The sequence below is a fragment of the Podarcis gaigeae genome, assembly GCF_964106915.1.
Source record: "Podarcis gaigeae genome assembly, chromosome: 1".
NCBI classification, from domain to species: domain Eukaryota; kingdom Metazoa; phylum Chordata; class Lepidosauria; order Squamata; family Lacertidae; genus Podarcis; species Podarcis gaigeae.
The window spans coordinates 83,270,680-83,331,627 of NC_139678.1; the positions used below are offsets into that span (position 1 = coordinate 83,270,680).

The 60,948-nt window shown below is 42.4% G+C and overlaps 8 protein-coding genes and 1 pseudogene across 9 annotated transcripts in view; all 9 read left to right on the forward strand.

The window, feature by feature from the left end:
- Positions 1-3,946, forward strand: part of LOC310851615 (uncharacterized protein) — a gene marked incomplete at its 3' end in the record, with an annotated part of 10,764 nt that extends 6,818 nt beyond the window's left edge. The window contains exon 3 of the mRNA XM_083754197.1: positions 2,984-3,946. Within this exon, the coding sequence (XP_083610323.1) occupies positions 2,984-3,946 (963 nt within the window). The remainder of the gene's footprint in view (positions 1-2,983) is intronic.
- A 4,187-nt stretch (positions 3,947-8,133) lies between these two features.
- Positions 8,134-9,069, forward strand: LOC310826707 (olfactory receptor 5AR1-like; the record flags this gene model as incomplete). Its single annotated transcript, XM_083701878.1, has 1 exon — positions 8,134-9,069. The coding sequence occupies one exon, from the start codon at positions 8,134-8,136 to the stop codon at positions 9,067-9,069; it is 936 nt and encodes a 311-aa protein (XP_083558004.1).
- A 5,759-nt stretch (positions 9,070-14,828) lies between these two features.
- LOC310826639 (olfactory receptor 5AR1-like) lies at positions 14,829-15,767 on the forward strand (the record flags this gene model as incomplete). The annotated part of the gene is made up of 1 exon (XM_083701735.1): positions 14,829-15,767. The coding sequence occupies one exon, from the start codon at positions 14,829-14,831 to the stop codon at positions 15,765-15,767; it is 939 nt and encodes a 312-aa protein (XP_083557861.1).
- Positions 15,768-18,948: 3,181 nt separating this feature from the next.
- On the forward strand, positions 18,949-22,004 carry LOC310851619 (olfactory receptor 5AR1-like; annotated as a pseudogene). The gene is made up of 2 exons: positions 18,949-19,040; positions 21,042-22,004. The product of its transcript is annotated as an olfactory receptor 5AR1-like (transcript).
- Positions 22,005-27,220: 5,216 nt separating this feature from the next.
- Positions 27,221-28,156, forward strand: LOC310826681 (olfactory receptor 5AR1-like; the record flags this gene model as incomplete). Its single annotated transcript, XM_083701843.1, has 1 exon — positions 27,221-28,156. The coding sequence occupies one exon, from the start codon at positions 27,221-27,223 to the stop codon at positions 28,154-28,156; it is 936 nt and encodes a 311-aa protein (XP_083557969.1).
- Positions 28,157-35,383: 7,227 nt separating this feature from the next.
- Positions 35,384-36,319, forward strand: LOC310826722 (olfactory receptor 5AR1-like; the record flags this gene model as incomplete). Its single annotated transcript, XM_083701927.1, has 1 exon — positions 35,384-36,319. One exon carries the CDS (start codon positions 35,384-35,386, stop codon positions 36,317-36,319), a length of 936 nt encoding a protein of 311 aa, XP_083558053.1.
- Positions 36,320-42,096: 5,777 nt separating this feature from the next.
- On the forward strand, positions 42,097-43,035 carry LOC310826589 (olfactory receptor 5AR1-like; the record flags this gene model as incomplete). Its single annotated transcript, XM_083701708.1, has 1 exon — positions 42,097-43,035. One exon carries the CDS (start codon positions 42,097-42,099, stop codon positions 43,033-43,035), a length of 939 nt encoding a protein of 312 aa, XP_083557834.1.
- An 11,324-nt stretch (positions 43,036-54,359) lies between these two features.
- On the forward strand, positions 54,360-55,304 carry LOC310826529 (olfactory receptor 5AR1-like; the record flags this gene model as incomplete). The annotated part of the gene is made up of 1 exon (XM_083701584.1): positions 54,360-55,304. One exon carries the CDS (start codon positions 54,360-54,362, stop codon positions 55,302-55,304), a length of 945 nt encoding a protein of 314 aa, XP_083557710.1.
- Positions 55,305-59,772: 4,468 nt separating this feature from the next.
- LOC310826503 (olfactory receptor 10T2-like) lies at positions 59,773-60,726 on the forward strand (the record flags this gene model as incomplete). Its single annotated transcript, XM_083701521.1, has 1 exon — positions 59,773-60,726. One exon carries the CDS (start codon positions 59,773-59,775, stop codon positions 60,724-60,726), a length of 954 nt encoding a protein of 317 aa, XP_083557647.1.
- Between the last annotated feature and the right edge of the window lie 222 nt (positions 60,727-60,948).

The window sequence follows — 60,948 nt, forward strand, 5'->3', positions numbered from 1 at the left end:
GGAGATATGAAATGAAAGGGGCCCTTCAAGCACAAAGAGGTCTATCTAGAGGACTGGCAGAGGTAAAGTGTTGGCCTTATAGTTTCTCTGCTACAGGGGTGCAGAATCTGCAGCCTTCCAGATGTTGCTGGATTATCTCTCCCATCATCCCAGCCATTCTGGAGTCCAACAATGTGTGGAAGGTTATAGGTTCCCATCGCTTCTCTTCTAGATGAGTTAAGGTCCTTGCACAGGTTTCATGAAGAAGCACATGTTTCACATATTGGCCAGTGTATCATTCTGTACATTCTAATTGTCAAAATCAGTTATTTGTGACCAGGTTCTCTCACAATCTCTTTGTAAAAGTCATTACAACATGGCCAGTCTCTTTTCCAATTGAATAGTTTTTTTCTGGTTTGCCACCACCAGTTGAGACCTTAATATATGTGAAGTTAGATCCTCCCCCCCCCCCTGAATGTGTCTCATTTTAAACTCGCTTACATTGAATTTCATTTCCATTTTGATGTTCAAATATGGAGAGATTATTTTAGAGCACCTGACAATCCCTTTTTGGAATACTATTCTACCAAGATGCAGGGGCGTAGCTAGCTGCTCTGGCACCCAGACCAGTGCGGGCGGGGCGATCCGCCCACAGGGGCAGGGTGATCTACTCACAGAGGCACTGTGGCGATCTGCCCGGGGGGGGGTGCCTCGATGAGCTGCCCACGGAGTCCGCCTGGCGGACCCAAGCCCCACACTGCCGTTTCGGGCAGTGCGGGGGCCCAAGCCACCGCATCACTCCCAGGAGAGACGTGTGGCTCTGGCGTGCTACAGGCCAGGTTCTGCAGTAAAGTGCCACCCCCCCCCCCGCAGTGTGCCATTTTGTCACCCCCTCAGGGATGACACCTGGGGCAGACCGCACCCCCCGCACCCCCATTCCTACACCCCTGCCAAGATGATCACCCTGAAGGGGTGGAAGCTAACATACATTTCATGCTTGGCCAGCTCAAGGGAACACAGAAAGGAACTGCCCTCAGAGCCTTTCGTCTACTGCATGCTGATCCACAGGGGTGGGTTGGAGCAGCCAGTCATGCTCTTGATGTGCTGTATATTGAGCACTGGCGCCAGCTCCAGTGGGCCCTGGGAGCTTGGGCACCCACATTTTTTTGCTATGGGTGCCCGACCTCCGCCACATGCCACCACCGCTTGCCGCCCCAGTAGGTGGCAAATTGCTCCACCTACTCATTAGACTTTGAGGCAGTTAGGGATCCTTTTGCTATTAAGATGAACATGAATGATTTGCTGCCTGGTTGTGTTGAGTATGTGTGTAATCAAGGTGTCTAAAGCAACACATATATGCACTGTCTTTTTCATTCCATGTAATAAACCAAGCTTTCTTTATTCTGCTGGTGTGCTATCTTTCTTATTGGGCATGAAGTTAAGAATAGAAACACGGAGTAGAAACACACATATTAACTCCAGCAAAATATCCTTAACCTATCGGGCGTGTGTAGAGTATATAGGGAACACATGGGTGGTGGACACAAAATGGGGCTTCAGTTGCACACTTGCACAGTTGTATTGATAGGGAACAGTTCTCTTTGAAACTAATTAAAGAAGAATAGTGGAAAGAACCACAAATTCCCAAATAGCAGGTCCTCAGGTAATTATACAGAGAGGCCATAGAGAGCATTTTAATGATATGGGCTTCACTCATGTGATTCAGGGATTTGGTTTCTAGATTAAAATGAGTGCTCCTTATTCCAAGCATGTCATATTTGCCACAGAGCACTTTTTTTAATGCAGTTGGTAAACTGCAGCTCCATAAAACAAAGGCAATATTTCCCAGACAGCTGCAGGTTTGTGGCTTGTGGGTGCTGTGGGAATGACACGTGCTGGACAAGTGTTTGGTTAAATAAAGCTACAACCTTATTGATTATACAGCAGGTAAGTGGGGTTGGCATGGCAGTAGTGTGAGGATTGACTCTTCATTCCCATCAGCCCTTGGCAATGGAATGACATTCTGTTTGAATAGTTGGCAAGCATCCAAACCTTTTCCACCCTTTGTACAGTGGTACCTCAGGTTACATACGCTTCAGGTTACAGACTCCGCTAACCAAGGAATAGTGCTTCAGGTTAAGAAGTTTGCTTCAGGATAAGAACAGAAATTGTGCTCCGGCAGCACGGCGGCACCAGGAGGCCCCAATAGGTAAAGTGGAGCTTCAGGTTAAGGACCATTTCAGGTTAAGAACAGACCTCCGGAACAAATTAAGTACTTAACCCGAGGTACTACTGTACTGTGTTAAGGAACCAACAGAGAGAACAGGTCATTTGCAGAACAGAGAAAAACAGTGACATGCCAGCTAACTTACATTTAGTTTCTGTATTAAGAAAGCAGAAAAGAGGACACACAGAGACTTCTAAGGGGGGCTCCTGTCAGGCAGCTTCCACCACTCCTCCTCATCCAGCCAGTCCCTGGTGCCTCGGTAATGCAGACATCATATAAAAAGAGAGAAATGTATGCTGCAAGCAAAAGTAGTATTTGTGTAAGGAGGCTAGTTATAATGAAGCAACACACATTGTTTGGAGTAAACTAGAATCACCTTATGAAAAATAATGTTGGAGCACAATGAACTTATGAACTACAGAAAGCCCTGTGCAGGAAATATCCCCAAACTCTATCAGGCTCCTATGGCTGTTGACTGGGTGACCCTACCCTACAGAAAGTAAAATTTATGAGCTAAATGGATCAGCCTGCAAAGCACCTCATTACAAAAAAAAATTGATGTGGGGAACAATAATTTCTGAAGTTTATAGCAGGGACGATTTGATCAGAGGAGGAAGTGTTCAACAGTTCCTTGCCATTCCCCTCCATTTTAATGCAAGGCCTCATGAAAATGCTTTTGGTTCTTGTTTTTGACAAATCAGTGGACAAGTTAATATGTGCAACATCTACTGTTGAGCTAGGAGTATTTAAATATTCTCATTTTTTACTTTTTTACAGAGAGCACACCTTACTAAAATGTCAGAAGGAAACTTCACCGCAATTACTGAGTTTGTTTTGCTGGGATTCACAGATAACCAGAACCTGCAGGTTCTTCTCTTCACTGTGTTCTTTCTGATTTACTTGGTGATCTTAGTGGGGAACATTGGCATGGTAACATTAATCACAATTGACCCCAGGCTCCACACTCCCATGTACTTTTTCCTGAGCCACCTGTCAATCTTAGATATCGGTTACTCCACTGCCATCGCTCCCATGACACTGATGACCTTTGTAGCAGAAAGCAAAACCGTTCCCTTCACTGGCTGTGCCCTGCAGTTCTTCTTCTTCTGCATTGCTGTATCCTGTGAGTGCTGCCTGCTGGGTGTGATGGCATACGATCGCTTCATTGCAATCTGCAACCCACTGTTGTATACTGCTCTCATGTCCAAAAAGCTCTGTTATTTGCTTGTGGCTGGTTCCTATCTAACAGGTTGTGTCAATGCAGCGGTCCTGACTTCATTTATATTTACTTTGTCCTTTTGTAGATCCAACATCATCAACCATTTCTTCTGTGATGTGGTCCCTATTCTAAGGCTCTCCTGTTCAGATACAAGAGTCATTGATATAATTCATTTTAGCTTCTCAACAGCAGTTGTATCAATACCTATCCTGGGTATTCTGGTGTCTTATAGTTACATACTTGTCACCATCCTTCGGATCAGCTCAGCCGAGGGCAGACGAAAAGCCTTCTCCACCTGCGCCTCCCACCTTACAGCTGTCACCATTTTCTATGGCACAGTTGCTTTCATGCACTTACGGCCCAGTTCAAAATATTCTGTGGAACAGGACAAAATCATCTCTGTCTTTTACACCCTTGCAATACCTATGCTGAATCCACTCATCTACAGCCTGAGAAACAAGGAGGTAAAAGAGGCTTTCAAAAGGATGGTTGGGGAAAAGATTATCTCTCAGAGGCGATAAGCTTCATTGCCAGCACTTGCAGAAAGAGAAAGGGGTAGGACAAGGGAGGGTGAAACAATGGTGCCAAACTATACATTTTCTATGGTTCACTACTGTATATATTATCTTAAATGTGACCGGGAAGGTATGAGTACATATCCAGACCTCCTAATCATTAATGTAAAGAGCAGTGCACTCATCTGCTGTTACAAGCAAAGCTTATTACCTCTTCTAATGAAAAAAGCCCTGTTTTGCTTACACAGTAGGCTCTTCCTCAAAAAGTAATGGTTTAGAAAAAATATAACCAGCTAGTCATTTCTTATGGAGGTCATGCTCTTTCAACTTCAGACTGTACAAACTATACAAAATAGGGGGGGAAATGGAAATTATTTATCATCATCATCATCAAACCTTTATTGGCATCACATACAAAAATTCAGAATAAATAGGCCAGTGCAATCTCATCGCAATTTCAACAGTACAGTCATTTGCCAAAGGGAAGAAGAGGCAAGCAATCTATTTCATCTCCATGGGTCTCCAGGATCCTGTAGTGTACTTCGGCGACAAAAATAAATTATTTATGATGGAAAGGAATAAGTATGTTATAATGTTCATTCCAAGAAGACCCCTCCCCTACTCATCATGTTACATTGGCTCCAAATAGTATTTAAACCACAGATTTCCATGGTTGGATAGCTCACACACTTCAATGGGACCACCTTTTTGCCTTACATTCTCAAGGACCAGCTACCCTCTTTGCTGAACTGCAGACTTAGGGTTGAGTGAGGGAACGGCTGGAGCCTTGCTGATATTAATGGGAAGAGCTTAACTCTCACATGGAAGGCACACATCTCTGATCCCAGACTTCAGTTCCTCTTTCTTCAGAAAAACTATACCCCTCCCTTTTTCTCTTTACTTTCAGAGTGTGGCTCTGTGGCAAATTGCAGTACCTGCTCATCAGGCTTTGGGTAGCTTGGGATGCTCTTAAGATCAAGGAGCAACTGTACTGGGGGATTTGTTACCTATTGATATCTCTATAATCAAGGTGTCTGAAGCAGCACCCATATATTCTGTCTGACATTTCACGTAATAAACATAATAAAGATTCTACTTTCTTTATTCTACATTATTCTACTTTCTTGTTGAGAATAAGATTTAAGGTAGAAAAAACATGTTCTTAATGGAAAGAAACATTGACTCCAACAACATATTGGGATCTTGTAAAGGGAAGATTTGATTGCTGGGCATGCTTGTGGGTTCAGACGTGCACTTCTTTACATAGGGAGCTGAACCCAGAGAAGAATATGGCTGCAGAGTGAACCAGAAGGTCCTGCCATGATGCGCTGCACCAAACCCATTCCCTGCACCTTGCACCTGCCCTCGCCCTCTCCTAGCAACCCTCTGTGTCGGGAACGTGGGAGTGCAAAACCCATTCCACCTCAATAGCCGTACTGATTTCCAAACTAACTCAGCAATCTTTGGTCAAAAAGATTGGGCTTGTTTCTGAAATGTTTTGAAGCCCTTCAAAACCTCTTTGACCAGAAAAGATAATGGAAAGGGGGGGGGGAATGTAGGTGTCATGAACATTGACGACTCTGCAATCTCAAAGTTCCCAATTGCTGACGTGTGTGTATGTGAGGATGGTGATGGAAATGTTTGCAAATGCAAGATGTTCCACTGGAAGCTCACACTTCACATTTTCAGTATGAAACAGCATGCCATATACTTGAAGAGCCTATTCTTGTGAAAGGCATACTGCAAATTTCCCCATGAGAAATAGCTTTGCACAGTTGAGTTGGCAAGATTGGGATCAGGTTGTCTTACAAGTTTATCAACAAACTTAATTTGACAGAAAATAGAGGCAAGTAATAAATAAAGATTTACATTGAATTGTGGACTGAATGGAGATGAAACACTTCTGCTTGGAACCAATTAAAGATGAAGAATGGAAAGAACGAATTCCCAAATAGCATGTTCTCAGATGATTATGTTGAGGGGTCATGGAGAGCATTTTAATGATATGGGCTTCACCCATGTGTTTCAGGGATTTGGCTTCTAGTTGATGCTAAACTAACTATAAAATGAGAGATTCTATCTACAACTGTTGGTTTGGTGTTCTTGGAATGACATCCATCGTCTTCACAGGTAAGGTGAGATATGCTATGTTAACTAACCTGATAGACTCTCAGAGTGCTTGTGAATTTTTATGTCTAGCAGTCAGATCTAGCAACAGCTTGGTTCTCTGGGGGCAAATCAATTACCTGGAATTTATTTTGCCTTTTTCTTTGACAAAAGACTTTTTTTATTCTCTGTATGTGATGTAGCCTGCTAGTTGCCTGTGACTGTAAGCAGCAGCGGATCATGGAGATCTGTAGAAATGCAGATGGCAGTCTTTCTGCATTGACGCTTGTTGTAGAAAACATAACAAATATGAAATATTGGGCAAGAGGTTTTATAAAAAAATATTCCTGTTAGCTTACACAGTTCCAAAGGAGAGAATATGTCCCTCCATAGTTGTTTTCATTGTTGTTGCCTTTGGGAGGAAGGGAATCTATGTGAGCTTTTTCACATAGGTTTTGGAGCATGTACTCCCCTTTCCCAAGAGCAGGAATCACCTTGGTAGGCAGACAAAAAACCTTTAGAGTCATAAACTCTTACATATTGAAAGGGCATGATGGTGTAAAATAGGAACACCATCCAAAGCAGGTTCCTTCACACCTCAGGCTGCTGTAAATAAGTGAACAGCATTGACAATCAAAATTCCGCTTCATGAAGACCAGATAGTACCAGACAGCTAAAGCAAGTTGCTCAAGATGCCTAAGTAGCTGGACCTTGGTGTGAAAGATTTTCCCATATTGGTAGAATGTGGATCTGTATTGAAAATAAATTACCACTCACCCCCTCCAAGAGGTGGGCAGGGTTTGTGACACCAAGACTTAGTTCAGTGATGGTCAAACTTGGCCCTCCAGCTGTTTTGGGACTACAATTCCCATCATCTCAGACCACTGGTCCTGTTAGCTAGGGATGATGGGAGTTGTAGTCCCAAAACAGCTGGAGGGCCAAGTTTAGCCATCACTGGCTTAGTTCCATTAATTATTTTGTTTTTGTGGGAGTGTGGAGTCAAAAGTCAAAGTTCATTTTCAGAGGTTTGTGACATAATCCAGTTCCATAAAATGAATGGAATGTTGCCAATAATATCAACAGATAGTGCAAAAATCTATGCTTGTAGTTTGTGAGGCTGATTCATTCCTACAGTGTTCTCCTATGAGATATTGTTGCCATAATTGTGGTGATTCATTTTAACGTAGTGTGGTAGTCATCCAGCTGCAGGCATTCTTTTGGGTTGCATTACAGAGCAATATGCAGTAAAATAAAATTATACTATTATGAACAAGTTCAGTTTTGTAGCATTCATTGATCACCCAGGGCTTCAGGTGCCCCACTTCATTTATAAGACTTTCCAACATTTCTGGTAATCTATGTTGCCATACTAGTGCTGAGCATTGTGATAATCGTATTAATGAGTGTTGATTCTTTGGCCTAGCCCTGTTCAAGTATATGAGGAGCAGAGAGTGGAGATAACTCCTAGACTACAGGCTCCTCTGCTACATTACTGTATCACCGCCCCTTGCATGCTGGAGGCAAATATCTGCAGTGAGGAGTCTTCTGTATGCATGTAGTCCCCATACATGATTTGAACTTTGCACAATCAGTGTTCTAAATGATGCAAGCAGCCCACACACATAGAACAGATTTCTTCCTGGAAATCTTTCTCCTCCAATGTGTGGAAGGCAATAAAACAAGGCAACACAACACTGAATTATTTCATAGGTTCATGGTCAAGCTTTAAAAAAGCACATGATCAAGGAGGGCCGTTTGGTACGTACACATTTGTAGCTCTTAGCAATGTCATTTCTCATGACACATTTGAATACTGTTGCTCACATCAGAGAGAGTACCGGGATGTATTCAATCAACACACATGATCTTTTTGTTTCCCCTGACCCTGAAACACCATTTCTATAAGGTGTCATTTGTCTGTACTTGACAATTGCAATGGAATGGTTGCGCTCCTCTTTCAAGACTTAAACATGTGGTTTCCTGAAGCTTTTGGTGGTGATGGACATAGCACTCAGTGTAATATTGGATCTAATACTATTTTATCACTGTTCTATTTTTATTTGCAGAAGATAGCACACCTTAGTAAAATGTCAGAAGGAAACTTCACCGCAATGACTGAATTTGTTTTGCTGGGATTCACAGATAACCAGAATCTGCAGGTTCTTCTCTTTGCTTTGTTCTTACTGATTTACTTGCTCATCTTGGTGGGGAACGTTGGCATGGTGACATTAATCACAATTGACTCCCGGCTCCACACTCCCATGTATTTTTTCCTGAGCAACCTATCAGTCTTAGATATCGGTTACTCCACTGTCATTGCTCCCAGGACACTGATGGCCTTCATAGCAGAAAGCAAAACTATTTCCTTCACTGGCTGTGCCCTGCAATTTTTCTTCTTCTGCATTGCTGTATCCTGTGAGTGCTGCCTGCTGGGTGCAATGGCATATGACCGCTTCATTGCAATCTGCAACCCACTGTTGTATACTGTGCTCATGTCCAAAAAGCTCTGTTATTTGCTTGTGGCTGGTTCCTATCTAACAGGTTGTGTGAATGCAGCGGTCCAGACATCATTTATATTTACTTTGTCCTTTTGTAGATCCAACATCATCAACCATTTCTTCTGTGATGTGGTCCCTATTCTAAGGCTCTCCTGTTCAGATACAAGAGTCATTGATATGATTCATTTTAGCTTCTCAACAGCAGTTGTATCAATACCTATCCTGGGTATTCTGGTGTCTTATAGTTACATACTTGTCACCATCCTTCGGATCAGCTCAGCCGAGGGCAGACGAAAAGCCTTCTCCACCTGTGCCTCCCACCTTACAGCTGTCACCATTTTCTATGGCACAGTTGCTTTCATGTACTTACGGCCCAGTTCAAAATATTCCATGGAACAGGACAAAATCATCTCTGTGTTTTACACCCTTGCAATACCTATGCTGAATCCACTCATCTACAGCCTGAGAAACAAGGAGGTAAAAGAGGCTTTCAAAAGGATAGTTGGGGGAAAGATTATCTCTTAAAGACATTAACATTCAAAACAATAAATCCAATCCTACAGCTTACTTCATCCTTTATTACAAAGTCCTTATTACTATTATTTCCTTCCCAGTGAGTCAGATCCAGGCTAAAGCTACACTTCTATTCTTAATGTGAGTAGTTCACACTAAACTCCACAGGGTTTATTTCTCAGCAGGCACTTATTGTATTGTTCTGTACATTAATTTATATCAAGTCCCATTGAAATGTGTGTGAGTTCTAAGAGATAGGTATGGATCATTAACATTTTTGATCGAGTGCATAAACTATGGTGGTCACGCCCAGTAAGGAGACTAAGTATTGCCATCTCTCTCCCCAAAATAGGCTACCCTCGCCCTCGCACATCTTATCACAATGTTTAGAAGTTATTATTCATTGGCTTTCCCCCCACTACTGTCTCGTGTCATAATGCCTGGGGGTGATGGAATGGTATATGCACATATACATGAATAAATGAATGAAACAGGTTTGCATGGAACTCTCTGTCATTTACTCATAATGTGGTATTAAAGTGGCCTGGCTTGGCCTTTAATGGTGGCCTTTAACGATGTTCATCTCTTTATTAGCATTGCTGGACGAACACTTTTACTCTTATGTTTTATTCCATGTTATGAATTTTAAATGTTTAACAAGCTGTTTGTCTTCTAGTATGTTGTAAGTCACTTTTTCAGATTTTTTGTAAAAAGGCAATGAACATATATTATAAATAAATAAATAAATAAATAAATAAATAAATTTTAACAACCAAAAAATTGAATCCTTTGTTACCATGTCTATTTAGGAACACACATAGCCTCTTTAGTTTTTCAGCTCATTTAACTAAGCCATTTCCATTTGGCTTGGCGGTAGGTTAGTGAACATTCAGTGAACGCTCACTCAAAATATTTTAGAGGTTCAGTCATTCTGATGCTACCTCATCTGTCACAGGAGGGGGTGAAAAGCATGACCATTATCTATTTGCATGTATTAATAACAGGACTTTTTTTTACCTGGAATTTACTGGAACTCAGTTCTGGCACCTCAGGTGAACAAGGGGGTGTTCATTCTGAGTTCCAAAAGAGTTCCTATTTTTCTAGAAAAATAGCACTGATTAATAATGTAGGTCTTTAAAAAGCCATTCACCATATACAATGGGCTCATTCCTCAGCAAGGCATTATTTTGAGGTGGAGCCTATGCCTGCACTGCCCAGGGCAGGCGCACTCCCGAGGGGAGCGGGAGAAGGAGGGTGCCCTCCCAGGTGCGGGACAGCTGCTCAGGTGCACAGAGCGGTGCACACATGCCCTGCAGATTAGCAGAGCCTAAGATTTTGAGCACAATGTCAGAAGAAACCTTTGGAAAGAGGCTATCAAGCAGATTTTCTTCCATCCGCCCGTTCAACAACACCTGCTGTGAAAGCTATGCACTTCAGTTCTCTGCAAGGAATGTTGTTCTTTCTCAAATAGTAACATAAATTGCTTTGCAATATTTCATTCTTGCCAAAGGCAGGTGTACACTAAGACACTGCAAACCTAATTGTGTGTCAGTGTGGTGTAGTGGTTAAGAGTGGTAGACTCGTAATCTGAGGAACCGGGTTCGCATCTCCGCTCCTCCACATGCAGCTGCTGGGTGACCTTGGGCCAGTCACACTTCTCTGAAGTCTCTCAGTCCCACTCGCCTCACAGAGTGTTTGTTGTGGGGGAGGAAGGGAAAGGATAATGTTAGCCACTTTGAGACTCCTTCGGGTAGTGATAAAACGGGATATCAAATCCAAACTCTTCTTCTTCTTCTTCTTCTTCTTCTTCTTCTTCTTCTTCTTCTTCTTCTTCTTCTTCTGTGTACTCAGAGGTAAGGCCCGTTGAATTCAGCTGGACTTATTCCCAGGTAATAGATTTAAGATTGTTCATTTGAATTTTATTACTGCTCCTCAGTTCAAGTCCTAGTCTCTTTATCAAAATGGATACAGTAGAACCGCCTCAGGTTACAAACACTTCAGGTTACAAACTCTGCTAACCTGGAAGAGTTACCTTGAGTTGAGAACTTTGCCCCAGGATGACAACAGAAATTGTGTGCTGGCGGCGCAGCTGCAGCAAGAGGCCCCATTAATGAAAGCACACCTCTAGTTAAGAACAGTTTCAGGTTAAGAACAGACCTCCAGAACGAATTAAGTTCATAACTAGAGGTACCACTGTAGAACCATCTGGATTTCACTGCCCATTTTTGACCACTATAGATATTCACTTTTAAATTTAAATTTAAATTCATTTCCCTGCCCCCTGACATTTTCTGGACATAGATAGTACCTACTCAATGCCTGAGTGAGGGCAATTAGACAGCATAACAAATTTATACTGAACTGTGAGATTCTAAGTCCATGTACTCAGGAGTGACCTGCACTGTTAATGTAGCAGCTCAGCCCTACCAAGTGAACTGTTCTGGATGGCTCTGTCTAACAATCATCATGTTGCAAGCACCTTTCGGTCCTGCAGGTCACAATGACTTTGTTGGTATTGGTAACTGGTGTTAATAGCTTTGGGAATGTGCAACGAACTTACTCTAAAACAGCGGTTCTCAACCTGTGGGCCCCCAGATGTTGTTGGACTACAACTCCCATCATCCCTGAGCTCTGGCCTTGCTAGCTGGGGTGATGAGAGTTGTAGTTCAACAACATTTGGGGAAACACAGGTTGAGAAAGGCTTCTCTAAAACAAGATAGAGGAAAGTAACTAGTGAAGATTCCTACTGAATTGTGGGCTGAATGGAGAGGGGCAACTTCTGGTAGAAACTAATTAAAGATGAATAGTAGAAAGTAAAAGAAATTCCCAGGCTGTATGTCCTCAGGTGATTATGCAGAGATGTCATACAGAGTATTTTAATTTATGCCTTTGAGGAATTTGGTCACTAGGTGGTAGCAAAACAACTATAAAATGAGCATTTCTCTCTACATCCCTTATTCTAGGGCTCTAGGATCGACATTGATCATCTTCACAAGTAAGGCTTCTTAGAATACATTTCCTAGCCAGATATAATCCAAAATTCCTGTTAATCTCCCCACTAGCAGTCAAATTTATCAACAGTGCATTTCTCTGGAAGCAAATTTATAATCTAAGCATTGAGGGGAGGGTGTTCTTGCTTGGGTACAGTATCCCTGAATTCTACCTCTTTTGCACCAATCCAGCAAACAGGTTTATGTGCAAATGAAGGAATTCAACATACTGCAGAGGAAGTAGTTCTTTATCTACTGCAGCTACCTCACAACTATAAAATCAGCCATTCTATCAATATCCCTAACTTTAGGCTTTAGGAATGACATCTGTCCTCTTCACAGGTAACACTCCTAGCCTGATTTATTCTCAGAGTGCTTAGGATATTTTATTTTTGGCAGCCAGATAATATCTATGGGCAGTTCCATTCTCTGCAAGCAAGGAATTTTTTTGGAATTTAGCTTGGTTTCTTTTCACAAAAGCTGGGGAGGTTGACTTCTGATGATGCTGCACTAGATCTTTCTTGCAAGTTGTGTGTGATTGTAATAAGAAATTCAGAAATGGAGATTTAAAATCACCAGATAAGCAGTTTATTTGCTTAATGTTTTTTTATCTGGTACTGCAGCTGGATTCAACCAAAAAGGGGGGAAACTCAGATTGAAGTTGAGAGACACATTTGCATATCTGGGCATTGAAGGGAGAGAGTTAACACTCAGTTACAATATTTTTGCATTCTCTCTTTATGACCTCCATCCAACAGACATGTTTATGAGCAAATGGAAGATAGCTTGCCTGCTGAAGGGCAATTTGCATTGTACCTTGGTTCTCGAAAAGAATCCATTTGACTCCTGGAACCATTCAAAAACCAAAGCATAGCTTCCGATTGGCTGCAGGAGCATCCTGCAGCCAATTGGAAGCCGCGAAAGCCGTGCTGGATGTTCGGCTTCCAAAAATCATTCAAAAACCGGAACACTCACTTATGGGTTTTGATTGTTTAAAAGCCAATTTGTTCAGGAGCCGAGGCGTTTGAGATCCAAGGTATGACGGTACTTCATTATTTTCCACAACAGCCTCACAAATGAATATGGGGAACACCAGGGCAAACAGCATACTTTAGAACATCAACCCAATTCTGCCTTGTTTTTAGATTCCATTGACCCATGTTGCAGCAAAATTTGATAGTGCATTCTTTTTTTAAAAGAGGAAAGATGGGGGAAAGATGCAGGAACCTTAACTTAAGGGGGATTGAGGAGGTTTGCTGCAGTGACATAGCAAGAAGTGGCCAGCATTTGAAGGATGTTTTAAAAATAAAAAATGGGTATTAGGCGCATCAAATGGTGCTGGTTTTGGTGAGTAAGTGGTGGCACTGGTCACTAGTGGGAGCCAATGGCCAGCACAAGACCTTTCTACAAAACCTGAATGAAGGCTGAAAGAGGCCATGTGTTTGAGAACCAAACCTCTCCTGGCAATTTGACACAAGCAGACTGCACAGTGATGGGAAGAATACCAATTTACATACAGGGCCCTTGGGGCAAGTGCCAGAGAAGAATACAGGAGCGCTCATATCTTCTTTTTGACAAACATTAGGAGTTTCTGAAGCTTATATCTGAGGTGTTTAGATTGGAGGAGGAAACGTTAAGCATCTCATTGACAATTCTCTCCAGCGGCAAAGTGTGTGGAGGGCCACGGGGATGGCTGCCCTGGGTGCAAAATTGTTAGAGGTGCAAAATTTCAACACCCTGTGCTGCCTCAGTACTGCTGTGCACTTCTGTCACTGGGCTTCCTTGAAAATGGCTCCCCCATGTGAAAAAGGAAGTGACCTCTCCAGAGAATGGAACGACTCTTCTTTTCTTAGCTATGTGGCTGTGCGAGGTTTGAGGGAAATGCAAGGAAGAATAAGGACGGCCTATTACAAAAATGATACCATGTGTACATTGATCTGGGAAGCTTGGACAGTGATGGAGATGATGCAAGAAGGGTGGGTAAAGGGTATGAGAGCCCACCGTATGTGGTGGCAATGTAAAATTATTAAGAAAGCCTGGGAAGTGGTATATAAAGATTTGAAGAAAATGTTGAAAATGACTGTTCTTTAAAAAAAAAATGAAGCTAAGATCCTGGAAGGTACAGGACTTAATAGATTTCTCATGCAAAAGACTTTGTTCCTGCATCTGAGAACGGACACCAGGGCAAAACCAGCCCATCCCTATAGAAGGAAGAAGCCACCGCCAAAGAAGATGAAAGAGATTGGCAAAACAAACTAATAAACCATAACTGGACAAAGCAGACAATTTCTCTCCCCCCCCCCTTTACCTTAAAAAAGGGATACGTGTATAAATAAGTATAGAAAATGGAACCAGGAGGGGGAGTTGCAGGGAAGTCAATTAAAATGTATGATTTTGATTGTGATTTTTTTATGATTGGGTTTTTTTCTTTTTGTTATTATAAAATTAATAAAAGAAAAAAAGAAAATGGCTTCCCCATGTGAAAAAGGAAGTGACCTCTCCAGTCAATGGAATGACTCTTCTTTTCTTATCTCTGTGGCTGTGATCTCCTGAGTGATGCAGATGCTGTTAGGCAGTTAATGTGCATGCATACTCTATCCATTTCCCTTTCTCCACACACCTCTTCCCCATGTGGCCACAGGTACTGGCAACCCATGCTACATCACTGTTCCTTGCCACTTAAATGTAGGGTCTCCTGAAACTACTTTTGGTTGTGGAGCTAATACTATTTCAACTTTTTTCTCATATTTCTATTTACACAGGAGAATACAACTTGTGAAAATGTCAGAAGGAAATCTCACCACAATAACCGAATTTGTTTTGCTTGGATTCACAGATAACAAGAGTCTGCAGTTTATTCTCTTCATATTGTTCTTACTGATTTACTTGTTGACCCTGGTGGGGAACATCGGCATGGTAACATTAATCAGGGTTGACTCCAGGCTCCACACTCCCATGTATTTTTTCCTCTGCAGCCTGTCATTTTTGGATATTGGTTATTCCACTGTAATTGCTCCCAGGACACTGATGACCTTTGTGGCAGAAAGCAAAGCCATTTCCTTCACTGGCTGTGCCCTGCAGTTTTTCTTCTTCTGCATTGCTGTATCCTGTGAGTGCTGCCTGCTGGGTGTGATGGCATATGACCGCTTCATTGCTATCTGCAACCCACTGTTGTATACTGCTCTCATGTCCAGGAAGCTCTGTTATTTGCTTGTGGCTGGCTCCTATGTAACAGGTTGTGTGAACGCAGTGGTCCACACTTCCCTTATGTTTAATTTGTCCTTTTGTCGTTCCAACATCATTAACCACTTCTTCTGTGATGAGCCCCCGATCCTAAAGCTGTCCTGCTCAGACACAACAGTCATTGATATTTTTCATTTCTCCTTCTCAGCAGCACTTATATTGGTAACTATATTGGCCATTTCCATCTCTTACACATATATACTTATTGCCATCCTTCGGATCAGGTCAGCTGAGGGCAGACATAAAGCCTTCTCCACCTGTGCCTCCCACCTTACGGCTGTCACCATATTCTATGCAACAGGAGCTTTCATGTACTTAAGGCCCAGTTCAAAGTATTCAGTGGAGCAAGACAAAATCATCTCTGTCTTTTACACCCTTGCAATACCTATGCTGAACCCACTCATCTACAGTCTGAGAAACAAGGAGGTAAAAGAGGCTTTCAAAAGGCTGGTTGGAGGAAAGGTGGTCTCTAGGTAAATTCCTACTGAATTGTGAGCTGAATGGAGAGGGGCAACATCTGTTAGAAACTAATTAAAGATGAATAGTAGAAAGTAAATGAAATTCCCAGGCTGTATGTCATTGGGTGATTATGCAGAGATGTCATACAGAGTATTTTAATTTATGCCTTTATGGAATTTGGTCACTAGGTGGTGGCAAAACAACTATAAAATGAGCATTTCTCTCTACATCTCTTATTCTAGGGTTCTAGGATCGACACTGATCGTCTTCACAAGTAAGGTTTCTTAAAATACATTTCGTAGCCAGATATAACCCAAAATTCCTGTTAACTGTTAGGATATAGTTCCATTTCACCTTAAAAGGGTCAGGCATGATTGTTGTGTATCACATGCCTGTTTACTCCAAGCACTGTCTGCTGGGAACTTCTGTTGTACATAGCTTTTGTATTCTGGCTGTTTTTCCTGGACACGGAGGCAAGCTGTCATGTTTTTCCTTTGTTCTGAACTACATTGAATAAAGCTGTAAATATGCTCTTCTGTCTCCATCTTTCATTACGGTGACTCTGCTCAAAGGGTGTGCACGGGTCTTGGAATATCTCTGAGGCTCGTGTCGCTAATTGACTGATGCTGTTCCACGGGAGACCGGTGATTGTCCAGAGACAACTGGGGGCCTGCCTGATGCCTCCGTCTCCCTGGCAGTATCCCAACAATAGGTTTCGGGCCCAGATTCACGGCGCTTACAGGAGAGTAAGACTGCTGATGCCTGCTGAGATCCTGGCAGCAATAGCAACAGAGGTATGTGGAAAAGCGAGGCTTTTCTGTGCCGTGGAAGCAAGCTACCTCTGATTTACTACGTGCTAAAGATAAGGAGCCCTTGAAGGGAATAAGGCTCACGGCTGAAGTAAAGAGCTGGGATGGATCTTTTACAAGCTTCCATTGGGGCTCTGTGCCCAAAGCTTAATGGCCACAATTATCAGACCTGGGCAAGGTACAGTGAGGGCCAGATGAGAAGGCTTGGTCTGTGGCACACTGTTTCTGAGGACCCCCCCTGTGCCTCTGACAGATGAATGGGTGGCACAAGATTCAAGATTCAAGGGAGTGATTTTGCTCTCAGTAGTTCTTGAAGAGTTAATCACCCTGGCTGGCAAGGCCAGCTCGCATGAGATGTGGGAAGGGCTTCCGGCCTGTCATCCCTGACAAGAGGCTGGGTCTGTGTTGCTTTACTTCAAAAAGCTGCACAGGAAGCATTTGGAGCCAGGGGAAGACCTTGGAGCCCACGTTTTGCATTTGCAGCATCTCAGACAGGAATTGACTCATAGACGGTTGATCCGAAAGGAAAAGTGTCTAGCAGACAGGCTTCCAAACCCTATCAGCTAGTCCATGCAGACCTGGTTGGTCCACTTGCACCCTCTTTGGGTGGAGCAAGGTACTCCATGGTTTTAATTGATCCTTTTTCCAGGTACATTCATGTGTTTATGCTCCAGCAGAAGTCAGAAGCGTTCCCGAAGTTCAAGGCGTTCTGTGCTTGGTTGGAGAATGCTCACAATAAATGCATTAGCTGTTTATTTTCTGATCAAGGCGGTGAATTCACTTCTCATCAGTTTGAGGCTTTCCTGACTGAGAAGGGAATCCAGCACGACCTCTCAAGCCCTAGATCTCCATGGGAGAATGGACTTTGCGAGCGGGCGAGCAAGACTTTGCTGCAAGGCCTAAAAACCTTGTTGCATGATGCCAGTCTCCCTGAGAAATATTGGGCTGAAGCTCTATTGTGTTTCATTTATTTCTATAACAGGAGACTGTCATCACCTATTGGTTGTACTCCCTATGAGAATATGTTAGATAAGAAACCTTACGTCAAGCATATGAGAATCTTTGGTTCTGACATGTGGGTACACACCCCACAGAGCAGCAAGCTTGGGAAGCGTGGGGCACATGGTTTGTTAATGGGGTACGAAAAAGGTGCATACAGAATTTTCATGACTGACTCTCAGTCCATTAGGTTCACAAAAGTTCATAAATCCAATCCTATAAATTCATTCACTATTGCAGAGTCCATATCATCATCATCATTATGGGAAACAAATGGTGACCAACAATATAGGATGCTATTCCTATGACACTGCTCTGATTAACAATCCTCAGACTTGCAACAATTATAGTTCAGACATTTTGGGGTGTGGGATGGAGAGAGGTGGATATTTGATCAGAGTCTGGGCACCAGCTTCAGTGGGTAAGTAATATGATGAGGCAACGCTATCACGCCAATCAATGATCTACCTGGTGCAGTGTCTGGACTTGAATAAATGTCACATTACCTACAACAGACAGTGTCAATGGTCCTCTTATATTCCAAATAAGGGTCAACCCATGTTGACCATTCAAACTCCATTGAACAGGGAACCACAACCAATCCTCACTTTCACATCAGTGTGTGATGAGCCTGTTTTCAAAAGCATGTGGTTCTCGCTTTACATTTTGAGTATTACTCAGCAAACTGTGCACGCCTAAGAGCTTATCCTTTTAAAAACCATACTACTACAGTGGAGTGTACTGCTTGTTCCATGTGTGCAGGATCAATTTCCTTTATTGCAATTGGGTTTGGGGGAAAGCTGCCTTGCTCACTTTTATTGACCTTTTCTTAGCCTTTGATACCATTGATGGTGATATCTAGTGACTTCTAGATTAGATTAACACAATGAACTATATACGAGGCTGCCCTTGAAGATGACTTAGAAACTTGAATTGGCTCAAAATGCAGAAGCCAGGCTACTGGCTGGGGATTGATTGAGACAACATAGAAGTCCTGTTTCCAAAAAAAGTTACATTGGTTTGTTTCCAGGCCCAATTCAAGGGGCACATGTTACTTTTTAGCCCCCAAATATCTGAACATCAGCATCCTACAGACCTTCTTGGGTGTTGAAATCAGCAGAGGAGGCTCTATTGGCCGTTCCACCTCCCTAAAAATGTCAAGTGACAGTGACCCAGGAGAGATAAATTTCTTTGGCAGCCCCTAAGTTGTGGAATTCCTTCCTCACAGAGATGCATCTGTTTTCATTACTCCCAACTTTCAGTGAAAACTGAAGATGCACATCTTAACATCTGCTTTCAGGGCCAACCCTCTTCCAGTTACTGTAATCTCTTTGAACTGTTTCAAATTCTGGTTTTTAGATTGTAAGCCCCTTTCAGTCCTGCTGGTCCCAATGACTTTGTTGGTATTGGTAACTGGTGTTATTGTTAATAGCTTTGGGAATATGCAACAAACTGACAGTACTCTAAAACAAAATAGAGGAAAGTAACTAGTGAAGATTCCTACTGAATTGTGGGCTGAATGGAGAGGGGAAACTTCTGCTAGAAACTAATTAAAGATGAATAGAAGAAAGTAAAAGAAATTCCCAGGCTGTATGTCCTTGGGTGATTATGCAGAGAGTATTTTAATTTATGTCCTTCGGGAAATTGGTTTCTAGGTGATACCCAAAGAACTATAAAATGAGCAATTTTGGACATGTCTTATTCTGGGACTCTAGGATCAACATTGATCATCTTCACAAGTAAGGTTCTGTATGATACATTTCCTAGCCAGGTATACTCACAAAGTTCTTGTCAATTCTCCCTCCACCAGCAGCAGTCAAATTTATCAACAGTGCATTTCTCTGGAAGCAAATTTATTATCTGGAACTTCTTTGGAATTCCTGTTCATTTCTTTGGGTTTGTGGGTTGGCACATTTTATGATGCTGCATGAAATCTCTCCTGCATGTTACCTGTGATCGAAACATATCTCCAGGAATGCAGGTTCTAATTGATTGGCTAAGAAGTTTATTTCTCTAGTGTTTTCATTGGGCTTCACAGCCACCTTCCACCCATACAGGGTAAAAAAAGATTAAATTTAACAGCCACACAGGAGGAAAGCTGTCTTCCAACATGTCTGTTGGACTGAGGTGATAAAGAGAGAATGCAAAAATACTGTAACTGAGTGGTTTCTGAAATTCAATTTGATTTTTCTCGTTTTTTGGTTGAATCCAACTGCAGTGCCAGACAAAAAAAAAAAAAGCAAATAAACTGCTTACCTGATGTTTTTAAATTTCCATTTCTGAATTTCTTATTACAATCACACACAACTTGCAGGAAAGATCTCATGCAGCATCATAACCTCCCCAACTTCTATGAAACCAAAATAAATAATAAGCCAAAATAAATTCCATATTTTTTATTATTTTATTTTTTTTGCTCCCAGAGAATTGAGCTGTTCATTGATATCATCTGGCTGTCAAAAATAGAATACCCCAAACACTCTGAGAATAAATCAAGCTAGGAGGTTGACCTGTGAAGAGGACAGATGTCATTCCTAAAGCCCCAAAGGAAGGTTTATTGATAGAATGGCTAATTTTATAGTTGTGAGGTTGCTGCAGAAGATAAAAACTGAATTCCTCTGCAGTATGTTGGTGTCCTTCATTTGCACATAAACATGTTTGCTGGATCAGAGATACTGTAACGAAGCAAGAGCACCCTCCCCTCAATGCTTAGATAATGAGGTGTGTCTCTTAAATTCAGTCTGGTTTTTTTCCCCTGTGGGTTGACAACCATGCCAGATGAAAATATTAAACCCAACAATTGCTTGGGCAAATATTGTATGTAAAATGAAGGGCACCTTATGTATTCCAGAGCAAAATACTTCATTCTTTGAGACATCAGCCTCTCAAATTAATGGGAAGATACACTTTCTGCAGGAATCCCAGTTTACATACAGGGCCCTTGGGGCAAGAGCCAGAGAAGAATTCAGGAATGCCCATATCTTCTTTTGGACAAGCATTAGGAGTTTCTGAAGCTTATATCTAGGATATTTTGATCGGAGGAGGAAAACCTAAGCATCTCGTTGACATTCCTCTCCAGCGGCAAAGTGTGTGGAGGGCCACAGGGGCAGTTGCCCTGGGTGCAAAATTGTTAGAGGTGCAAAATGTCATCACCCTGTACTGCCTCAATAAAGCTGTGCACTTCTGTTGCTGGGCTCCCTTGAAAATGGCTTCCCCATGTGAAAAAGGAAGTGACCTCTCCCAACAATGGAATGACTCTTCTTTTCTTATCTCTGTGGCTGTGATCTCCTGAGTGATGCAGATGCTGTCAGGCAGCTGAATGTGCATGCATACTCTGTCCATTTCCATTTCTCTCCCCCCCCCCCACATCCCCATGTGGCCCCGGGTACTGGCAACTCATGCTACACCACCGTTCCTTGCCATGTAAATGTTAGTGTGGAGCTAATTCTATTTCAACTTTTCTCTCATATTTTTATTTTCACAGGAGAATACAATTTGTGGCAATATCAGAAGGAAACTTCACCGCAATTACTGAATTTATTTTGCTGGGATTCACAGATAATAAGAGTCTGCAGTTTATTCTCTTCATATTATTCTTACTGATTTACTTGTTGATTCTGCTGGGGAACATTGGCATGGAAACATTAATCAGGATTGACTCCCGCCTCCATACTCCCATGTATTTTTTCCTCAGCAACCTGTCACTCTTGGATATTGGTTACTCCACTGTCATTGCTCCCAGGACACTGATGACCTTTGTGGCAGAAAGCAATACTATTTCCTTCACTGGCTGTGCCCTGCAGTTTTTCTTCTTCTGCATTGCTGTATCCTGTGAGTGCTGCCTGCTGGGTGTGATGGCATATGACCGCTTCATTGCTATCTGCAACCCACTGTTGTATACTGCTCTTATGTCCAAAAAGCTCTGTTATTTGCTTGTGGCTGGCTCCTATCTAACAGGTTGTGTGAATGCAGTGGTCCAGACTTCCATTATATTTAATTTGTCCTTTTGTAGTTCCAACATCATCAACCACTTCTTCTGTGATGTGCCCCCGATCCTAAAGCTGTCCTGCTCAGACACAACAGTCATTGATATTATTCATTTCATCCTCGCAACAGCAATTGTATTGGTAACGATATTAGCCATTTCCATCTCTTACACATACATACTTATTGCCATCCTTCGGATCAACTCAGCTGAGGGCAGACATAAAGCCTTCTCCACCTGTGCCTCCCACCTTACGGCTGTCCCATATTCTATGCAACAGGAGCTTTCATGTATGTCCGACCCAATTCAAAATATTCCATAGAGCAAGACAAAATCATCTCTGTCTTTTACACCCTTTTGATACCTATGTTGAATCCACTCATCTACAGTCTGAGAAACAAGGAGGTAAAAGAGGCATTCAAAAGGCTGGTTGGAGGAAAGGTGTTCTCTCAGAGATATTAATTTTCATAATAATAAACACAATCCTATATCTTACTTAATTCCTTAATGCAGGGTTGTTGTTGTTGTTGTTGTTGTTGTTGTTGTTGTTGTTGTCATCGTCGTTGTCGTCGTCGTCATCGTCAACATTATGGGCAACAAATGACGACCAATATACCTTATAGGATTCTATTCCTATGACACTGCCCTAATTAAGAATTCGCAGACTGGCAACCATCATAATAGTTTTTGGGGGGTGGGGTGAAGAGTGGGATACTTGTTCAGAATCTGGGTTCCACCTTCAGTGGGTAAATAATATTCTGAGACAACAATAACACACCAATCAATTATCTACATGGTGCAGTGCTTAGCCTTGAATAAATGTCACATTTACTACCACAGACAGTGTCAATGATCCTCTTATATTTCAGATAAGGATCAACCCATGTTGACCAATCAAATTCCATTGAACAGGGAGCCACAACCAATCCTCACTTTAATGTCAGTGTGTGATAAGCATGTTTTCAAAAGCATGTGGTTCTCACTTTACATTCTGAGTATTACTCAGCAAACTGTGCACGCCCAGGAGCTCACCCTTTTAAAAACCATACTACTACAGCGGAGTGCACTGCTTGTTCCATGTGTGCAGGATCAGTTTCCTTTATGTCAATGTAGTCAAGCTGTTGAATAAGTGTGGCCAACCACTTTCCCTCTTGACCAATTCCCATCTTGGCTTCTTGAAGCTAGCTGTTGGGGATTGACTGGGTGGGCCCAGGACTTGAATGATGCTTCACTGAGAGAGGGGAGAGTGTCACCTTCCTTGAAAGAGGCTGTGGGGCATCCCTTCCTTAAGAAGTCCTCCTTGGCCCCTGAATTGCTGGATAACTATCGCCCAGTATCTAATATCCCCTTTGGGGGCAATGTGCTTGAAAGCGTTCTGCCAATCGAGCTTCAGGCATGCTTGAAGGAGACAGGGTATCTGGACCCATTTCAATCTGGCTTCAGACCCTGTCATGACATTTGTTGGAAGAGAGATGGTGGGGGAACATATGCTCCATCTTTTCTCCAATGAAAATAGGGACGTCCTGAGGAAAAGCGGACACTCCAGGATAAAATCTGGGATGGCTTCTTTAAATCCAGGACTGTCCCTGGAAAATAGGGATGCTTGGAGGGTCTGGGGGAGTGCTGCCTTGCTCACCCTTCTTGACCTTTCCTCAGCTTTTGATACCATTGATGCATCTTTCTTCATCACTCCCAACTTTCAGTGAAAACTGAAGATGCACATCTTAACATGTGCTTTCAGGGCCAACCCTCTTCCGGTTACTGTCATCTGTTTGAACTGTTTTGAATTCTGATTTTTAGATTGCAAGCCCCTTTCAGTCCTGCTGGTCCCAATGACCTTGTTGGTATTGGTAACTGGTGTTATTGTTAATAGCTTTGGGAATATGCAACAAACTGACAGTACCCTAAAACAAGATAGAGGAAAGTAACTAGTGAAGATTCCTACTGAACTGTGGGCTGAATGGAGAGGGGAAACTTCTGTTAGAAACTACAGTAATTAAAGATGAACAGAAGAAAGTAAAGGAAATTCCCAGGCTGTATGTCCTCAGGTGATTATGCAGAGAGTATTTTAATTCATGCCCTTCAGGAAATTGGTTTCTAGGTGATACAAAAACAACTATTAAATGAGCATTTTTCTGAGCATGCCTTATTCTGGGGCTCTAAGATTGACGCTGTTTATCTTCACAAGTAAGGTTCCTTTTGATACATTTCCTAGCCAGATATACTCACAAAGTTCTTGTTAATTCTCCCCCCCACCCCCAGTAGTCAAATCTATCAACAGTGCATTTCTCTGGAAGCAAATTTATTTTCTGGAACTTCGTTGGGTTTTCTGTTCATTTCTTTGGTTTTGAGGGTTGGCACACTTTATGATGCTGCCTGAGATCTCTCCTGCATTTTGCCTGTTATCGTAAACACATCTCCAGAAATGCAGATTCAAATTGATTGGCTAAGAAGTTTATGTCTCTAGTGTTTTCATCTGGCTTCACAGTCAGCTTCAACCCCAAAGAGGTAAAAACAGATTAAATTTAATAGTCACAGCATATTGCATGTGCATTGAGGGAAGGTTATTTCTAATTCATTTGTTATCTTCTGCAGCAACCTCACAACTATAAATTAGCCATTCCATCAATAAGCCTTACTTTGGGGCTTTAGGAATGGCATCTGTCCTCTTCACAGCTAAGGCTCCCAGCTTGCTATATTCTCCATGAGCTTGGGATATTTTATTCTTGGAAGCAAGATGATATCTATGAACAGCTCAATTCTCTGGAAGCAATATATATATATATATATATATTGTTTTATTTTCACAGAAGTTGGGGAGGTTGACTTCTTATGACGCTGCACAAGATCTTTCCTGCAAGTTGTGTGTGATTTCAATAAGAAATTCAGAAATGAAAATTTAAAATCATCAGATAAGCAGTTCATTTGCTTAATGTTTTTAATCTGGCACTGCAGTTGGATTCAACTCCAAAGGGGGGGGAATCAGATTGAATTTAAGAGACACATTACCATATCTGGGCATTGAAGGGAGCGAGTTAACGCTCAGTTACAATATTTTTACATCTTCTCTTTATGGCCTCAATCCAACAAACATGTTTATGAGTAAATGGAAGATAGCTTGCCTGCTGAAGGGCAATTTACTTCTTTATTTGGCTCAGCAGCCTCACAAATGAATATGGGGGACACAAGGAGAAATAGCATACTGCAGAAGATAGACCCAATTCTGCATTGCTCTTAGATTCTGTTGACCCAAGTTGCAGGCAGAGCAAGATTTTAATAGTCCATTCTTTTTTTAAAGGGCAAACAATGGGAAAGGATGGGGTAACCTTAACTTAGGGGGGACTGAGAAGACTAGATGGGGGTCTCCCTTGTTGTAGTGGCATAGCAAGAAGGGTCAGTATTTGAAGGATGTTTTAAAAATTAAAAAAAAAGCTATTGGGTGCACAAAATGGTGCTGGTTTTGGCGAGTAAGTGGTGGCACTGGTCACTAGTAATATAACAGTAGCCAGTGGGAGCCAAGGGCCAGTACAAGAACTTTCTACAAAAACTGAATGAAGGCTTGCAGAGGCTAGGTGTTGTAGGAGACATTGTTGTAGGAGACATTATGTAGTGCTCATCAACTACAAGGAAAATGTATGCTAGAGAAATGACACCTGTAACCACTGGTGGAGAAAGAGGAGTGCGGGCGGTGCGCCCCACCCCCAGGAGGCACGCCAGCCCCACTGCCGCCTGCTCTCCGCCCCCCGGTGCTGGAGCATGAAGCTCCGCCACTGCCTATAACATGTGCAAGAAGATGGTGACACATTAGTAGATTTCCTCTGCCCACAGATTACATTTTGTCAGAAAGCGCTTGTGAATAATAATGACCACACTCTCCAACAGAGAGGCAAGGCAAGTTCCAGAAATAAAGTATTTCTCTCCACCCACCCCCTTTTTAAAAATGTAATTTTGGTACACGCTACCTTACTTAGTTTTGGGTTTTCCTGCACTCTGATCACTTTGGCATTTTGGCTGCTGAATTGAACAGGAATTCTTCCACATAGGTTCTACATATACCCCTGATGTAGTAGTAAGGTACATCTTAGTGAGCAAACATAAAAGCCACTCCTAAATTGCCCTCGAAATCCCTCTCTATATTACTATATGCAGATGACATGGTACTCCCGTCTCAAAACAAAAGTAGGCCAAAAAAGATTGATGAGGGCACTCTCAGGATGTTGCCAAAAAGAACAGCTGGTTGTGCATTACAATAAAACCAAACTCATGGTGTTTTCAAGAAACAATAGGGCCCATAGGTGCTACATGGATAATCAACTGATTGAACAAGTTAAAGGCTGGATCTAGACATAGGTGGGATAAACACTATAAATAAGTCAGAAATTAGATCATTATAACAGAAGAACTAAATCTCTGGAAAATCACATCTTGGGCCTGTTGGTCTTGGTCTTTCAGTCAACAGGGTCATGGGCAGCACATCAGAAATATGCAAAGAAAAAAGCTCTTCAAAGTGTCAAAATTCTGACATGCTTTTTCCATACAAAAGGTGGCAATCAAATACCTTCAGCACTTGAAGAGTTTAAAGGTAAACCCCTAGCACAGATCTGGACAGGTACTCACTTTGGATCTACAGAAACTGTTAAGTCCAATTCCTAAGGCATTCCCCCCCCCCCTTCCATCCTTTGTTCCAAATGCTTCATTGTGCTTAGAGGCTAGTCTTCCCTCTGTTGAATTACAGATTTGGAATAGAATATTTAATGATTGGCTTTGGCTCAATTTAACCCCCATCAATCTACTACCTCTAGTAATGCAAGACTGTCATGAGCGTGCCTGGACTAAAATTGTCATCCAAGAGCTTTATTCCTCTGGTTTATCGATACAACAGTTATTAACATTGGGCTTCATCAAACAAATAATTTAATTAGACAGTGCCTATATGACATTGAACGACAGAATAATTTGGCCACCATAAAGAAAAATTGCCCATGGTATGATTATTTTCCACCTAGTTTTCTTGATACATTGGCACCCTACTTGCAAAATTTAACAGTTCCAAAATACAGATGTAGAATCCCATAAACCTGATGTAGATTAACCCACATAGCCTAAGTGTAGATAAATATGCTTCCTGGAGACCAGATAATATTCAGTGATACAAACAAGTGCACCAAGTCACCTCAGTTGTTAGAACTCAATGTGGAATAGAGGGTTGTTGTTTTTTCTTTCCTTTATTCTTTCTTTTCTGCTTTGGGGTGCTTCAGCTGAGAGCCCAAGTTCATATGCACAGAAAGGTGGTCTATCAAAATCAAAAGAGGTATTGTAAGTTTTGGTAGAAACTGTTATTGATGATGTTTAAGAAAAGATGAAGTGTGGATAAAAGTTAATTTATTGCACAGTGAAATATTTTAAAATGTTGCTGTCGGTAAAATCCAGTTTTATAAAATGAAGGGAATTTTGCCACTAATTCCAATTGAGTGTGTAAATAGCAGCTCCTGTAATTCAAGAGTGGAGGTAACTGGACTCCAACTCCCATTACCTCTGACTATTGGCTCTGCTGGCTAGTGCTGATGGAAGTCCACAGGAATCTTGTAGTGCTGGTTTATTTTATTTTTAAGGAAGCCTGGTAGCCATCCAGGTTCAACTACCATGTTATTTTTAATTCTCTTACAGAGGGATATAGAATGAAGCAAAATGAAAGCACTGTAACAGAATTCATCCTTGCAGGATTCATGGTCCACCCTGACCTCCAAGTCCCACTCTTCCTCTTGTTCCTTATAATCTATGTAGCCACAATAATAGGCAACATTGGGATAATCATAGTGACCAGTGTGGATGCCCAGCTCCAGACACCAATGTACTTTTTCCTGAGAAACCTCTCCATTATCGATATTGGTTATTCAACTGCCATTGCCCCCGAGATGCTGATAACATTTTTGGCAGAGAAGACAACCATTTCCTTCAAGGGATGCACAGTGCAATTCTTCTTCTTTGCTGTCTTCATAACCACAGAAGCTTGCCTTATTGCTGTGATGGCGTATGATCGCTTCACAGCCATCTGCAACCCACTGCTCTATTTTGCTATTATGTCAAGGAAGCATTGTACCATATTGGTGGTGCTTGCATATGCTTGTGGACTTACAAGTTCAATTCTCCAGACTTCTTTTATTTTTACTTTGTCCTTCTGCAGTTTAAATATCATTAATCATTTTTTCTGTGATGTTCCCCCAATACTCAAGTTGTCCTGTTCAGACACCCATGTCGCTCACACTGTGCATTTCCTTTTATCCACTATAATTGGGCTGACAACTTTTCTCATTGTGTTGGTCTCTTACATCGCTATTCTTTTTGCCATCTTGAGAATCAGCTCTGCTCAGGGCAGATACAAAGCCTTCTCCACCTGTGCTTCCCACTTGACCACTGTCACTATCTTCTTTGGAACCATTATCTTCATGTATATACGTCCTGGTTCTACTTTCTCAATAGATCAGGATAAAGTAGTTTCTGTGTTCTATAGTCTTGTGATCTCCTTCCTTAACCCACTTATCTATAGCCTGAGGAACAAAGATGTGAAAGACGCTTTGGGTAGGACCATAGAGAAGGCAACTTTCTTCAAGTAAAAATGACATTCTCTTTACACTAAAGAAAGATATAACAAGGTTTTGTGTGTGCATAAGCTAGCCGAATGCTTTCTAACATGATGGCCAGGTTATCAAGCTACTGTGTAGAAGTAAGGTCTAGTGCCTTTTGCAATTGATATATTTCCTTTTAAGGGTATATTTTAGGATATGCCCTACCAACGAATCCAGTAACAGGGCTTTTAGGCTCCATAAGGGCCATATTCAGTCAGATGATAGAGAAATTATTGCACACCAACTATTGCTTGATTAACAATTTGTTCCCGTTAGAGGAAACAAATCACAAACATTTGGGAGAATGTTCAGGTGGTTGACCTGATGAACATTAGAAGAGTAAGAGAAGATAGACAGGCAGAGTCCTCTTATTATTTGCTGGAGTAACAAAATTTAGGAGAATGTGGAACCACAAATTGTATTGTGAGCTTTATTAAAATGTTATGATTTCTTATCTTCATGCTGTTTTTGATTGTATTTCTTGTTCCTTTGTAAAATAAGGTGAATATTTTGTAATTACTTATTTCTGCTTTGTATCTATCAAAGGATGCATAATGTTGTGCAGTTGTTCTGGATTATTGATCAACTCCTATTTGGGAAACATTGTCACCCTTGTCAGTTCAAGGCAGTTTAAGTTCATCCAAAATGTGGGAGGGACTCTGTTGGGAGCATCCTACTCTCATGTAGGACCCTGGCAGAGACACAATCCCAACTGGCATGTTCTCTCCCTCCTGGTCGATCATTCGGGAGCTTCAAAATATTTCTCCAGCCCGAACATCACAGAGATTGATGCCCAGAAGCATCAGCACACTCAGGGATCCGAAGAGTATTCCCAATTTGTGTAACAGAACCAATAGCACAGCATTTAGGCTAATCTGTGTTTATTTACATATAATACATATAATACACTCAGATCATTCTGCTTTAGCTCCTTCCTCTTTCTCCTCAGACAGCAAATAGAAAAAACAAAGGACAATAGTCCCACTTCATGGAACACAGTAACACAAACATCGTGTCTCCGTCACTTCCCACACTGTGGAATGAAAGCATACACCGTCATGTGATAAACCACAATCTCATGACTGCAAATACAGAGCAGGAATCTTAACATGTGCTGTCACTGAATAGAAAGATAATCTTATTGAGTTTGTCTCTTACACATACATACTAGTTGCCATCCTCAGCCAAGGGCAGATCAACACAGCCAAGGGCAGAAGAAAAGCCTTCTCCACCTGTGCCTCCCACCATATGGCTGTCACCACAGCTATTTTCATGTACTTAAGGCCCAGTTCAAAATATTCAGTGGAGCAAGACAAAATCATCTCTGTCTTTTACACCTTTGCAATACCTATGCTGAATCCACTCATCTACAGTCTGAGAAACAAGGAGGTAAAAAAGGCTTCCAAAAGGCTGGTTGGAGGAAAGGTGGTCCCTCAGAGACATTAACATTCGGAACAATAAATCCAAACCTATAAATTCATTCATTATTGCAGAGTCCATATCATCATCATCATCATTATGAGCAACAAATGGTGACCAACATTATAGGGTGCTATTCCTATGACACTGCTCTGATTAACAATCCTCAGACTTGCAACAATTATAGTTCAGACATTTTGGGGTGTGGGATGGAGAGAGATGGATACTTGATCAGAGTCTGGGCACCAGCTTTAGTGGGTAAGTAATATGATGAGGCAACACTATCACGCCAATCAATGATCTACCTGGTGCAGTGCCTGGACTTGAATAAATGTCACATTACCTACAACAGACAGCGCCAATGGTCCTCTTATATTCCAGATAAGGGTCAACCTAGGTTGACCACTCAAACTCCATTGAACAGGGAGCCGCAACCAATCCTCACTTTTACGTCAGTGTGTGATGAGTATGTTTTCAAAAGCATGTGGTTCTCATTTTACATTTTGAGTATTACTCAGCAAACTGTGCACGCCCAAGAGCTCACCCTTTTAAAAACCATACTACTACAGCGTAGTGCACTGCTTGTCCCATGTGTGCGGGATCAGTTTCTTTTATTGCAATGTAAAGGTAAAGGTAAAGGTACCCCTGCCCGTACGGGCCAGTTGTGTCCGTCTCTAGGGTTGTGCATTCATCTCACTTAAGAGGCCGGGGGCCAGCGCTGTCCGGAGACACTTTCGGGTCACGTGGCCAGCGTGACGAAGCTGCTCTGGTGAGCCAGGACCATCTCAGCACACGGAAACACCGTTTACCTTCCCGCTATAAAGCGGTACCTATTTATCTACTTGCACTTAAGGGTGCTTTCGAACTGCTAGGTGGGCAGGAGCTGGGACCGAACGACGGGAGCTCATGCCGCCGCAGGGATTCAAACCGCCGACCATATGATCGGCAAGTCCTAGGCACTGAGGTTTTACCCACAGCGCCACCCGCATCCCTTATTGCAATGTAGTTAAGCTGTTGAATAAGTGTGGCCAACCACTTTCCCTCTTCACCAATTCCCATCTTGGCTTCTTGAAGCTAGCTGTTGGGGATTGACTGGGTGGGCCCAGGACTTCAGTGGTGCTTCACACCTTCCTTGAAAGAGGCTGTGGTGCTGTGATGGCCTGGGATTCCAATTCAGAGGCTGAACCAGAGGAATCCCAGCCTGCACAGGAGTCCCCACCTCCAGGGCAAGCTGAACTGGGGCAGGGCCTTGATTCTGAAGCGCCTGCACCTGTGCCGGATCCTCAGAAGCAGGTACCAGGTGATTCCACTCTGGCTCCAGAGGTGATTGAGGACTCAGTGCCTGCAGGTGAGTCTCCCCCTGGGCCCAGTAACCCTTCAGCCTCTCCTGAACTGGAGAGACTCAGGGTTTCTCCCAGGAAGAGTGCTCGCCTTAAGGCCAGAAGAGGCGAGTCTCCAGGGAGCCGGGACCACCCCTGGCCTCAGAGAAGATAAAGGCCAGTCAGCCCGGTCCCAGGTTGCGGGAGCAACGTCGATGAAGAGCTGTTTCAGCCAGCATCCAGTCCTGTTCCTCCAGTGTTCCTGTTCCCGCCCGGCTTCCTGCTTCGGACCTCGCCCCGCTCCTTCGGAACTGTTTCCAGGCTATTGACCCAGGACCGGACTTTGACTACGCCAACAGTAACCTTCCCCCCGGGACCAGCACAGGTGCATCCCTTCCTTTAGAAGTTCTCCCTGGACACTGAATTGCTGGATAACTATCGCCCAGTATCTTTGGGGGCAACATGCTTGAAAGCATTCTGCCAGTCTAGCTTCAGGCATGCTTGAAGGAGACAGGGTATCTGGACCCATTTCAATCTGCCTTCAGACCCTGTCATGACATTTGTTGGAAGAGAGATGGCGGGGGAACATAAGCTCCAACTTTTCTCCAATGAAAATAGGGACGTCCTGAGGAAAAGCAGACACTCCAGGATAAAATCAGAAACTGATTAAATCCAGGACTGTCCCTGGAAAAGAGGGATGCTTGGAGGGTCTGGGGGAGTGCTGCCTTGCTCACTCTTCTTGACCTTTCCTCAGCTTTTGATACCATTGATGCATCTTTCTTCATCACTCCCAGCTTTCAGTGAAAACTGAAGAAGCAAATCTTAACATGTGCTTTCAGGGCCAACCCTCTTCCGGTTACTGTCATCTGTTTGAACTGTTTGAATTCTGGTTTTTAGATTGTAAGCCCCTTTCAGTCCTGCTGGTCCCAATGACCTTGCTGGTATTGGTAACTGGTGTTATTGTTAATAGCTTTGGGAATATGCAACAAACTGACAGTACCCTAAAACAAGATAGAGGAAAGTAACAAGTGAAGATTCCTCCTGAACTGTGGGCTGAATGGAGAGGGGAAACTTCTGTTAGAAACTAATTAAAGATGAATAGTAGAAAGTAAAGGAAATTCCCAGGCTGTATGTCCTTGGGTGATTATGCAGAGATGTCATACAGAGTATTTTAATTCATGCCTTTGAGGAATTTGGTCACTAGGTGGTAGCAAAACAACCATAAAATGAGCATTTCACTCTGCATGCCTTATTCTGGGGCTCTAAGATCAGATCAACACTGACTATCTTCACAAGTAAGGTTCCATATGATACATTTCCTAGCCAGATGTACTCACAAAGTTCTTGTTAATTCTGCCCCTCACCAGCAGCAGTCAAATTTCTCAATGGGGCATTTCTCTGGAAGCAAATTTATTATCTGGAACTTCTTTGGACTTCCTGTTCATTTATTTGGTTTTGTGGGTTGGCACATTTTATGACGCTGCATGAGATCTCTCCAGCATGTTCCCTTTGATCATAAACACATCTCCAGAAATGCAGATTCAAATTGATTGGCTTAAAAATTTATTTCACTAGTGTTTTCATCTGGCTTCACAGCCAGCTTTGACCTATAAGGGGTAAAAACAGATTTAATTTAATAGCCACAGCATATTCCATGCACACTGAGGGAAGGTTATATCTTGCTTGCAATATCTCTGATTTCTACAAGCGCATACACATTTTCTGGAGGTCTGTTTACAATCTTAGTGAACCTGAGGTCTACTTCCTGCAGTGTGTAGAAAGCGTATCTTCCCATTCATTTGTGAGGTTGATTTCTCAAAGAATGAAGTATTTTGCTCTGGAGTACATAAGGTGTCCTTCATTTATACATACAGCATTTGCCTGAGCAATTATTTCGTTTAATATTTTCATCTTCAACCCGTGGGAGGGCGGGGGAGCAGACTGAATTTAAGAGACACAACTCATCATCTAAGCATTGAGAGGAGGGTGTTCTTGCTTGGTTACAGCATCTCTGCATTCTGTCTATTTTGCAGTGATCCAACAAACAGGTTTTTGTGAAAATGGATGACAGCTTTCCTCCTGCAGGGCAATTTACTTTTTTATTTGCCACAGTAGCCTCACAAATGAATATGGGGGACACCAGGGGGAATAGCATACTGCAGAACATAGTTCCAATTCTACCTTGCTTTAGATTCTGTTGATCCAAGCTGCAGGGGGAACAAGATTTGAATAGTGCATTCCTGTTTTAATGGGCAAAAATGGGGAAATGATGGGGTAACTGTAACTTGGAGGGGGATTGAGTAGGCTAGATGGGGGTCTCCCTTGCTACAGTGGCATAGGTCAGCATTTGAAGCATGTTTTTTAAAATAAGAAAAACAGCTATTAGGTGCAGCAAATGGTGCTGGTTTTGGCGAATAAGTGGTGGCACTAGTCCAAGGGTAGGCAACCTAAGGTCCCGGGGCCTGATGCGGCCCAATCATCTTCTCCATCCGGCCCGCATACAGTCCGAGAATCAGCATGTTTTTACATGAGTACAATGTGTCCTTTTATTTAAACTGCATCTCTGGCTTACTTGTGGGGCACAGGAATTTGTTCATTTTCTTTCCAAAATATTGTCTGGCCCACCACATGGTCTGAGGGACTGTGGACTGGACCAGGGCTGAAAAAGGTTGCTGACCCTTGCACTAGTCACTAGTGATATAACAGTAGCCAGTAGGAGCCAATGGCCAGCACAAGAGTTTTCTGCAAAACCTGAATGAAGGCTGGCAAGGGCTAGGTGTTGGAGGAGACTTTATGTAGTGGTCATAAACTGCAAGGACTGTATGCTAGAGAAATTGCACCTGTAATGTGTGCAAGGAGATGGCAAGGACACTTTGGTAGCTTTCCTCTGCCCAAAGACTGCATTTTGTCAAAAGGTGCCTGTAAATAACAATGACCACACTCTCCAACAGAGAGCCAAGTCAGTTTCCAGAAATAATGCATTTGTCTCCGCCGGACCCCTTTTTTAAAATGTGATTTTGGTACACGCCATTCAGTTAGGAGTAAGATTACCTTACTTAGGTTTGGGTTTTCTTGCACTCTACTCACTTAGGCATTTTGGCCTGTGAATTGAGCATGAGTTCTTCCACATGGGTTCTACATATACCCCTGATGTAGTAGTAATGTACATCTTAGTGGGCAAACATAAAAGCCGCTCCTAAATTGCACCAAAAAGCCATCTCTATATTACTATATGCAGATGACGTGATACTCTAGTCTCAAACAAAAGTGGGCATAAAATGATTGATGAGGGGACTCTCAGGATGTTGCCAAAAAGAACAGCTGGTTGTGCATTACAATAAAACCAAACTCATGGTGTTTTCAAGAAACAATAGGGCCCATAGTTGCTACATGGATAATGAGTTCATTGAACAAGTTAAAGGCTGGATCTAGACATAGGTGGGATAAACACTATAAATAAGTCAGAAATTAGATCATTATAACAGAAGAAATAAATCTCTGGAAAATCACGTTTTCCTGCTCTTTGGCGCTGTCTGGTGTAACATGTTTATCGCACATTCAAATCACTATTTCTTTACTAATGTAGCTGTGTCCAAAATCTTTAAATATCTTGGTCTTGTTGGTCTTGGTCTTTCAGTCAACAGGGTCATGGGCAGCACATCAGAAATATGCAAAGAAAAAAGCTCTTCAAAGTGTCAAAATTCTGACATGCTTTTTCCATACAAAAGGTGGCAATCAAATACCTTCAGCACTTGAAGAGTTTAAAGGTAAACCCCTAGCACAGTTATTATGCAGGGCTCAGAACTGGACACGTACTAACTTTGGATCTACAGAAGCTGTTCAGTGCTTAGAGGCTAGTCTTCCCTCTGTTGAATTACAGATTTGGCATAGAATATTTAATGATTGGCTTTGGCTCAATTTAACCCCCATCAATCTACTGCCTCTAGTATTGCAAGACCGTCATGAGTGTGCCTGGACTAAAATTGTCATCCAAAAGCTTTATTCCTTTGGTTTATCGATACAACAGTTATTAACATTGGGCTTCATCAAAGCAAATAATTTAAATAGACAGTGCCTATATGACATTGAACAACTGAATAATTTGGCCACCATAAGGAAAAATTGCCCATGGTATGATTATTTTCCACCTAGCTGAAGATGAAGTGTGGATAAAAGTTAATTTTTTGCACAGTGAAATATTTTAAAATGTTGCTGTCGGTAAAATCCAGTTTTATAAAATGAAGGGAATTTTGCCACTAATTCCAATTGAGTGTGTAAATAGCAGCTCCTGTAATTCAAGAGTGGAGGTAACTGGACTCCAACTCCCATTACCTCTGACTATTGGCTCTGCTGGCTAGTGCTGATGGAAGTCCACAGGAATCTTGTAGTGCTGGTTTATTTTATTTTTAAGGAAGCCTGGTAGCCATCCAGGTTCAACTACCATGTTATTTTTAATTCTCTTACAGAGGGATATAGAATGAAGCAAAATGAAAGCACTGTAACAGAATTCATCCTTGCAGGATTCATGGTCCACCCTGACCTCCAAGTCCCACTCTTCCTCTTGTTCCTTATAATCTATGTAGCCACAATAATAGGCAACCTTGGGATAATCATAGTGATCAGTGTGGATGCCCAGCTCCAGACACCAATGTACTTTTTCCTGAGAAACCTCTCCATTATCGATATTGGTTATTCAACTGCCATTGCCCCCAAGATGCTGACAACATTTTTGGCAGAGAAGACAACCATTTCCTTCAAGGGATGCACAGTGCAATTCTTCTTCTTTGCCGTCTTCATAACCACAGAAGGTTGCCTTCTAGCTGTGATGGCGTACGATCGCTTCACAGCCATCTGCAACCCACTGCTCTATTTTGCTATTATGTCAAGGAAGCATTGTACCATATTGGTGGTGCTTGCATATGCTTGTGGACTTACAAGTTCAATTCTCCAGACTTCCTTTATTTTTACTTTGTCCTTCTGCAGTTCAAATATCATTAATCATTTTTTCTGTGATGTTCCCCCAATACTTAAGTTGTCCTGTTCAGACACCCATGTCGCTCACACTGTGAATTTCCTTTTATCCACTATAATTGCACTGACAACTTTTCTCATTGTCTTGGTCTCTTACATCGCTATTCTTTTTGCCATCCTGAGGATCAGCTCTGCTCAGGGCAGATACAAAGCCTTCTCCACCTGTGCTTCCCACTTGATCACAGTCATTATCTTCTATGGAACCATCTTCTTCATGTATATACGTCCTGGTTCTACTTTTTCAATAGATCAGGATAAAATAGTTTCTGTGTTCTATAGTCTGATGATCTCCTTCCTTAACCCACTTATCTATAGCCTGAGGAACAAAGAAGTGAAAGACGCTTTGGGTAGGACCATAGAGAAGTCAACTTTCTTCAAGTAAAAATGCCTTTTTCTTTACACTAAAGAAAGATATAACAAGGTTTTGTGTGTGCATAAGCTAGCCGAATGCTTTCTAACATGATGGCCAGGTTATCAAGCTACTGTGTAGAAGTAAGGTATAGTGCCTTTTGCAATTGATATATTTCATTTTAAGGGTATATTTTAGGATATGCCCTACCAATGAATCCAGTAACAGGGCTTTTAGGCTCCATAAGGGCCATATTCAGTCAGATGATAGAGAAATTATTACACACCAACTATTGCTTGATTGACAATTTGTTAGCATTAGAGGAAACAAATCACAAACATTTGGGAGAATGTTCAGGTGGCTGACCTGAGTAAGAGTAAGAGAAAATAACAGGCAGAATCCTCTTATTATTTGCTGGATATACAAAATTTAGGAGAATGTGGAACCACAAATTGTATTGTGAGCTTTATAAAAATGTTATGATTTCTTATCTTCATGCTGTTTTTTACTGTGTTTCTTGTTTCTTTGTAAAATAAGCTGAATATTGTGCAATTACTTATTTCTGCTTTCTATCTATCAAAGGATGCATAATGTACTGGGCACAGATGTTCTGGGTCATTGATCAACCCCTCTTTGGGAAACATCAGATGATGCATTGCCTCGATTGCTTTCTTTAGAATCACAAAACAGTGGGGATATGCAAGGCTGGCATGGGAGGAGTGAGAAACTGACCCTGTGTTATGGACCTCTGATACTCCAATAAGGTTCCTCCTGGAATCTTACTGGGCCATGATCCAAATTGGTGAGGGTTGAGACCACTGCTTCCTCTGTCCTGAGAGTCTCAACTGCCCTGCCATCTCCAACCCAGTCAGGCTCTGCTGAGCCCACTTCTCTGCCACAACCCTGACATGTCCCTCCATATGTCCCATAAACTACTCTGAGCCACCTCAGGCCACTGATGCTGCCACCTGTCATGGACTGGCTGGATGCAAAGGTGTGGTGAAAGGCACCAGCTGGGGGACCTCAAGGGAACTCACAAGGGAACTTACTCAAAGCCAGGGGATAGGTGGTGGGAGGACGATCAGTGTTCAGACGAAAAAGAAGGAACAAACTGGAGGGAGGTGGTGTCAGAAGCTGAAGCGGTAACAGGGTTTAGTGAGCAGGAAGGGACTAAGGCAGAGAGCGGTCCAGAATCAAAGGTAGAAGTGGAGGCTGGAGAGGAGGGGGGGCAAAATTCAGAGGTGAGGCAGGCTGCTGAAGAAGCCAGGGGGTCTCCTCCTTGTACTGTGACCAGCTCCCCCCCCCCCCCGCGCGCTGTCTCCCAGATACTGCAGAGGTTTGAAGAGGACAGAGCACAAAGTCAAAGAAGTCCCAGATTGCTTGGAAAGGACCCAGAGGAGGAGGAGACATAGAGAGCTGTAGGAAGGCGGGGACCGTCAGCCCTCACAATTGCATCATTGGAGTAGGACCAACTGGGAAGAATTGCTGTGTTCACTAAGCCTGAGCTGGTTTTGTTTCATTGAATAAAGAGTTTTCACTGAAACCTTTTGAGTTTTTGCTGACCTGCCCCCCACTTCCGCCTTGACAGCAGCACTGCCAACAGCCTCCTATTCAAGGCCTTCCAGTGCTGGTTCCTCACTGCACATCAGCATCTCGAGAAGGCGGAGGAGGAGAGGGTTGGGAAGCCCTTTGTAGCCTCTGCCTGCTACTCCTCACTCCTCCTGTCTACTGAATATGCCAGTGATATCAATAGGAAGGGGCTTCTCACCCTCCTCCCAAAGGTGCAGCCGCCAGGACTCCTTTTGGAGCCATGTAGTGGAGAGTGACATTATCTGTCCTGAATCTTTCACCATTAAGCTTCATTGGATGTTCACAAGTTCTAGTGTAAGGAGAAGGGGAGGGGGTGTTTCATCTACAGTGGTACCTCAGGTTAAGTACTTAATTCGTTCCGGAGGTCCGTTCTTAACCTGAAACTGTTCTTAATCTGAAGCACCGCTTTAGCTAATGGAGGCTCCTGCTGCCGCCACGGAGCAGGAGCCCGATTTCTGTTTTCATCCTGAAGCAAAGTTCTTAATCTGAAGCATTATTTCTGGGTTAGCGGAGTCTGTAACCTGAAGTGTATGTAACCCGAGGTACCACTGTATTCACTTTCCCTATGCCATGCATACTTTTATAAACATATTTTATTTATTTATTTATTTATTTTCTATACCACCCTTCATCTGAGGATCACAAGGAGGTTCACAGTATAAAAACACAGAAATACACAACAGGTAACAAACCGTCTATCATATCCCCTCTTATTCACCTTTCCTCTAAACTACAATGCCTCCTCCAATTGAAAATGGGTGTGCCTTTGCCACGTCCCCGCTCCCCTGGAAAGGAGGCTACACTTGGTTTTGCCTGTGGGAGAAGTAAAAGGGTTGACCATAGGGCGGTTTGGCCAATGCAGGAGAGCAGTCAGCCAGGCAATTTATTTGCCTCCTTCTCACCAAACTTTCCTGTATACTTTTGCTACACCCTCCCTCCCTATTCAGTATTGGCTGTTTTGGTTAGCTGCCCTTTGAAGGGGCTGTGTATGAATTTATTTATTTTGGGGGGGGGGAGCCAATGTCACATAGGAAAGAGTGAAAGCTGACCTCAAAACTGGTAAGAAATAGTTAAGGGGGAACCTAATGGCTGAATATTAAAGTGAAAAACAACCCCTTATGAGGTGCAATGAGGATTCTGATTCCTGCAGGGAACAATAGATTAAGTTGCATTTCAGGGTCTGTAGTTGGAGGGGAAATGGTGAGGAGCTGGGATGGCAGAAGGTGATTGGTTGAAGAACAAACAGCTAAGATGCCCTATATTTCCTGCTTGGCAGGTGTCATAATTGAAATGCTGTTGGAAGCTCTTTCAACTGGCCAGTAATGCAGTACTGAAAAAAGTTTGACTGATTTGGAATTTGATGTGAGCCTCTGTACCTGAACTCCCAATGGTAATTTCACCCCAATACATTATATATTATATAATATATTACACCTAGGAAAAGAAAACAAAATAACAGGCTCAGACATTAGCATACGTTAAGCCTGATATGTAGATTAAAATTCATTCAGCCATACTTCAGAGGGGAGGGAATTCCACAATTGGGAAACTTATTGTAAAAAAAAAAAAATAGAGGAAAATAACTAATGAGAATTATTACTGAATTCTGGTATGTGACTGGGGAGGCAATAATTCTGTTTGAAACTTCTTATAATGACTAGCAGAAACTTGAATGAATTGGATGACTGTATGTCCTCAGGTGACATACAAACTCATGGAACTTACTCATGAGTTTCAAGCATTTGACTTCTAGCCAATATCAAAGCAACTATAAAATTAGCCTTTCTATCATTATGCCTTACTTTGGGGCTTTAGGAATGGCATCTTTCCTCTTCACAGGTAAGGTTCCTAGCTTGATATATTCTCAGAGTGCTTGGGATGTTTTATTTTTCATTAGCCAGATGATATCTATGAACACTTCTTATTTCTGGAAGCCAAAAAAAAAACTATTTGGAATTTATTTTGGCTTTCTTTTCACAAAAGCTAGGGAGGTTGACTTCTTACAACTCTGCATGAGATCTCTCTTGCAGATTGCCCGGGATTGTAATCCAGAAATGCAGATATTTTAATTCATTGGATAAGCAGTTTATTTGCTTAATGTGTTTTTATCTGACATTGCAGCTGGATTCAAACCACAAGGAAAAAATCAGATTGAGATTAAGAGACACATTACCATTGAAGGGAGTGGGTTATCACTCAGTTACAGTATTTTGGCATTCCGTCTATATAGCCTCAATCCAAGAAACATTTTTAGTAGAAAATGGAGGGCAGTTTACCTGCTGTACAGCAGTTCACTTCTTTGTTTCTCACAGCAGTGTCAAAGATAACCTTCCTACAGGGAGTACAGTTCATTACAAGCATACAGTGGTACCTCTGGTTAAGAACTTAATTCATTCCGGAGGTCCGTTCTTAACCTGAAACTGTTCTTGACCTGAGCTACCACTTTAGCTAATGGGGCTTCCCGCTGCCACCTCACGATTTCTCTTCTCATCCTGAAGCAAAGTTCTTAACTCGAGGTACTATTTCTGAGTTAGTGGAGTCTGTAACCTGAAGTGTCTGTAACCTGAAGCGTCTGTAACCCAAGGTACCACTGTACTTACATTCCTGCTTTGCTATAAAATTCTACTAGCCCAAGTTTCTGAGAGAGCATGATCTGAAAAGTGCAGTATTGAATTAGAATAATAATATTTTTAAAATGAGGAAAAGAAATCCTGAAATGATGGAGTAGTCTTAGCTTTTGGAGGACAAAAAAGCTAGATGGAGCTGTCCCATGCTGAACTAATTAGAGCTTTAAGGATGATCTGAACACACACAGAGAGAGAGAGAGAGAGAGAGAGAGAGAGAGAGAGAGAGAGAGAGAGACTTTTAGATACCGAAAATGGTGTTGTTTTAGGTGGGGAAAGTGTTACAATGCTTGCTAGGGATGTGGCACATTACCAGTAAAAGTCCCTGTCACTGGCAAAAGAGAACCTGCAGAGACTTGACAGAGGCTGAGAGATGGAGTAGAGAATTACACAATCCTGACAATTTTATTTATTACTCTGAACTGCTTGTGAAAGAATGGCAGGATATGTGTGAGAAAGAGGGAGGGAGAGTGAAGTGGTCCTATGCTACAGTTGTCCCACAAGGAAAGGGTTTTCTGCAGAAATGAAACACATGCAAGGAGATGGAGTCACTTAAGCAGTCTTCCTCTGTCCCCAGACAACATTTTGTCAGGAAATGCCCATAACTTAAAATGGCCGCACTTTCCAGGAGAGAACGAAGTCACAAAGAAAGTTTTTGATGAAAAGGCTGAGATAAAATTTAATTTTTAAAAAATGCCCCTGTTGGTGCACACTATTCAGAGATAAGTAGGAATACCCTTCACATGTTGGTTTTTCTTCCACTCTGCTCACTTTGGTGGTCAGCCCTGTGGAATGAATATGAGCTCATCCACATAGGTTTTGGTGCAGGTACCCCTAACAGAGTAGCAATGTACACCTTAGTGAGCAGACATGAAAGCCTTGGTTTCATAGAATCTCAGCTGTCACACATCAACCTGCTACAGATTAACCCACACAATCCCAGTGTAGATAGGTACACTTCCTGCAGGCCAGATAATATCAGGTGACTCAAGGAATTGCTCCCAAATGCCTAAGTTGTTGGATGTGAATATAAAAGGTTCTCCCGTACAGTAAATTAAATTCTAAAACTTGATTTAGTTTGTGTTAACTCTTTCTTTCTGGATGGGAGTACTTCAGTTTAGAGCTTAAGGGCATACGCACAGTTCAGTGGCCTAACATTACTTCCTGGTGTTTAAGAGAAGGTGGAGTGTGAATAGATGTACCTTTAAACTATGTTAATTGGTCACAGGGTGCAATATTTTTAAGCATTATGGGTAAAATGTTATGGGTAAAATCCAGTTTTATAAAATGAAGGGAATTTTGCCACTAATTCCCATCCAATGTGGAAATAACAGCACCTGTATTTCAATAATGGAAGCAATTAAATTCCAACTTCCATTAGCCCTGACCATAGGATTTGCTGGCTGGGGCTGATGGGAATGGAGACAAAAAAAACCTGGAGGGCCAAAGGTTCTACACCCAATGCTGTAGTTTGTGGTATTTGTTCATTCCCCTCAAACGTACAGTTTACTTGAATGAACGAATTTTAATGCAGTCTGGTAGCCATCCAGCTTCAAAAACCATATTCTTTTTAATTCTCTTACAGAGGGATATAGAATGAAGCAAAATGAAAGCACTGTAACAGAGTTCATCCTGGTAGGATTCATGGACCACCCTGACCTCCAAGTCCCACTCTTCTTCTTGTTCCTTATAATCTATGTAGCCACAATAATAGGCAACCTTGGGATAATCATAGTGACCAGTGTGGATGCCCAGCTTCACACCCCAATGTACTTTTTCCTGAGAAACCTCTCCATTATTGATATTGGTTATTCAACTGCCATTGCCCCCAAGTTGCTGACAACCTTTGTGGCAGAGGAGAAGACAACCATTTCCTTCAAGGGATGCACAGTGCAATTCTTCTTCCTCGCTATTTTCATAACCACAGAAGTTTGCCTTCTAGCTGTGATGGCGTACGATCGCTTCACAGCCATCTGCAACCCACTGCTCTATTTTGCTATTATGTCAAGGAAGCATTGTACTATATTGGTGGTGGTTGCATATGCTTGTGGACTTACAAGTTCAATTCTCCAGACTTCTTTTATTTTTACTTTGTCCTTCTGCAGTTCAAATATCATTAATCATTTTTTCTGTGATGTTCCCCCAATACTTAAGTTGTCCTGTTCAGACACCCATGTCACTCACACTGTGCATTTCGTTTTATCCACTATAATTGCACTGACAACTTTTCTCATTGTTTTGGTCTCTTACATCGCTATTCTTTTTGCCATCCTGAGGATCAGCTCTGCCCAGGGCCGATACAAAGCCTTCTCCACTTGTGCTTCCCACTTGATCACAGTCATTATCTTCTATGGAACCATCTTCTTCATGTATATACGACCTGGCTCCAGTTTCCCAAAGGATCAGGACAAAATAGTTTCTGTGTTCTATACTCTTGTGATCTCCTTGCTCAACCCTCTCATCTACAGCCTAAGGAACAAAGATGTGAAAGATGCTTTTGGTAGGACGGCAGAGAAGGTGATATTTTTCAAGTAAAAATAGTAAAAGCATGACCTTTTCTTAAGACTAAAGAAAGATATTAAAAGGCTTTGCTTTTCAACTCCCAGTCCCCATCATATGTTAGAGGGCAAATAATGCTATCTAACATGATGACCACCTCATCATGCTAGCATGTAGAAGGAAGCTGTAGCGCCTTCTGCAATGATAAATAGGAAGGAGGATTCTCTTAGTTAAGCCACTGAAATAACTAAGATTGTATCTGACTATCTTTCCAGAATAAATAGGTGGAATCACAATGGAAGTATAAGACCATTTGGCAAGCACCCTGTTTAAACAGATGGGGTGAGTGTAGGGATTCACTCTCCAGTTCTGCCCCATCTAATATTTTTCCACTCCCAGTTCCCATCATATGTTAGAGGGCAAATTTGTGCAAAGAAGAATGTGCTCCATGTGTGTTTAGGCTCCTCGCATAATTTAGAAACCGTCATGGTCATGGTTCTAAATAACTCAGGAAATCAATAAGCATAGGGCATATTCCTCTCTGCAGACCTTCATATCCAAAATATTGAAGGGCAGCGGGGTGAAGTACAGTAATAGGAATGCATTGGTTCACATGAAGCCTGGAATACCTGGACATGCCTGTAGCATATAGGAATGTTAAAGAATCTCTGGAATCTTCAGCCTTCCAGATGTTGCTGGATTACAGCTCCGATTGTCCCAGGGCCCAGACCATTGGCTCTTCTGGAGTCCAGCAGCATCTGTAAAGCCACAAGTTCTCTTGGAATGGTCCTGGCACAAGTATGATTGAGATGCACACATAAGACAATGTATTATATGGTAATAATGTAGGTGTCAAAACCAGTTGTGTCGTAGTATTCCAATTAAAGTTCCAACATAGATCTATATAAAGTATTATGATTTTGTGGATTTTAATTGTCCATCTCAAAGGGCCCAGTTCAGATGCTGATCTTGTACATGCGAAGTTACGTGGTTTTGCCCAAATGTAAATCTTGTTAACTTGCTTTCATTGAACTGCATTTTCCATTTTTATGTCCAGTTTTCAAGAAGTCATTTTAGAACACCGTGCAATCCCTTCTTGTAATACTAGTAGAACACTTGGCTACCCTGGTGAGAACCCTAAGGTACCTCTCATTTCTAGCTTGCTCGAGAGGCTATATAAAACGAGGTGTCCTTGAAGCCTTTCATCCACTGAATGCTGACCCATCAGAAAAGGATAGAGTAGCCATGTGGTTTCCTTGGCGTGCTACTACCCAAGTAATCAGTGATAAGCACAGATAAGCAAAATCCTGGCTTCAGTGTGTGAAAAATGAAGGTGGTATTACCCAACAAGGAGAGAGAAGGATGTGTTCTGTTCACGCCCAAGAAAAAATGCTTTTTGGACATCTGTGCTAAAAGAAATGTAAAATATGATATGATATAATATGATATGATATGATATGATATGATGATATGATATCCAGTAGTGGTGCTTTTTGGTTACATAAAATGGTACATCCTGTCAGATGATAGAAAAAATGTAACACACCTCTTAACTATGCTTGATTCACAATTAGTTACCATTAGAGGAAAATAAGCACCTCATAATGGATAATTGGATCATGAATACTTGGGAGAATGTTCACATAATAAAATTGGTGAACATGATAAGAGGAAAGGGATGTACATAGGTAGATAATCATTTTGTTGAGACATGGTCTCCTTTTACTGTGTTTGTGGAAAATTACACAGATAAATGTTGAAACACAAATATTGTTGGGTGTTTTATAAAAATGTTACATTTTCTATCTACAGGCTGTTTTTATTGTATTTTTTACCTATTTTTAAAATAAGTTGAATCTGTTGTAATTACTTTTATATGTAATTTTTGAGAATAAAAAGCTGAAAACAAGAGAAGGATAGAATAACATTTTTTTAAGAATTGTCTCCAGCGTTAGTCAACCCACTAAAACTAATGAACATGACAAACTTAGGTCCTTTAAGGTCAATAAGTCTACACGGAATAAAACTAAGTTTGATACAACCAAAACCAGGAAGTTCTACCCGCACTAAAAACTTGGTGAAATAAAAAGGCATTAGATCTTCATCTGAAGTTAAAAGAGATGGGGCCAAATGAAGTAACTAGAAAGAGGGTATTCTACATATTGGGTGCCACAATAGAAAAATGGCCAGTCTTGCATCTGAACCAATCATATTTTTGAAGATAGTGGAATACATAGTAAAGACTCTTGAAATCGAGCACAATCAGGGAACAGGATTGTATGGAAGAAGGATGCCCTTCAAGTATACTACTTTGAAACCCTTTAGCACTTTACAGTTAGGAAAGGACAAAGTAAGCAACATCTATTCTGCCATCTTGTTTGGAATTATATTTTCAAAGTAAACAAAGTAGCTAATGGCCCATGAAGATGTCACACTTTGGGGAGGGAGGGGAATCTGATGCCACCTTCATACCATATATTTTAAACACTATAAATAGTAGTGGCTTCTTCCAAAGACTTTTGGGAGGTATAATTTATTAAGGGTGCTGAGAGTTCTTAGAAGACCCCCATTCCTTCCCAAGAGCTACAGTTCCCAGTGATATCAGTAGGAAGGGGCTTCTCACCCGACTTCCTCTCTTCCCAAAGGTGCACCCGCCAGGACTCCTTTTGGAGCCGTGTAGTGGGGAGTGACATTATCTGTCCCGAATCTTTCACCATTAAGCTTCATTGGATGTTCACAACTAACTTCTAGTGTAAGAAGAAGGGGGGGGGGGTTCAACTATTCACTTTCTCTATGCCATGCATACTTTTATAAACATATTTATTTGTATTTATCTATTTTCTATACCATCCTTCATTTGAGGATCACAAGGAGGTTTACAGTATAAAAACACAGAAATACACAACAGGTAACAAACCGTCTATCATATCCCCTCTTATTCACCTTTCCTCTAAAGTACAGTGCCTCCTCCAATTTAAAACGGGTGTGCCTTTGCCACATCCCAGCTCCCCAGGAAAGGAGGCTACACTTGGTTTTGCCTGTGGGAGAAGTAAAAGGGTTGACCATAGGGCGGTTTGGCCAATGCAGGAGAGCAGTCAGCCAGGCAATTTATTTGCCTCCTTCTCACCAAACTTTCCTGTATACTTTTGCTACACCCTCCCTCCCTATTCAGTATTGGCTGTTTTGGTTAGCTGCCCTTTGAAGGGGCTGTGTATGAATTTATTTATTTTTTTTGGGGGGGGAGCCAATGTCACATAGGAAAGAGTGAAAGCTGACCTCAAAACTGGTAAGAAATAGTTAAGGGGGAACCTAATGGCTGAATATTAAAGTGAAAAACAACCCCTTATGAGGTGCAATGAGGATTCTGATTCCTGCAGGGAACAATAGATTAAGTTGCATTTCAGGGTCTGTAGTTGGAGGGGAAATGGTGAGGAGCTGGGATGGCAGAAGGTGATTGGTTGAAGAACAAACAGCTAAGATGCCCTATATTTCCTGCTTGGCAGGTGTCATAATTGAAATGCTGTTGGAAGCTCTTTCAACTGGCCAGTAATGCAGTACTGAAAAAAGTTTGACTGATTTGGAATTTGATGTGAGCCTCTGTACCTGAACTCCCAATGGTAATTTCACCCCAATACATTATATATTATATAATATATTACACCTAGGAAAAGAAAACAAAATAACAGGCTCAGACATTAGCATACGTTAAGCCTGATATGTAGATTAAAATTCATTCAGCCATACTTCAGAGGGGAGGGAATTCCACAATTGGGAAACTTATTGTAAAAAAAAAAAATAGAGGAAAATAACTAATGAGAATTATTACTGAATTCTGGAATGTGAATGGTGAGGCAATAATTCTGTTTGAAACTTCTTATAATGACTAGCAGAAACTTGAATGAATTGGAACACTGTATGTCCTCAGGTGACATACAAACTCATGGAACTTACTCATGAGTTTCAAGCATTTGACTTCTAGCCAATATCAAAGCAACTATAAAATTAGCCTTTCTATCATTATGCCTTACTTTGGGGCTTTAGGAATGGCATCTTTCCTCTTCACAGGTAAGGTTCCTAGCTTGATATATTCTCAGAGTGCTTGGGATGTTTTATTTTTCATTAGCCAGATGATATCTATGAACACTTCATATTTCTGGAAACAAAACAAAAAACTATTTGGAATTTATTTTGGCTTTCTTTTCACAAAAGCTGGGGAGGTTGACTTTTTATGACAATGCATGAGATCTCTCTTGCAGATTGCCTGTGATTGTAATCCAGAAATGCAGATATTTTAATTCAATGGATAAGCAGTTTATTTGCTTAATGTGTTTTTATCTGACATTGCGGCTGGATTCAAACCACAAGGAATCAGATTGAGATTAAGAGACACATTACCATTGAAGGGAGTGGGTTATCACTCAGTTACAATATTTTGGCATTCCGTCTATATAGCCTCAATCCAAGAAACATTTTTAGGAGAAAATGGAGGGCAGTTTACCTGCTGTAGAGCAGTTTACTTCTTCGTTTCTCACAGCAGTGTCAAAGATAACCTTCCTACAGGGAGTACAGTTCATTACAAGCATACAGTGGTACCTCTGGTTAAGAACTTAATTCATTCCGGAGGTCCGTTCTTAACCTGAAACTGTTCTTGACCTTGGGTACCACTTTAGCTAATGGGGTTTCCCGCTGCCACCGCACGATTTCTCTTCTCATCCTGAAGCAAAGTTCTTAACCCGAGGTACTATTTCTGGGTTTGTGGAGTCTGTAACCTGAAGCGTCTGTAAACTGAAGTGTCTGTAACCTGAGGTACCACTGTACTTAGATTCTTGCTTTGCTTTAAAATTCTGCTATCCCAGGTTTCTCAGAGAGCAAGATTTGAATAGTGCAGTATTGCAGTAATAATATTTTAAAAATGAGGGAAAGAAATCCTGAAATGATGGAGTAGTCTTAGCTTTTGGAGGACAAAAAAGCTAGATGGAGCTGTCCCATGCTGAACTAATTAGAGCTTTAAGGATGATCTGAACACACAAACACACACACACTTTTAGGTACACAAAATGGTGTTGTTTTAGGTGGGGAACGTGTTACAATGCTTGCTAGGGATGTGGCACATTACCAGTAAGAGTCCCTGTCTCTTGCAAAAGAGAACCTGCAGAGACAAGGTGGATTTCACTTGACAGAGGCTGGGAGATGGAGTAGAGAATTACACATAATAAATAAAACTAAAACTTAGTTTTAGTTTTATTTATTATGTTTTATTTGGTTGTATCAAACTTAGTTTTATTTTAATAAAAATAAAACTAAGTTTGATACAACCAAAACCAGGAAGGGTATAGCACAGACAGGTGAAGACCCCCACCCCCCACCCCAAGGCCAGCTCCCGCATGGAATAAAGACACACGACACTGTCTTATGGGGTTAAAATTGGCCACAACTTTATTTAAGATTCAGGTGTAGGGAGACCTTGGCTTCAACCTTGGGCCTTTATTGCCCCCCAGACCCCAGACCCAATCTGGGGAACATCAGATTGAGTGAGGATTGAACTGGCTCTGGAGAACGTCTGTTCAAGCAGAGAGCCCACCCCCCCCCAATTTGCCGCTACATGGGGGAGACCAATGACAACCTCTCAGTTCAATGACTCCCCTCAGAACAATCCCTTTAATGGGGAAACCTGGGATCGTTGCTACAGGGGGTGGCGTGTGTCACCGCTTCATGCCCCCCCCCAAAATTAGGGAAGAAAGACTAAAGGATTCCACCCAAGGCCTGTAACCACCAAAGTTGTAACGTTTTGCTACGGGGAAGGCAAAACCTGCCAATGCAGGAAAATTCCTTTCTGGCCCTTTAACAGTGACCAATACATAGCAGCGCAGGCATACCTGTGAAGAAGAAGTTAACCTGCAAAAGAAAGCTTAACCGAGGGAGGGCGGGGTGGGAGGAGCTCTGCAGCTGACTATGATCCCCCAGGTAAGTTCCACCCTCTATTGTGTGGGTAGGGAAGTCCCACCCCCTACCTGGCCCACTCTCCTGGCAACGCCTCCCCCACCGGGATTGGTTGACTGTCCGAGGTTGGGCAGGAACCCTCCAGTTATCCAGCCTCAGGAGCGGGGGGGGCAATGCCAGGCAATACTGCTAGGAGCCATGTAGGATCATGGGTGCTGCGTGCATCCACGCAAAGTACGCCCCCCATTTAATGTGGGGAGCATTCATTCTACAAATTGGGTGCAACAGTAGAAAAATAACCAGTCTTGCATCTGAACCAATCATATTTTTGAACATAAAGGACCTGACCATTAGGTCCAGTCGTGGCCGACTCTGGGGTTGCAGCGCTCATCTCGCTTTATTGGCCGAGGGAGCCGGCGTACAGCTAATGGGGTCATGTGGCCAGCATGACAAAGCTGCTTCAGTGGAACCAGAGCAGCACACGGAAACACTGTTTACCTTCCCGCCGGAGCAGTACCTATTTCAAACTGCTAGGTTTCAAACTGCTAGGTTGGTAGGAGCAGGGACCGAGCAACGGGAGCTCAGCCTGTCGTGGGGATTCGAACCGCCGACCTTCTGTTTAACCCACAGCGCCACCCGCATCCCATTGTAAAGCCTATTGAAATTGAGCACAATCAGGGAACAGGATTGTATGGAAGAAGGATGTCCTTCAAATATGCTTCTTTGAAACCCTTTAGCACTTTACAGTTAGGAAAGGACAAAGTAAGCACCATCTATTCTGCCATCTTGTTTGGAATTATCTTTTCAAAGTAAACAAAGTCACTAATGGCCCATGAAGATGTCACACTTGGGGAGAGAGGGGAATTTGACGCCACCTTCATACCATGTGTTTTAAACATTATGATACTACTTTAAACAGTCATGGCATTTTCGAAAGAATTTCGGGAGCTATAATTTATTAAGGGTGCTGAGAGTTCTTAGAAGACTCCCATTCCTTCCCCAGAGCTACAGCTCCAGAGTAGTTTGACAACCAATCCTTCTTCATGGGGAACTCTGGGAATTGTAGCTATGGCAGAGGAATAGGGGTCTCCTAAAAGCTCTTAGCACACTATAATAATATATTATAGCTCCCAGATTAATTTGGAGAAAGCATCTTGCTTCTGCACTATACAGCTTTCAGTGAATGCTGAAGATGCACCTTTTTGCCCTGGTCTTTGACAGCTGAAATATCTATTTTCAGAACCCACCACATTCCTGTGATTCTACCTTTCTTTTAAATAGTGCTTGTGGCGATCACACAGGGTCCCCGGACATTTGACGGTCTATTGATCCCTGTGCCACCACTGTGATCACTTTTCCGCTGCCACCAACGTGCTTCTCTTGGGTACACATGGAGTCCAGACAGTTGTTAACATTAAAACAAATAATCAAGTTTATTTTGTAAGCCTGAACAAGTTTATGGTTTCAGTTAATTTTTCTTATCCTTAGTTTACCAACCCTCAGACTTATCCTCCCTCTTCCTTCTCCAACTCCCAACAGATTTCCACACAACTCCAACTCTAACTCCTCCCCTTTGGTTCCCAGTGGCCAATCACTTCACACTCAACTCATTTAACCCTTTCCTTATGACCCACCTAGGAGGGCAAATGCCACAGTGCTTAATACTAAGTGTCAAAGGATAGCCAGCAATAAACCACACTGTGCATGCTGTGCATGCTCTTTATTAGCAAAAACCCATTCCACACAGGAGGGTCTGGCCTACTGGGCACAGCAACTCATTTCTGGTAGGACTTGCCCCCATGAAGCAGTTGCAGAGACTGAAGTTCCTTGCCTCCTGGCAGGTGCCTAAGTCCCCTCCACTCCAGGGTTTTTCAAAGCAATAGGATGCAAGGTGCACACATCACCAATCTCCCCTCTGCCCTTTTCATGCTTCTCCTGGATCTGGCAAATCTCAGCTGGGCCAGCCAGAATAAAAAGCTGGGCAGGAGACCTGAGCAAAGACTGCCTCATTCAGGTCTGCTCCCCAAGCCACGCCCCCTAGGCTGCCACGCACCAGCTCATTCAAATCTAAGGGTTTGGTGGGAACCCATGAGTCTCTGCACCAGCCGAGAGGGACAACTGCATCGGGCACCACCGCTGCTTGCCGTGAAAGTGTGGTAAGCAGCCATTCTGGCACATCTCAAACCCCTTGGGAGTGATCTTGCCACTAGCTAATTCATTATTTCTTGCATCAGTTGTGTTTGAAATCTCTAAAGATGGGTTTGGGGAATATTTTTCCAGAAACCTCAGCTATTGGGGATTAATAATAAAATTCTTGGGGCATCATTACAATCTTTTCCCCGATAATTTCTTCTATAATTTGTCAACAGGAAGCAAATGGCACTGGGAATATTTGGATAGAACATCTAAATGATGCATTATTCTCGCTATAGAAATAATGGTCCCAATCCAACTAAAGCTAATTTTAATGCAGTCCCATTGAAAGCAATGGAACAAGTTATTTCCATAGATTGAATTAATCTGCATTGTTTTCTCAAGATTGCAGATTTGGGCTAGGATTCAACTAACAAATCCTTTCAGAAGAAGCCCTGCACAAGGGGTCAGCTTACACAATGGGGCTTCCCCCACCCCCACAAAAAAAAGAAAACGCACCTGGGAGGACTCCCAGAATAGCATGCAGGTGGTGAAGGCAGATTGTTCCATTTGGTAATCTCATATGCTTGTGCAGAAGGAGCATTTGCAGTAGAACCAATCAGATAAGAGGGCCAGAGAGACAAACGGAGGAATGTGTTGATTTCCGATTCCCTCCGATTCTCAGTTTTCAATCTTAATTTGGTTCTCCACAGTTCTGTAGCAAGTAGCAATTATTGTTGCTGCTGTTTTAAAAGAAGTCCTCATTGAACTGCATCAGTATTTTAGTGCAATTACCTCCTAATAAACACATTAATTTTGACTAAAATACACATATTTGTCAGCAGATGTACCCAAGAGAATGCATTCTTGTATGCTGTAAACCTAATGTGAATTTTATGCACACTTTCACTTAATATATGCATTTTTGTGCACAATATTTTATTGGAGAACTGCATCACAAAACTCAGAGAAGTGTGAATTTTGAATGATAGTTGTGTTTCATTCAATGATAGTTGGTGCAAGACATGTGACTTAGGTCATTTCTCATTAAAATGCAAACAAAATCAGTTTTCTCCCTCATATCTTAACACATGATATCATGGCATGCATCATGATGACAGACTATGCACAGCATGTTCTCATTGTGCACTTTTCAATGCACATTCACAGAATCAAACATGCTTATGAGACATCCGTAGGAGCCAGCTTCTAGGGGCTGAGGTCCCTTGTCCTCTCCCCCAATAAAATATTTGACCATTGCCATTCAAATGGTGAGTGTGTACCTCATCTTATGATGCAGGGCAGGGTTTGCTGGGCTCCCCAATATTTTATTCAAGTTGCCACCCCTATTGTGAGATTTCAGAATAATCATTCTCTCCTCTTTCTTTGTTTTCATAACTTAATCTAATTTATCCCACCATCACAAATAGTTGCTCTGTAGCTGGTATTTATATTTATTGTTCTATCCACATGCTGTGTCATGTAATTTCCTGTTTCTCAATCCAGCACAAGTTGTAGGGCAGGGGTAGCCAATATCATGCCAACCAGACATTGCTGGACTACAGGGGATGAGGGTGGCACTTTGGTCTAAACCACTGAGCCTCTTGGGCTTGCAGATCAGAAGGTTGGCGGTTTGAATCCCTGCGACGGGGTGAGCTCCCATTGCTCTGTCCCAGCTCCTGCCAACCTAGCAGTTAGAAAGCACACCAGTGCAAGTAGATAAATAAGTACCACTGCGACAGGAAGGTAAACAGCATTTCTGTGCACTCTGGTTTCCATCACGGTGTTCCGTTGTGACAGAAGCAGTTTAGTAATGCTGGCCACACAACACAGAAAGCTGTCTGTGGACAGACACCAGCTCCCTTGGCCTGTAAGTAAGATGAGCGCTGCAACCCAATGGTCGCCTTTGACTGGACTTAACTATCCAGGGGTCCTTTACCTTTTAGCTGCTGGACTACAGCTCCCATTAGTCCCATCAGCATGACCAACAATAAAGAATGATGGGAGTTGCAGCCCACAACATCTGAAGGGTACTACATTGGCTATTCCTGATGTAGGGCATGATGCACACAAACATTATTAGGACAGAGCTGACCCTGGAGGGAAGAAAGATGCATTTAAAGGGGTACATTGTCACCCTTGTTGGTACAGGGCTGTTGAAGTTCATCTGAAAAGAGGAGGGGGACTCTTCATTTGCTGTCACTGAATATAAAGATAATCTTAATGAGTTTTTCTGTTTGTGGCTTTATGATTATTGCCTTGAGACCTTTCAGGGACTCTGTTTCAATGTACTTATGAAAGGAATGTTTTGCAACTCATGCTCACCTAATCCAAATCTCTTTGGGACCAAATAATGGCATCTACCTCCCTCCTTCTTTGAGGCTTCCTCCTTCTTGCTTTAAGAGATATAAATGCACCACAGTCTTCTCATTCTGCCAGCCTTCCTATTTGAAGATTAGGATCACCATGCTGTCAAAACAACCTGTGTTTGTCATCATAAGGCTTCTTGTTCTATGTCTGCTTTAGAATGCAAGAGAATGCAAAGGAAATCTTAGTCGTGTGGGAAATGTTGCAGGCAATGTTGAGGAATCTCTAGGTAAGTCAAATGTGCTATTATACGTTTTAAGGTAATGGCAGACTGTAAATATTAATCAACATCTATATGGCTCTTTTGACATCTGTAGCATAGGGAAAGGTCTCCTAACTGGGGATAGTCCTGTTCCCTGTGGCCTCTGCAAATTGTTTGCTTGAGAGAGTGAATCTAACTCCAGAATAATTGCCTTTTCCTGTATTGTCTTTGCACAAATTAGAGAAAAAATTTCTATGGAAAAAAGGAACGAAAAAATGAATCAATTTATTTCGGTCACTGACCAGAATGGTATGGAGGAAACGGTGGAATGAGAAAAGGTTAAGCAGCTCTATGTCACCCCCTCCATTTAAGCATGTGGCCCTTTGAAATTATTGCTGGCTGGAAAAAAATGTGAAGGGCTATATGCTATTCTGTGTTCCTTGTTATTCCTCCACTTAAATGTGTGGCCTCCAAAAACAGCCTTTGATTAAATGAGAGATGGAGGGGGAGAGAATATCACGTTACATGTGTAACACCTAGCGAAAAGGTTAAGCAGCACTATGTCACCCTAGGCATGTGGCCTCATGAAACTACTGCAGTTTGGGGGGGGAAATGTGAATGGTGATATGCTATTCTGTGTCATGTCAAGAATGGAAATAATTCTCTTTCATCATTGTTCTCATATTCTTGTTTACAGGTGAGAGCACACCTTACATAAATGGCAGAGGGAAACTTCACCACAATTACTGAATTTGTATTGCTGGGATTCACAGATAACCAGAATACGATGTTTGTTCTCTTCACTGTGTTCTTACTGATTTACTTGTTGATCCTGGTGGGGAACATTGGCATGGTAACATTAATCAGAGTTGACTCCAGGCTCCACACTCCCATGTATTTTTTCCTCAGTAGCCTGTCACTTTTGGATATTGGTTACTCCAGTGTCATTGCTCCCAGGACACTGATGACCTTTGTGGCAGAAAGCAAAACTATTTCCTTCACTGGCTGTGCCCTGCAGTTCTTCTTTTTCTGCATTGCTGTATCCTGTGAGTGCTGCCTGCTGGGTGTGATGGCATATGATCGCTTCATTGCAATCTGCAACCCACTGTTGTATACTGCTCTCATGTCCAGGAAGCTCTGTTATTTGCTTGTGGCTGGTTCCTATCTAACAGGTTGTGTGAATGCAATTGTCCAGACTTCATTTATATTTAATTTGTCCTTCTGCAGATCCAACATCATCAACCATTTCTTCTGTGATGTGCCCCCTATCCTAAAGCTCTCCTGCTCAGATACAGGTGTCACTGATATAATTCATTTCACCTTCTCAACAGCAATTGTATCAGTAACTCTCCTGACCATTCTTGTCTCTTACACATACATTCTTGTTGCCATCCTTCGGATCAACTCATCCGAGGGCAGACGAAAAGCCTTCTCCACCTGTGCCTCCCACCTTACGGCTGTCACCGTATTCTATGGGACAGCCATTTTCATGTACTTAAGGCCCAGTTCAAAATATTCAGTGGAGCAAGACAAAATCATCTCTGTCTTTTATACCCTTGCGATACCTATGTTGAATCCACTCATCTACAGTCTGAGAAATAAGGAGGTAAAAGAAGCTTTCAAAAGGTTGGTTGGAGGAAAGGTTGTTTCTCAGAGACAGTAACTATCATCGTCCTATGTTTGATCCTGTTCCTTCCTGCTATCTTTATTGCAATGTCTAAATTATGAATTTTGGCCTTTACTTTGTGCTACATCCAGGTAATGCTGTTATCCTATACATAGCTTACAAATAGTTGCATTGAGCTCTGCAAGTTGGAGGGCTGCTTGCCCAGCTTTGGGAAGGAGGGGCTCTGGCCAGGTCCTAGAGTCCACACATCTCCTTCCCAAAACCCAGTAAGTGATTGCTCAGCTTTGTGAAGGAAGTGGGAGGGCTCTACAACTCCACCTTTCCAATACCAGGTAAACCTGTGATCATAGGATGCTCAGGTGGTGATGGTGAATAAATAAATGTAGAGTGGATTTCCTCTGCTCTCCTTGCATAAGTAAAAGAAGTGTAAGATGTGAGTTACCTTTCACTATATGCGAATAAAATGTAAGTTTTACTGACCAGTGATTATTAAATTTACTGAAACACAGAGAATTCAAATTGTTGTTGTTGTTTAGTTGTTTAGTTGTTGTCCGACTCTTCGTGACCCCATGGACCAGGCACTCCTGTCTTCCACTGCCTCCCGCAGTTTGGTCAAACTCATGCTGGCAGCTTCGAGAACACTATCCAACCATCTCGTCCTCTGTCGTCCCCTTCTCCTTGTGCCCTCCATCTTTCCCAACATCAGAGTCTTTTCCAGGGAGTCTTCTCTTCTCATGAGGTGGCCAAAGTATTGGAGCCTCAGCTTCAGGATCTGTCCTTCCAGTGAGCACTCAGGGCTGATTTCCTTCAGAATGGATAGGTTTGATCTTCTTGCAGTCCATGGGACTCTCAAGAGTGTCTTCCAGCACCGTAATTCAAAAGTATCAATTCTTCAGTGATTCTTTATGGTCCAGCTCTCACTTCCATACATCAACTACTGGGAAAACCATAGCTTTTACTATATGGACCTTTGTTGGCAAGGTGATGTCTCTGCTTTTAAAGATGCTGTCTAGGTTTGTCATTGCTTTTCTCCAAGAAGCAGGCGTCTTTTAATTTCATGGCTGCTGTCACCATCTGCAGTGATCATGGAGCCCAAGAAAGTAAAATCTCTCACTGCCTCCATTTCTTTCCCTTTCTGTTTTCTACCAGAGGGGGAATGAGACACTACATTAATGTGCAACACAGAGTTTACTTTTTAACACGTAAGTGATGGAAATACTTGGCACATCTATGGGAGAGATGAATATCTCTCTTCTATCATTCGGGTGTACAACGCGTCAATCCTGAGACCCCAGTCGATCCTGGGGTTGTTTCTGTACTACTCCTTCTCTCTCCAGCCTCCTTCCTCCGAAGCCAGCTTACCATCCTTCCTGCTGGGCTCTTGGGGGATAGAGCGCTGGCGGTGGGGAGGGGGATGTTGCCTTCACGGAGGGAGAGAGAGAGAAGCAGTGGAGCCCCCCCCCACCCGAAACCCCCCGGTGGATACACAGAGCTTTGCGAAAGAGGCTCTTCCTGAGCGAGGACAAATCGAGGGCTGGCAATGGGCAGGTGGCAGTGGTGGACTGTGGAGCAACATCAAGATGTTGCCCGATGTCAGTTTTCCCTTTGGAGGCTTGCTGATTTTGGAGGGTCCTCACTGAGGGAGAGACTGGAGGGTTCAGCACCCTCAGCCCCATCCCCCAAAAGACGCAATTGATGGAGCAAAGCAGTTTAATGTTGGAGCTTTCCATTTCCTGCCAGAGAGTTGCAAAGCGGGCAACAGATCAGGGCGCATTAAAAGCAAGCGACGAAGTAGTGAGATGGAAAGGACTCCAAAGTAACATCGCAGGAGGCAAACATGTCTTCCTAAGCAGTGAATGGTTTGCTAGTATGACATGGACATGGCCACTTCTCTTTGGTTCAGATCCTTCTGCCCCCAGGAGACAGCTGTGCACACTCATTCTGCACTTTTGTCATCCGAAGCCCCTTTCTCCGGGTCTGGGAAACCCTGACTCTGCTGGAAGGTGCTGTCTCCCCAGAGCCAGTCCCCTGCGCTTGGTCCCAGAGCTGTGGGGAGCCTCAGCACCAGCAGGGGCCAGGCTGCTTGGCAGCAATGTGTCTCCACTGCCCCTTGTCACTATTGGCCAGGAAAAGTGATGGTGGCGGCGGCAGCGGGGTGGGACCAAGCAACCATCCTGCTGGCATGTTGTGTGTGTTGCTGCTGTGGTGGGGGCTTGAGGGGGGGAGAGAGAGAGTGCTGCTTTAAACTCCCCCTCCCGCATCCAGTTAGCCACCTCCTTCCACATAAGCACCCCCCTGCACGCTCTCCTCGTCCCTCCAAGTGTTAATTGGCCCTGTATTTGGCTGGTTTGGATGGTGCTGCTGCTCCCCTGAGCAGACAACACAGACGTCACTGGCCTACTTCAGAGCTTCTTCCTCTAGCCCAGCTAATACCCGGAGGAGAAGCATCGCCCGGTGAGAGCTCCGCAGCGCACTCCACTAACCCGGCTAGTGACCTTCTGGGGTGGGGCGGGCGGAAGAGACCATCAGACAGACCAGTTTGGCCCTGAGGGGGTCTAAAGCTGTTTCTACACAGCTTAAAACACACATGTTATGGGAGGGGGCGGAATGAGTATGTTTAAGTTGAAGAATGAAAATGGGTAGATCTCTGCCATTTTTTGATACTGAGTCACAATATCACAACCTATCTGAAGTTGGACATGCCTCTATCAGAATCATAGATTAAGTCCTTTTCAAGTGCTCTCCTCCACACTAGTGCTCTTCAACCCTGGGTCCCCAGATGTTGTTGTACTGCAGCTCTCATCATCCCTGACCATTGTCTAAACTGGCTGAGAACAATGGAAGTGCAAATTCTGGAGAGCCAAAGTTGAAGAACATTGTTCCATAGGATTGTGATCACATGGAACAGGAGAGTAGGACCACAGCTGCTGGCCATGCCTCCATCACCACATCACTAAGGGAAATGGGTGTCAAATGAAACCTTTGTCTTTTCCTTATTATGGACGGAATCCCTGAAATATGAACAGTGGAAAATTGGACTGGTTGACAAGTTGTATTACCCAAACATGAGACAGCACTATATAAAATATTTTTTATTTATGTATTTATTTTATTACATTTATATCCCACCTTTCCTCTAATGAGCCCAAGGTGGCATACATCCTAATCCTGCCCTGAACAGAATCAGAAATGTCTTGCAGAGCCCTAGCTCTTATCCTTGGAAAGTTTCATTCAAGGAAGAGAGATGGGTTAGATATATAGATCTTAGGTAAGAAAATAATAATTGCTATTTTGGAACTATGAAAACTTTAACATGAATCACATGAACATACTATAGTTCCCCCTTTTTTCTTTTAGAAATGTCAAAATACTATGGAACAAGCATAATTTTGAATAGCTAATAAATTCAAACAATTCAAATTAATACTCAGCTTTATTGGCAAAACCCTTCACCTCTACCATCTACCTCCAAAGATTAATTGTTTTATTTATGTTTTGCATGGCCAACATTATCAGGGGAATATGTTCCCAAGTGATGAACCAGTCCTTGAATTAATAAGATAAAATCAAATTGGGGTAACTCACAACTGCAGTGCTGATTGCTTCTAGCCAGAGGTAAGATACTTGAAGATAGTAGCATAGCTTCATTCATTCATTCATTCATTCATTCATTCATTCTTACATGTATGCATCCATCCCTGCTAGTCTCCATCTTCATTTCAGTGCTCATTTTTAAAATGTTATTGACAAACTGAACAGGAGTTGCCTTTAAAGCCTGAGAAAGAAACAGAAGCTGTATAAAGAATGATTCAGTAAACTGTATTCAGCCCTACACCATCTATTAGGGTTAGATGAAGCATCTTGCTCACCTGTGTTATGTAACAAAGGCAGAGATCATTTGTTTTCAAAGTGCTACTCTGCCTAAAAATACGTGGTAGGGGGTGGTTCATCGCAGTAGGCAGGGGGGGATTTTTGGTCTGTTCTTGTTTTAATGTGAAATGACCTAGTTTGCTGTTCCTAAAACAATGCACAGACCAAGACACATCTGTGCTTCAAAATTTGCACTTCTTTGTATTTTGCAATGCAAAATACAAAGTTCTTCATATGTGCATATTAAGGGGAAATGTTCATAACCATGCAGAGAGAGAGAGAGAGAGAGAGAGAGAGAGAGAAATATACATAGATTAATTATATTAAGCAACATTGTTTGCCAAAATATGCATGTTAGGAGAAAATGCCCACAAATCTGCAGATAAATTTCCAAAAGGGCTTTTTTTAAAATATTCGAACTGACATGACAATATGGAATATTGCAGGAAGGGAAAATGCGAACCTTAGAGAAATTAAATGGATAAATTTCTCCAGCAATACATTTGCAATCATTCCAATGTATTTCAAAACCTCAAGACAGGGTTAATGCCAAGAGCTAGATCAGAAAGATTTTTTAAAACTAATAAGACTTCACTTCCTTTTTCCTTATAGGTCAGATAACATTACTGGTAACATGAATAAGGGAAATGACAGCTCAGTGACTGAATTCCTCTTGCTGGGCTTTGCTGTCTTTGGAAAGAAACCAACTCTACTTTTCCTAGGTTTCTCTCTTATATATGGCACAATCCTGGTCTTCAACTTCACCATCATGTCTGTCATCCTGTTTGACCGGACTTTACACAGCCCCATGTACTTTCTGCTCTTTGCATTCTCCGCATCAGAAACCTGCACTACATTTATCACCATCCCTAAGTTGTTGGTGACCCTGGTGACAGGCAGTCAATCCATTTCCTTTGACGAGTGTGCCATGCAGATGTTTTTCATTTCTGTATTTGGAGCGAACAACTGTTTCCTGCTTGCTGCTATGGCTTATGACCGATATGTGGCAATATGCTGCCCACTTCAGTACCAGGTGCTGATGAACAAAAGAATTTGTACCCAAATGGTAGCTGCTTCATGTGTAACTGGATGTATCATATCACTGAGTATTAATACTCTCATTTTCAGGTTGCCCTTCTGTGGGCCAAATAGAATCAGGCATTTCTTTTGTGATTTCCTACCTGTGCTGACTCTGGCTTGCATTGATGAATCGGTCTTGCACCTGACTAATATTGCAATCATTATTTTGTGTGCCACTGTTTTGCTGGGCACAGCCATGGTGATGTTTGTCTCATACCTGTACATCATTTCTGCCATCCTAAGGATCCCTTCCAGCTTAGGAAGGCAGAAAGCCTTCTCCACATGTGCCTCCCACCTCACAGTGGTGATAACACACTTTGGGTGTGCATCCTTTGTGTATTTGAGACCCAAGTCTTCCTCATCGCTAGATCAGGACACATTGATCTCGGTGACTTATGTCTTTCTAACCCCTCTACTGAACCCTGTGATTTATACCTTAAGAAACAGGGAGGTTAGAATAGCCATAAAGAAATTACTAGTGCACTCGTTCTGTTCTCAGAAACTGTGAAGAGAAGGCACTTTGACATTTTTGTCAATTAGCAAGCAAGTCCTGACTGAGAATGTAGTTGTTTAAGCTGTGACAGCTATTTGACATGAGAAATAAACTAGAATATGATTTAGGGTTGGGACCATGGTATAGAAGATAAGGGTACTCCACTTCTTCCATACTCTCTGGTTCCAATCCTGATCATGTCCACCAATGACGGTCATTTTCAGTCTTCAAAATACA